General features: G+C 38.3%; 1 pseudogene across 1 annotated transcript; it reads right to left on the bottom strand.

Moving 5' to 3' along the window:
* Nucleotides 1-54,270: 54,270 nt before the first annotated feature.
* Nucleotides 54,271-55,575, bottom strand: LOC145535925 (high mobility group protein B1 pseudogene; annotated as a pseudogene). The gene has a single exon (XR_014075536.1). The product of XR_014075536.1 is annotated as a high mobility group protein B1 pseudogene (transcript).
* Nucleotides 55,576-72,089: the final 16,514 nt, after the last annotated feature.

Raw genomic sequence — 72,089 nt, 5'->3', positions numbered from 1 at the left:
GCTGACTGTATAGAGCTTCTCCATCTTTGGCTGCAAAGAATATAATCAATCTGATTTCGATGTTGACCATCTGGTGATGTCCATGTGTAGGGTCTTCTCTTGTGTTGTTGGAAGAGGGTGTTTGCTATGACCAGTGCGTTCTCTTGGCAAAACTCTATTAGCTTTTACTCTGCTTCATTCTATACTCCAAGGCCAAATTTGCCTGTTACTCCAGGTATCTTCTGACTTCCTACTTTTGCATTCCAGTCCCCTATAATGAAATAGAATAAGTTAAATTATATTAATACCTTAAAATGAAATATATTTTTTCCTTGTTCTTACATATAGATTTCCTTCCATTTCATATGACCTTATGTTATTTTCTTGCATTTTGTTCCTGCCAGTTTGATATCTAACTACCTGCAGAAGAGCTTAGTGTCAATTTCATTCTTTCCTTCCGATCACTTATAAAAACCATGGGATCAGGCTGACCCCTGGGAGATATCTCCATTTGCAGTTTCTCTCCAGAGCAATTTTCCCCTACTCTTAGTTTCTTGTCTGTAAAGCAATTCTCTATTCATGATGAAAATAATCTTCTCAACTTCATGATAATTCTGGTAGAAGATTATGTAAATGCACTTTGAAAATGAATATAACATATCTGCTTATTCTGTTTTGTTCATATTATTAGTTATCCACGAATAACTCAATCTGATTAGCTGAATATCATTGCTCTATTAGAACCCACATTTCCTTTTAATGAATATGTTATACCTTCTTGAGTAACTCATTCTTCTATATGTCTATATAACCATATAACCTTCCATTAGCTTGCCTGATATTCAGGTGAAATTTGTCTTTCTTTAACTGTGAAAATGTCCACTAGAACTTTTTTTTTAATAGAAGTCAATGTTATCCTTTCAGAATTTATGACTCTTTATATTTGTGGCTAACAGCTCCACAGTTTCACCCTTGGATTCTCTAAAACTTTTGATGCACTTAACAATTTATCAATTAAATCTATAGCACCATATAATTATTTGCTTAAATCCTTTTGTGTCACTATACTTTCTCAACTGTGAGATACCTTCTTTGACCTTGTGAGGATTATTCAAGCATTCATTTAATGAACATTTTTGGGGAGGCTATATTCCTAACACTGTGGACATACCAGTGAACAAAGTAGGGAAAAATTTCAATTCCTTCCTTTTAGGATTGAAAGACAATAAACAAATAAGTAAATAATATGTTAGGAAGTTATAAATGCTATGAAGAAAATAAAGAAGTTAAGGGGATAGAAGATGAGGTGTGCACTAAGTCACTTCAGTCATGTCTGACTCTTTGTGACCCTAAGGAACGTAGCCCACCAGGTTCCTCTGTCCATGGAATTCTCCAGGCAAGAATACTGGAGTGGGTTGTCATGCCCTCCTCCAGGAGATGTTCCCAACCCAGGGATTGAGCCCATGTCTCTTATGCCTCCTGCAGGTGGGTTCTTTACCACTAGTGCCACCTGGGAAGCCATATTTTGTCTTACCTCCATCCAAATTCTTACTGTTAAAACAATCAAAAAATATATTCAAGGTCTCACCTGGCCCTGCCAACCTGCTCTTTTAAACATGTTACTAGAACAGGCTTGTTTCTGACAGAAGCACCCCTTTGGAATTAATAATACTATTCACACAGTAACTATTTGGCCTTACACACTTTTATCTCATGTCCTCTCTCTCTCTCTCTCTCTCTTTTTCTGGTAGAACTCCTCCCACGTGCCTGGACATCATGAGCAACTATTGTGATGCTACCCCTCTGACCACACTTCATTGGTCAAGAATTGGCTTAAGAGAGGTTACCACAAAATTTTTCCAATTAAGAAACATGCTATTTGGTGGCTGTGACTGCACTAATTTAATATTTTAAAAGTCATTATGGAGTGCATCCTAGGTCTATGTTTATTTCACAAGAATATCAGGGGATTCCCTAGGAGAATGTCCAAGGACCAAACTTAGAACTTTGGTATAAATCAGGTTGCTCAAATTTCTTGTTGCTAAGAATACTCTGAGCAGGTTGTTAAATATATAGCTTTTCAACCTCTTACGTGCAGATTCTGATTCAGTTGATTGTGGACTCAACCATCTGTATTTTAATAAGTAACTCTAAGTGATTTTATTTTCAGAAGAATTTCGAAAACGCTGAAGTGGATAACTCATTTTGACCAGTTCCTTTGCCTGCGATTCAAGTAATTAGCACTTGATAGCATTGTGCCTTTTCTAAAGACTCTGTGCTGTTTTCTAATGGAAGCCTCAGCCAACCATCAGCTACTGCTTCAAAAGAGATAAGTCTTTGGTCATGGCTTTGTTTTTTACTTTTAAATGACTCTGTTTACTCATTCAGTAAATACAAGGTGCTTACAGGTTAATAAGGGGAGAGGACAGATATTAAGTGAATAATCATATGACCCTTGATTGACAATATGAAGCAATAGTTAAAGGTTGAATGACTGCAAGGGATCTGATAGGGTGGAACAATAATTCAGGAAAGATTTTCCTGGGAACATGATTTTTAAACTAATTAGATCATGCAACTTGTTTCTGGTCCTAGCACATTGAATTACTGGTATAGATCTGTTCCAGATATTCTGACCCTGAGTTCAGTTGAAAATGGATTGATAACTCCAGATTTATTGGACTTTTGTACTGCTCTATGAAGATGTCATGATTTTTCACCTATGGCTTCTCACAGACCTTAGCTTTCTTCACTCTGTGTTAGGTAGAATAGATTGGCATACAGACTCCCCAAATCTATTGCCCTGATCCCATCAGGGGTATCCTGGTTTCTCTTGCTGACTTTTTTCACTTCCTTATTTATCAACAAGGTTGTCCAACTGAGTATCTCAGTCTTGCTCCATATTTCAGTTCTTTCCCTTTCCCTCTCTTGGCCCCAAGGACAGAACATTCAGAGAGTGACTCTCCAACTACAAATGTAATAACCACTTCCCTGATGAATTTAGAGAGGCCCAAATATTAAGTTGTTGTTCAGTTACTAAATTGTGTCTGACTCTTTGTGACCCCATGAACTGCAGCACACCAGGCTTCTCTGTCCTTCACTATCTCCTGGAGTTTGCCCAAACTCATATCCACTGATTCAGTGATGCTATCTAACCATCTCATCCTCTGCCACCCACTTATCCTTTGCCTTCAATCTTTCCCAGCATCAGGATGTTTTCCAATGTGTAGCCTCTTTGCATCAAGTGGCCAAAGTATTGGAGCTTCAGCCTCAGTATCAATTCTTCCAATGAATATTGAGAGTTGATTTCCTTTAGGATTGACTATTTGATCTCCTTGTAGTCCAAGGGACTCTCAAGAGTCTTCTCCAGCACGTCAATTCGAAAGCATCAATTCTTCTGTGCTCAGCATTCGTTATGATCCAATACTCACATTTGTACATGACTATTGGAAAAACCATAGCTTTGGCTATATGGACCTTTGTCAACAAAGTGATGTCTCTGCTTTTTAATATGCTGTCTAGCTTTCTCATAGCTCTCCTTTCAAGGAGCAAGTGTCTTTTAATTTCATGGCTGCAGTCACTCTCAGCAGTGATTTTGGAGCCCAAGAAAATAAAGTCTGTCACTGCTTTGACTTTTTCCCCTTCTATTTGCCATGAAGTTATGGGACTAGATACCATGATCTTCATTTTTTGAATGTTGAGTTTTAAGCCAGCTTTTTCACTCTCCTCTTTCACCCTCATTGAGAGGCTCCTTAGTTATTTTTCACATTCTGCCATTAGAGTGGTATCATCTGCATATCTGAGGTTGTTGTTATTTCTCCTGGAAAGCTTGATTCCATCTTTTGATTCATCCAGCCCAGCATTTCACATGATGTACTCTGCATATAAGTTAAATTAGCTGGGTGACAGTATACAGCCTTGTAGTACTCCTTCCCCAGTTTTGAACCAATCAGTTATTCCATGCCCTGTTCTTACTGTTGCTTCTTGACCTGCATACTGGTTTCTCAAGAGACAGGTAAGGTGGTCTGGTACTTCCATCTCTTTAACAATTTTCCACGGTTTGTTGTGATCCACACAGTCAAAGGCAAGGGGTTAGCATAGTCAATGAAGCAGAAGTAGATTTTTTTTTTTTTTGCTAGATTTCTCTTGCTTTTTCTATGATCCAGGAGATGTTGGCAATTTGATCTCTGGTTCCTCTGTCTTTTCTAAACCCAACTTGTACCTCTAGAAGTTCTTGGTTCACATACTGCTAAAGCTTATCTTGAAGGATTTTAAACATAACCTTGCTAGCATGTGAAATGAGCCAATTGTCTGCTAGTTTGAACAATCTTTGGCACTGCCTTTCTTTGGGATTGGAATGAAAGCTGCCCTTTTCCAGTCCTGTGGCCACTGTTTTCCAAATTTGCTGAGTTTTCCAAACATTAAAAAAATAACCTAAATAATTGTTTTTAGCACTCCTGTAAATATTGCAACTTGAAGAAGGAGGAGAAGGAGGAGTAGGATAAAAAGAAGAAAGATTATTACCTACTCTGAGGAGAAATTAATAGATAAGAAACACAAGGATCAAGTGTTTTCATTAGTGTGTTAACCAACCACCTTACAATTTTTAAAGGGTTTTAACATACACTTTCATTTGTGCCTGACAATAATCCAATATAGGAGAGGTGTTATTATCATATTACTGTTAATGAAACCAAGGCCCAGAGATAGAAATGTGTAGCCTGAGGTCAATACTCTACCTAGTTCAATCTGTTTCTATCTCTGATTATAATGACAAGGTAGCTCATTCAATTATGTGACTTACCTTATTCTGCTTCTCTTTTCTTGTCCCTGGGAGTCTGCTTATTTGCAGTTCAACAAGGCTCCCGCAAGTTCCATTTGCTTTTTGATTTGCTTTTTCCAGCTGTTCCAGCTGTTTCATGGCTGGGGCATCAAAGCTCAGTTGAATCCTGCCACGTTAGGCATGGAAACCTTTATCAGTCTAACTGCTCTACTTGAAGCCTTAACTACACTGAAGTCCTGCTTGTTCTCAGCAGAGAAGGTGCTGGAGCAAGAACCCCATGTTGTTTATGTGGTTTAGCTGAAGATAGTTCACATCCCCAAAGGATATGGTGTCTAAGTGGGAGAACCTTGTTTGGCCAACTAGCACATGCTGGATTACTGCTCCTTAAAAACCCCTGCCAGCCACTCTGCCATCTGTAGCTGTGGTTGCTTTAAGAATTCCTCATCACAATTTTCTATACAATTCATAAAACCAAAGGATTCTCCCAGCTTTGTGGTCTAAGTTGTCATTAGGGACTTTTATTTTCTTGGGCTTCAAAATCACTGCAGATGGTGACTGCAGCCATGAAAGTAAAAGACACTTGCTCTTTGGAAGACAATCTATGATCAACCTAGACAGTATATTAAAAAGCAGAGACGTTACTCTGCCAACAAAGGTCCATCTAGTCAATGCTATGGTTTTTCCGGTAGTCATGTATGGATGTGAGAGCTGGACCATAAAGAAAGCTGAGTGCCGAAGAATTGATGCTCTTGAATTGTGATGTTGAAGACTCTTGAGAATCCCTTGGACTGCAAGGAGATAAAACCAGTCAATTCTAAAGGAAATCAGTCGTGAATATTCACTGGAAGGACTGATGCTGAAGGTGAAGCTCCAATACTTTGGCCACCTGATGTGAAGAACTGACTTACTAGAAAAGACCCTGATGCTGGGAAAGATTGAAGACAGGAGGAGAAGAGGACGACAGAGGATGAGATAGTTGGATGGCATCACCAGCTTGATGGACATGAGTTTGAGCAAGCTCTGGGAGTTGGTAATGGACAGGGAGGCCTGGCATGCTGCAGTCCATGGAGTCGCAAAGAGTCAGACACGACTGAGCGACTGAACTGAACTGAACAGCTTTTCAAACATACAGAACAAGGATTTCCTTACAGTTCATAACCTGTACACTACCAAAGACAAGGAGCAGGAGGACTCCTCATGTCCACCTCAGTCAACACTGAGGCAGAAATGAGTAATCTGGCTACATTGCAAGCTGGTTTCATCCTCTTGTCTATAGTTTGCTTTGTATCGTTCAGTATTTTTCTCTGGTTCTCAAGTTGGCATCAGAAAGAAACTGCAATTGCTCAGAGGCCCTTCACAAGTATTCTCTCAAGTCCATTTTGGACCCATATTTAAGGTATTCATTTTCCTACTCAGATATGTCTCTGCTCTTTGCCTTGGGGTGCTCTGACTATATTTGAAAATGTCTTTCCTTAAGCTCTGGCTTTTTCCCTTTAGTCCCTATTTTGCCACTTGATTCCATCTATCACTTTCTGATCTCCCCCATCACACACCCATTAATCATTATAACAGAAGTATTGAAACCTCTGATTCCATCAGTGTTAAAAGCCTAGTAACTTTAGAGTAAAAATATTGGGGTTGTGATTCTGACTACACTCCTATGAGCTGATTCGATCATTGAAAAATTATAAATCCTTCTGTATCTTTATCTCTTCATCTGTAGATTGGAATAATTTAAAGCACCTACCCTTGGTTACCAAGAGAATAAAAAATAAAAAGGCATGCAAAATGTTTAGAATAGTGTCTAGTGGGTAATAAGAATGCATAATGTGAACTGTATTATTATGACTCCAGTGTATGTTTCTGACAAATAAAGTTAAGCATATTGACCTTACAGGTTTACCATGAAAATTAGGTTATGTATGCAAAATATTTAGCAAGGTTCTGGCAGAATATAGGCATTCAAAAAATCATAGTCCTGTTCCCTGGTCTCCTTTCCCCATTCCATACTTTCTTGGCTCACTTGGAAGACTACTTTTCCTCATGTATTTTTGCTTTTGTGAATTAATGACTACAAATTTAATGCTATCTTAAAGTGGCAATTTTGTATAAAGTCCCCCCAAATCAAAGGAAAGTAAAGAGGAAAATTGTTAAATAGCAGCTATGTTTTCAGGCTAAAAAAACATTATAGCAGTGGCTCATTTTTTTAAAGTTTCTTTAAATTCCACAGTGAAATGGACATTGTAACGGTCCTTACCTTCTGGCCATTAGACACCTGAGAGTTTCCAGAGACACTGAAAGACTATCTGCTCAGCTCAAAGTCATTGTTCTTAATTTCATGAGGTCAAATGTAAAGTGTAATCACCTCACTTCTGTTCAATTGGTGCCACTATTCATTTTGCTCTTTTTCATAGTCTCATAGATTTCCAGGCTTTTTAGGGGCCAGTATCTGCCATCATCTTTAATTCCAGTTCTAGTGTTTGAACCTCGTCTTTTTTACCCCTGCCAACTGGTCTTGCAGCTTCTGTTGATACCTTCCTGGAAAGTGGTGCCAAAAATATCCAGAAAGTTGCCTAGACAAGCTTGAGACAGACATATCTCTGAGAAAATTCTCCTATGATTAGCCAAAATCTGCTTTCATATATTCTCTCCCAATGTCCAAGCTTTGCCTCTTGAGACCTTATAGAACTAGTGTCTTCGTTCTTGTGCAGTAGCAGTCAATCTATCATTGGAAGGAAGCTCTCACACTTCTTTTGGATTTTTCCCCTCAGCCAGATAAAATCTAAGTCAGTATAAGAAAACAAAAATTAAAAACAAAAAAAAACGCAAATGAAATGGAAGTGCATATACAGATACTGTAGAACCAGTGATATATTAGATTTCACTAAAGTGTGCCCTTAAAGAAATTTTATATTTGGACACCCATTGCACACCTCCAGATTCCACTCCATATTCTATTGTTTGAGATGCTAACAGTTGATGTTTAGAGAAACATGGCCTCTTAATGAAGACATTTATCCGTTTATTCATGTACTCCAAGTTGTAAATATTTGACATAATTTTGTGTCATAAAAAATGTATCTTTCAGGGCAGTATTATATTATATTCTCCTCACATTGGTCCTCTGTCACCTGTAAACTTCATTTATCCGATTGTAAGATCTATTTTTATTGTTAAGTTATAATAATCATAGCAGCTTACATTTATATGGGGCATTATGCCTTGCTTCTATATTCAGTTTCCCATTTGAGCTTCATAACATCTCTTGAAGGTACAGAATGTATTGAGTTACTATCCTCATTTTACTGTGAAGAAAGTAGGGTTCAGAGAAATGAAGCAACTTGCAAAATTAATAAGAGCTGGATGAAGGAATGGAATGTATTGAATATGAAAATAGATTTCAAATAAGGGGCAATCAGACATTATTTCAATCTTCCATCTATTACTACCTATGTGACCTTAGACAAGTCAATCTCTCTGAGTTTCCAGTTTTCTTAGGGCTAATTATAATGCTTACCTCAGTGAATCAAGTGATGATGAAATATTTATATACATATACATAATATGATGAAATATATTTATGATGGAGTATATATATATATACATATATATAATGAAATATATCTACAAAGTACCTACTATATATAGGTTTTTTATATAATAAAGTAGATATTCTGATTTCTAATTTGTTTCCCATTTCCAGTGTGTGTGGGAGGTTCCCCACACCAACAAATAAATCTTCAGAACACCAGCTGGATGTCCTAAAATTTAACTCAATTCTGATACTATCAATCCAGAAATAGCATCAGATTCCATAGGTTAAGGATTCAGTCATATATGACTGCCACCACCCCAACTCAGATGCCAGTCGCAAATCCAGGTTGTTACCTCTGTTTCTGACCAACCAGTTACAGACTGGAGGTTCCCACAACCTTCTTCTTGGGTTTGATTAATTTGCTAGAGCGACTCACAAAACTCAGAGAAACATTTTATTTACCAGATTGTCAGATTATTATTATACAAAAGGATGTAACTCAGAAATAGCCAGATGGAAGCGATGCATAGGGCTAAGCATGGGAGAAAGGTATGGGACTTCCATGTCCATGCCATTTCCAGGCACATTAGTCTCACAGAATCTCCTTACACCAACCCAGAGGTTCTCTGAACCCCATCCTTGTGGATGTTTATGGAAGACGCATTACATAGGCACGGTTGAGTAAATCATTGGCCATTGGTGATGGATTTAACCTTTAGCCCATTTCTCTTCTGCACAAATCAGGGGGTGGAATTGAAAGTTCCAACTCTTTTCTCCATGGTTGCTTACCAGGCAATCAGCCCTCATCCTCAGCTCGTTTCCAAAAGGCATGTCATTAACATAAACACAGTTGTAGAGTAAAGGGGCTTGTTGAGAATAACAAGACACCCATTTCATCTTTATGGCTCTGAAGCTAGCTCTGAAGTTTTCGGGAACTGAGGACAAGAGAACAAATATGATAAACGATGTTCCCATGACTTCCTTGGTGGTCCAACGGTTAAGAATCCACCTGCTAATGAAGGAGACACAGGTTGGATCCCCGGTCCGGGAAGAATCATATGCTGTGAGGCAACTAAGCCCATGCACCACAACTACTGAGCCTGCACTCTAGAGCCCACAAGTCGTGAATACTGAGCCTGACTGCCACAACTACTGAAGCCTGCATGCCCTAGAGCCCATATTCTGCAACAAGAGAAGCCACAGTGATGAGGAACCCATGTGCTGCAACTAGAGAAAAGCTGCATGCAACAACAAAGACGCAGCACAACCAAAAATAAATTTATTATAATAAACATATTTTATTTTAATTTTAAAAATGTTCCCATTGCTCTTAACTGCTCAAGAAATTCCAAGAGTTTTGCAAGCTATGAGCCAAGAACTGTGGATGAAGACCAGAAATACATGAGAAATATATTATGGTTATCTGTGTGTGTTAGTCACTCAGTCGTGTCTGACTCTTTGTGACCCCATGGTCTGTAGACCTCCTGGATCCTTTGTCCATGGAATTCTCCAGGCAAGAATACTGGAGTGGGTTTCCATTTCCAGCGGATCTTCCCAAGCCAGGGATCGAACACGGCTCTCCCGCATTGCAAGCAGACTCTATCCACTGAGCTACCAGAGAAGCCCTAATGAACAAATATATATTTCACACACACACACACACATATATATATATATATAAAATACCTAGAAAACTCTATAGCTCAATAAGTTAGTAGCCACTATTTTTATGAGTAGCAACAACACATAAAATCATTCATTCATCTTTAAAACAGGAAGACTAGAACTTGACTCATGTGATTGTCATTAGTATTAAATGAGATGTTAAAAGCAAAGTATTAATATCTATAGTTATTGTTATACATGCAGGTATTCAATCAGTGATAGCCATTATTGATTATTTTTATTTTATGTTAAGACTCACTTTCCTGAAAGTGACTTAAATCTATCAAATTTAAGCAAAGATGAGGACTTACTGACTCCAGTAACTAAATAATGAAGGGATATATCTTGCTTCTGCTGTGCCTAGATATAGAAAATTAAATGATGTCTTCAGGATATTTTTCCACCACCTGACCCATTTTTCTGTGTTAACTCCATTATCAGATGATTTCAAGCTATCTTCCAGCAATTCCCAGGTCTACACACCCCAGTGTTTCTACCTAATGGCAAAGAGCAAAAGTCTTTATCCAAGCATTTCCAGTAAATGTCCCAAGGTTCATTTGATTGTATCAGCCTAGTTTATATGCTCACTCCTGTATCAATCATTCTGTTCAGAGGAATACGATGTGTAGGTTTACTTATTCCTGAGTGACATGCAAATGTCTAACACATCCTTACTGTTCTGTATACACTTGCTCTCAAAGGAGATAGTTCCACATTACTGATCTATGTAATTAGGTTGTTTCATTGTAATCCCCATAGCCACAATTCACTACCATCTATACAGTCTCTCATTTTCCTGCTTGGTAACACAGAAGAGTGAAATTTAGCACAAATGAGTTTAACAAAACTGTTAATTAACATACTAACCAGATCACACTATTCATTGTAATTAAATATTTATGTGATGACTCCTTATATTGTGTAATAGTACCCTGCCCTGGGCACTGTAATAGAGATTAAAAGAAAGCCCTATCTTCAGGAGGGTCCCAGACTCATGGGGTCACAGAAACAGCTTGAAACCAAATTCCCCTAACGCTAACATTTCCTGCCAAGTTTATGGTTAACCTCTCTGTCCAAAACACTATTCCCTTTCTTGCCCCACCCCATTTCCCCTCAGGATTGAGGGATATCAAAGAAAAGGGGGAATTGAAACTGACCGTGATTCTATGGGGCCTTCCCAGACATAAAACCCCCTCCATGTCCCCCATTTCTTGTTTGCAGAAAAAAGGCTTTAGTCTCCAAGGCCTTTCCTGAGTGCCAAAGAGCAGACTCAAGCAATTACTAACTAAGGAAGTCAAGGAATGAAGAAACAAAGGAAAAGGAATTAAATAAGAAAAGTAATGATAACATAAACATATTAATAGTTCACTGATAAAAACAGAGTCCTAATTCCTCCTCAAGGGCTATGCATAACAATCTGACACATATCTTTGAGTGGTTCTGCAGAAACCAAGACCCCCCTCAACCCAGGAGGAGGATGGTGACTACTTGCTGATCGCACATAGAGCCCAGTCTGGTTGGAACAAGAAGGTTGATGATTAACTTTATGGAAACGTCACCCCACTACCTTATCACCAACTAATCAGAGCAGACTCCACAACTGCAACAATGTTGCCTTAAAAAACCCTTCCCTGAAAGCCACTGAGGAGTTCAGGTCTTTTGAGCACTGGCTGCTCTTTCCCCATGCTTTATGCAAATAAATATATGGTGTATGGGCTTCCCTGGTGGCTCAGATGGTAAAGAGTCTGCCTGCAGTGCTGGAGACCTGGATCGGGAAGATCCCCTGGAGAAGGAAATGGCGACCCACCCCAGTATACTTGTCTGGAAAATCCCATGGATGGAGGAACCTGGTCAACTACAGTCCATGGGGTCGCAAAGAGTCCGACAGGACTGAGCGACTTCCCTTTTTCTTTCTTTTGTTTCAGTATGTTGGCTTTGCTGCACAGAGGGTGAACAGACCCACATCCAGTTCAATAAGTTTTTTTTTTTTTTCTAATATATGGGCGAATATAAGCAGTAAGATAGCAGGTCTATCCCAAAGTGCTCTAGAAATGCAAAGGATGATATTCATCCACTGAAACAGAGACAAAAACTGAAGAGAAATGGTGATAGAAATTTGGTGGCAAGTTGAAAAAACTTTTGTTTTATAGTTCTCTAAAGTTCATAGACCTGGGTGTATGTTGAGGAAGTTATCATGAAGTCAGGGAGCATATCATTTGCAGATTTATAAATGTATTCCTTCCTTTTTTTCCCCAAGGCATTCTTATTTTTCCTGTCTCTTGTTTCCACCAGATCAAAGAAAATCAATTACATCTATCAATTTCCACAGGCAATTCCTCAGTTGCCTCCACCAACCCACCCTGGGACTTACTCTTCTGATTACAATGGATTAAGTAACAGTGTTCATACATTCATTCAATCTAATCAGTCAGTGAGCTCCTGCAAGGTGTCACTTGTGTACCAGTCACATTAGGGGATAGAAAGATGCTAAGATATGTTTGTTTCTTGCCTGAAATTTAATGTGTATACATTTTGTTTGGGGCACCAACTTAAAAAGTATAATGTGAGAAATGTACTAGAGATCTATGTAACATTTCTAGAAACATTAGAAGGAAGAACTAATGCTGCCTGAGGTGGATTCATGTCAATGTATGGCAAAACTAATACAATATTGTAAAGTAAAAAATAGATAAATAAATAAATTAAAAAAAAGATACAGATGGATATTTGGTAGGAAAGTTTTCACTGAGGGGATGACATTTGAGCTGGGTCTCTAGGCAGGGGAAGAAATTTGGTCAAAGGAAGAGAGGCATAAATAAACCTCCTTGAGAGTTCCCAAGAACTGGGCAGTAACTTGATATGACTGGAGTTGCTGCAGTTCTAAGAGAAGAAGTGGCAAGAGATAAGGCCAGAAATGTGTGCATTCAGCAGATCAGGAAAGATCTTAGAGATCTGACTTCATCTTTTGACACCGTTTTTATGATTGTGGTGCAGGGGGTCATGGCTGGGATAGAGACACTGGCATGGGAAAAATTCAATCAGGGAAGTGATAAAATTGCTAGACATAATTACAAGTATAATTACTAAGTTACAGAACAGAAGGCTATTTGCAACATTTTATAGAAGTCCTGTTTTAGGAAAATCTAGTGAACCCAAATGCAAACTAAAATTAAATACATGAATAAACAGATAAATAATTCTCCACTTTAAGGAAAGATAGTTCCTTGAAACTGAGGCCTTCCCTGGTGTAATATCACATATGATTCTATTTATAATAAATCATCATAATATTTTCCAGAATTACTTTCATTATCTAAACCAAGGACTGCTTGCTTTTTTGAGCCAAATGTGTAAATCTGACACAAATTGACTATGTAGCTGAAATGCATTGCTGGGCATATCTAATATTTAAAGAGAAAACTGAAGATGACACAGCTATGTTCTCATAATATACCAGAGTCTCACTTTAACAGTGACCTTGGGATCCTTGCTTTAAGATCTTCAGACAGGTGAAAGAAAACAGCAACAGAAAGACCTCATCATGCTTGAATAAATAAATCCTCTTATATTAAGTCCAAAAGCTCATCTTATTCTGATTTCTATGCCATGAGGATACCAGGTTTATATTCAAATTATGATGACTTTGTGCTTTTTATTTAGGAAGTTTATAGAGATTAGTATTCAAAAGTAGTTTGAGGCTTGTATTTCCAAAGTTATTGCAAAGACTTACAGAATGCCATATACATCTTTTAGTTTTTCTTATTGACTCTGCAGTTGTAGCTTAAGTGTTTACTCTTGGCACCATCATACTCTTATTTCTTTCAAGCTTTTAGCTGAGGCTAAATTTCTATTAAATGCCAGTGAAACTCTGAAAAGCCATTCAAAAGGAAACATGTATGGTAACTTTCAAAACCATCATTTGAAACAAAACATGGATAAATTTGCATGTGTTTGAATATGATATCAAGGAAAGCCACTAAATATAAATAGTTTACCACTTTTTTCTTGCCTAAAGCTCATGAAATATGTTTCAATCATCATTCTTAACTTTAGATCATCTTAGTGGGGGGAAAAAAAGTTGTAAAATGGGAGCCAGTGGACTCACTTTTTTCCTTCTCAGGTTCTCAGAATATGCTTACTGAACTCAATTATTTCTCTTTAATGTGGAAGGCAGTCCAGAAACCTACTTTACTTCCACTTTATACAGCACAGAAATGATTTCTCCTCCTACAGTGATGACATAAAATATATTTTTGGTCTCCGTTAGTTGACATGCAAATGTACCCAGTGTATCACAAGCAAAAACTCATTAAAAGCTGCTGGAATGCAATTGTGTTATCTCCCAGGAACACAGAAAATAACATTAGTCATCACTCCAGTGCATTTCCATTTGCTAACATAGTGAAATCACACACCCCATCCTCATTCCCTGAGGTTTCCATAGAAATTTTTCATATTTTATTCTAGTTCCATCAGACAAAAGCTCTAGGTGTCTATTTATCACTAAGACACTTTAAAAAAAATTAAATTGCGGAATGTTGCCTGATTTCATGTACAACCATGGAGACTTTTGTTTTCTAATAGGTCATGCAGGTCTGACTCTGTAGATAATGCTAAAAATTCCCCATCAAGTGTTTGGAATTGTTACTTAGATAACTAGTATTTGGCTAAATCAGACAGAAGAGAGAGGCTAATGTATAAAAAAATTACACATATCATCTGAAAATATATCTTTTCTCTAACATTTTACTCATTTTATGAAAGCATTTCCTTTGCAGAGAGATTGCCAGTGCTTTTCATTTTGCAAGTACTCTCTTAATGGGCATGTAACAGACATTTGGGCAAATCTTACCCTAGCTTACCTTCTCCAGTTTTCCTGCTCCTACGTCCTATAACCACCAACTCATAAAACTGAAAAAAATCTTACTTAGTCTTGGGAAACTTCACGGCAAAAAACTAAATGAGTGAGATAAACTAATATAGAAATATTTGTTATAAAGGAAATTAAGTAGGATGCTGTGGGGAGAAATACTTACATCGGGAATTTGATTGAAGGAATGATTCACTGAAAGGGTAATATTTGATTTTTTTCCAGCTTTATTGAGGTGCAGTTATAAAAATCTGTATATTTAGGTTGCACAATGTAATTTTTTTAAAGGTTTAAAACATGATACTTTAATGTACGTATATTAGTACATTGTGAAATGATTACTAACTATTGTGAAGTTAATTATCATGTCCATCACCTCACATAATTACCATTTTTCTTTTGTGGTAAGAATACAAGATTTACTGTTTTAGGAAATTTCAAGTAGATGATAGTCGTACAGGAGACAGGGATCAAGACAATCTCCAAGAAAAAGAAATGCAAAAAAGCACAATGGCTGTCTGAGGAGGCCTTACAAATGGCTGTGAAAAGAAGAGACGTGAAAAGCAAAGGAGTAAAGGAAGGATATACCCATTTGAATGCAGAGTTCCAAAGAATAGTAAGGAGAGATAAGAAAGCCTTCCTCAGCAATCAGTGCAAAGAAATAGAGGGAAACAATAGAATGTAAAGACTAGAGATCTCTTCAAGAAAATTAGAGATAGCAAGGGAATATTTCATGCAAAGATGGGCTCCATAAAGGACAGAAATGGTATGGACCTAACAGAAGCAGAAGATATTGAGAAGAGGTGGCAAGAATACACAGAAGACCTGTACAAAAAAGATCTTCATGACCCAGATAATCACACAATGGTGGGATCACTGACCTAGAGCCAGACATCCTGGAATGCAAAGTTAAGTGGGCCTTAGGAAGCATCACTATGAACAAAGCTAGTGGAGGTGATGGAATTCCAGTTGAGCTATTTCAAATCCTAAAAGATGATGCTGTGAAAGTGCTGTGCTCAATATGCCAGCAAATTTGGGAAACTCAGCAGTGGCCACAGGACTGGAAAAGGTCAGTTTTCATTCCAATCCCAAAGACAGGCAATGCCAAAGAATGCTCAAACTACCGCACAATTGCAGTCATCTCACATGCTAGTAAAGTAATGCTCAAAATTCTCCAAGCCAGGCTTCAGCAATAAATGAACCGTGAAGTTCCAGACGTTCAAGCTGGTTTTAGAAAAGGCAGATGAACCAGAGATCAAATTGCCAACATCTGCTGGATCATCAAAAAAGCAAGAGAGTTCCAGAAAAACATCTGTTTCTTCTTTATTGACTATGCCAAAGCCTTTGACTGTGTGGATCACAATAAACTGGAAAATTCTTAAAGAGATGGGCATACCAGACCACCTGACCTGCCTCTTGAGAAATCTGTATGCAGGTTAGGAAGCAACAGTTAGAACTGGACATGGAACAACAGACTGGTTCCAAATAGGAAAAGGAGTACGTCAAGGCTGTATATTGTCACCCTGCTTCTTTAACTTACATGCAGAGTGCATCATGAGAAACACTGGGCTGGAAGAAACACAAGCTGGAATCAAGATTGCTGGGAGAAATATTAATAACCTCAGATATGCAGATGACACCACCCTTATGGCAGCAAGTGAAGAAAAATTAAAGAGCCTCTTGATGAAAGTGAAAGAGGAGAATGAAAAAGTTGGCTTAAAGCTCAACATTCAGAAAACTAAGATCATTGCATCTGGTCCCATCACTTCATGGGAAATAGATGGGGAAACAGTGGAAACAGTGTCAGACTTTGTTTTTTGGGGCTCCAAAATCACTGCAGATGGTGATTGCCACCATGAAATTAAAAGACGCTTACTCCTTGGAAGGAAAGTTATGACCAACCTAGATAGCATATTGAAAAGCAGAGACATTACTTTGTCAACAAAGGTCTGCCTAGTCAAGCCTATGGCTTTTCCAGTAGTCATGTATGGATGTGAGAGTTGGAGTATAAAGAAAGCTGAGCACCAAAGAATTGATGCTTTTGAACTGTAGTGTTGGGGAAGACTCTTGAGAGTCCCTTGGGCTGCAAGGAGGTCCATCCTAAAGGAAATCAGTCCTGGGTGTTCATTGGAAGGACTGATGTTGAAGCTGAAACTCCAATACTTTGGCCACCTCATGTGAGGAGCTGACTCATTTGAAAAGACCCTGATGCTGGGAAAGATTGAGGGCAGGAGGAGAATGGGACGACAGAGGATGAGATGGTTTGATGGCATCACCGACTCGATGGACATGAGTTTGGGTAAACTCTGGGAGTTGGTGATGGACAGGGAGGCCTGGCATGCTGCTGTCCATGGGGTCACGAAGAGTCGGACATGACTGAGTGACTGAACTTCACTGAACTGAATACTTTTATTAGCTACAATCATCATGGGGTACATTAGAATGCTATAACTTATTCCTGTTATAACTGGAAGTTTGTATTGTTGGAAGAAATGTTCACATATTGAGGTATGAGATTGTCATTCTGGCTTATACATGATTTAGCATGAAATTTAGGCTAACTAAAAACAGCCTGTTTTTGGCCTCTTAAACATGCGTCGTGCATGTGTTTCAACCCCTTAAGGAAAGGAGACATTTAAAAATCAAAATGAAGTAACTGTAGTTCAGGCATTCAAAATGGAACTAGGTGGCCATTGTGGATGTGTTTTCAGACACATTCCTGTGTTACTGAGAACTGGAACATTCTGAAGTATATTTTGAGTCTGTATCAGACTCAAGGACGTCACCAGCTGTTCTCAAAGAAATATCTGGTAGCAACTGCCAGCTGCAACCTTATAGTTCAAAGGTCTCCCCTTGTAACTACACAACCATTTCAGACCCCAACCAATCCTTGCTTAACAAACACCTTTACTTCTTGCCAGCTCCAGTCTAATTCTTGACAAATAACTTGTGTAATTTTGTGGGTTTTGCCTTTATAAGCCTTTCATTTTGTAGTCCAGCAGAACACAATTCAGATACCTCTTGAATCTGTGTCTTCCAGGCTACTGTCTTCAGTCTGGCTCAAATGAAACTTTTCGTATTATAGGTTGTTTACTGATTATTTCTGTCAGTAGCATCTTTTGATCGACATCTTTTCATTCCACCCCCCCAACTCCATTTTACTTTCTGTTACGATAAGTTTGGCTTTTTGGATGCCACATATAAGTGAGATCATACATTATCTGTCTTTCTCTGTATGACTTATTTCACTCAGCATAATGTCCTTCAGGTTCATTCATGCTCTTGCAAAGAGCAGGAATTTCCTTTTTATGACCGAAAAATTTTTCGTTGTGTACACATACCACATTTTCTTTAGTCATTTACCTGTCAGTGAACTCTTAGGTTGTTACCATATCTTGACTATTGTGAATAACGCTACAGTGATCATGAAAGTGCAGATAGCACTTCAAGATACCAACTTCATTTCCTTTACATACATTCCCAGAAGTGAGACTAGTGGATCATATTTGATCTTGAGAAAAGCCAGTCATGTAAAGATCTGGGTAAAAAGAATCTGATATAGAGGAAACAGCAAATGTGTACAATAAGGTGCTCAAAGATTATTTGGGAAATAAAGAATTATCTTTAATCACCTTAAAATTTAGAACTATTTTTGTATTTATTGTCCATTTGTATTTTCCTCTTGTTAATTTTTTTACAATTTTTCTATTAAATAATCATACGTTAGTAGAAAAAGTGTTTTTGTACGTTGGGGAAATTAACCCTTTACTGACAGTTTGGCAAATGTTCTACCCTTTTCTTTTTTATATATTGATTCATTTTACTATTTTTATTCTTACAGAATTTATATTTAACTCTATTAATCATTTTAATGCTTTTAATTTTAATTATATGTGTAGAAATATCTTCACTACTTAAAAATAATTAGTGCTTAAATCAGCAATATTTGTACTTCCTCTTTCATTTAAGATTTTAAAGTAAAACATTTGATATGTCCTACATTTACTTGAGTTAGGAAAACATTAAAAAAATTCTTCAAAATGACTAAACAGTAATTACAATGCACTTAGTTGAATAACTGACATATTTACTGTCTGATTTTAAATTCTACCTTATTCTATACTAAATTGCATATTTTTGGTCAAAATTCAGACTCTGTAATGTGTTCCTTTCAGCTATTCAGTACATAACTGCTTTTTTTTTTTTTTCATCTTTATAATGCCATTGATATATGTCGGGACAAATCCTCTTCATGATTCTTTATCAAAATAATCTTAGTTATTATCAAGTATTGTTCCTGGTATATCTCTTTGAACAATTTGTCAATTTTGTTTTAAATGCTATTTTGATAGGAACAAATTGAAAATTATACATTATACTTATAGAAAATATTTTAACTTAGTATATTCTTCAATGCAGTTTGTTGTTTACTATGGCAAATACACTCTCTTTTTACCGTATTGAACCTCTAATTAGTCCTAAAAAGATATATGATAAATTTGTTTAGGTTTTCTAGGTAAACAAAAATGCATTCTGCAAGCAATTATATCTGTTTATATCTATCATCATTATCTTTCTAACACATATAAATATGTATTTATTTGTTGATTGAAGCCAGAATACATGTATAATGATGTGAATTCACCACTTATGTCCTGTGCTTCATTTGTTATTAATAGTTACTTTACATTTATTTACTTCAGCTTTCTGGAAAACTGACCAACCCTAAGGCAATGGCAACCCACTCCAGTACTCTTGCCTGGAAAATCCCATGGACGGAGGAGCCTGGTAGGCTGCAGTCCATGGGGTCTCGAAGAGTCGGACATGACTGAGCGACTTCACTTTCACTTTTCACTTTCCTACATTGGAGAAGGAAATGGCAACCCACTCCAGTGTTCTTGCCTGGAGAATCCCAAGGACTGGGGAGCCTGGTGGGCTGCCATCAATGGGGTCGCACAGAGTCAGACACGACTGAAGCGACTTAGCAGCAGCAGCAACAGCAGCAGCAACCTACCTGATAAGCTGGTGTGGAAAATCAAATGTATTAGTTTATGCAAAATCCTTAGATCAGTGCCTGGCATATAGTAAGCATTATAAAAGTTTTGTTGCTGCTGCTAACTATTCTTAGTATTATTTTTTTAGCTACAACTTTCAAAGAAAAGCTAAATAATGGTGGTGCAATTTTGTTGCTGTTTTTCAGTCACTAAGTCATGCCCGACTCTTTGTGGCCCTGTGAACTGCAGCATGCCAGGCTTCCCTGTCCTTCACTATCTACCAGAGTTTGCTCAGGTTCATGTCCATTGAGTCAGTGATGCTATCTAACCATCTCATCCTCTGTTGTCATCTTCTCCTCCTGCCTTCAATCTTTCCCAGCATCAGGGTCTTTTTCAATGAGTCGGCTCTTCATATCATGTGGCCAAAATATTGAAGCTTCAGCTTCAGCATCAGACCTCCCAATGAATATTCAGGTTTGATTTCCTTTAGGATTGACTCATTTGAGCTCCTTTCAGTCCAAGGAACCCTCAGGAGTCTTCTCTAGCACTACAATTTGAAGATGTCAGTTTTCCGGAGCTCAGCCTTCTTTATGGTCCAACCCTTACATCTGTACATGACTACTGGAAAAACCATAGAAAATTAACATCTTTGTTTTGCCTCTTACTTTAAGGATAGTACCCTAGGAGATTTTTTCCCCTCTATTTGATTCCTCTATATTTTTATATTATCAAATATTTTAAAGATTATTATAGACCTTTTGGCATTTTCACCTTATTCTGTTATTATCTATGTATAAAAATTAAGATTTTTCTACATACCAAAATACTACTATTTAAGATAGCTAACACCTGAAAGCTTTTTGTTTTTCTGTTGATTTGCTGAAATTGACATCTCATCCAGAATTATACAGTGTATTTATGTTTTATGTTTCTCAAGACTCAGTCTGGAAGAGTCTCTATCTTTGGTTTAATGACGTTGGAAAAATGTCCCACTTTCTGCATTTGTCTGATGGTTTACTTATGGTGTCACTTAGCTTGTTTCTATACCTCCTGTGTTTTCTGTAAACTGGCAGTTCATCTTACAGCCTTGATGGTATCCCAGTTATAAACATTTTGAGGAAGAGTAATGTCTATTGCATCATAGGTCGTTACTGGTCCCCTTGGAAGCAGATGTCAAAAAAAAAAAAAAATAGAAGTGCAAAAGATTTATCGGAGAAAGACCATGAAGGATAGAGGTGAGAGGGAACAAGAGGAGGCTGAGAACCTCAGACCCTGGTGCAGATCTGACTTCCCTGAAAGGAGAGAAGGCAGAAAGGAGGGTAGGAAGCCCCTCAGACTGCAGCACAACTCTGAGAACATGTGCCAGGACATTAGGGAACCATAGGACAAGATGGCCCAATGTGGGAGTCTCACGGTGTGCTGATGTGGCTTGGCTCTAGTATTCCTACTGTGCTCAGTTATTGATTGGATGCAGCCCAGGATGAGCATGGCCTCGATGGGAATATTGTATTGAATCTTGAAAGTATGGCAGCTGGAGTCTGTCTAGCTCACTACATTCCTACAGAAGGTTCTCTCCTAAGAGAAGGTCTGAGCAGTGCACTCACCTGGCTGCCACATATCATACCAGAAGGCAGGTGCTACCTTTTTTTCCCACTGTTAGACTTGGTAAGGTTAGAGTCATCGTAGCCTGATCCCTCCACTGTAAAACTATATTTTTCCTTTTATGATCAGAAGATAATCAGAGGGGTGATATGTGGGTACCATAAACAAGTCCAGATCCCTATCAACTTTTTGCCTAATCATTTTAGCATCTACTAATTACCCCTGCCTGAACCAGTATCTCCTGTGGGAGTAAGGGTGATTTTCTAATTCTACCATTTTCCCTTTAGTGTGTTCCACTTGCCAATGATATTGACTATTGATTTGTGATAGAAATTAAACCTTATGTAAATAGGTTTTGCAGTACTAAAACCACTTTCAGGATTATCTCCACCAAGCAGTCTCACAGGCATTTCAACTTCACTATATCCAAAATAAGTGTGTCTTTCTCCATATCTAAATTTGCTCTGCATTTCAGCCTCAGGGAATAGCAATACCATCCATGTAATTATCCAAACCAGGACCTTTGGCATCACCTATTATTCCTTCTTTCTCCACATTCTCCTGCCCAATCAGTCACCAAATCATATGGATGCAACCTTCTTTGTATTTCTCAAATTCGATCCCTGCTCTACATCCCATCTGCTACCAACACAATTCTGACTTCATATTTTCTTTTCTAGGACTATAGCAAGTCTTTTAAGTGGTACCATGTGCCTGGCCTTGCTTTCCTCCAAAATAAACATGATGTTAAATCCAGCAAGACCTTTCAAAGTTGGAAATCTGATGGTGTTGCTTTTCTATGTAAATTTTTTCCTTAACTTTTCATGATGGTCACAAAAATTCCAAAACCTTAAAATATGTATAATTTTCTTCATGATTTATGCTTTGCTTCCCTTTATGCCTTTGTCCATTGCTTCCCTACCCAGAAAACCTTGTTATTTAACAAAGCTGAACCCTCAAAGTTTTGGGGTAGGCCATGCTCTTTATTTGAAGGCAGGACAAGAAGGGGAAAACAGAGGATGAGAAGGTTGGGTGGCATCACCGACTCGATAGACATGAGTTTGAGCAAGCTCCAGGAGTTGGTGATGGACAAGGAAGCCTGGCATGCTGCAGTCCATGGGGTTGCAAAGAGTTGGACATGTCTGAGCGACTGAACTGAACTGAGCTGATGCTCTTTTTCGTGTTCATTACTTGCACGTGCTATTAATCTTTTGTGTGGAACTCTCCCTCTTGGTCAATATGAGCTCCTAATTCTCCTCTAAAGGCAGCTTAAATGCCATCTCCTTTAGAACACTCATCTTAACTTGCTTGGGAACTGCTTGAATACTCCCTTCTTAATATTTCTGTAGATTCATGTACATATGTCTAAAACAGGTGGCTTATCACAAATTATGTGTTTGTTTCCTGTGCTAAACTGTGGGTCAGAAGGGCTGTAAATGTGCTCTATTCGTCTGTATTTTCAGATACATACAGAGCCTGGTCAGTATTAGATGTTCAAAAGAGTAAATTATTTCTCAAGTAAGTATAATTTCAAAGCCAGACTAATTTATGTTATTCTATCTTCAATTATATATCTTCCAAACTGGTACTGAAGCTACATTTCAGGGTCAGTATAATATACAGTAGTTAAACACAAGGGTTCTGAATTCAAACTTCTGAAATTAAAATTCTGTCTCTGCTACTTACTTTAACCTTCTGGTTCTCACTTTTTTTTCATCTGTGAATTAGTAACAGGATTTAATACCTCATTTTTGTGCTTCAAAGATTAAATAAGATGATAGATTTCTAAACATCAAATTTTGTCATATATTTCCTCTAATTATTTACTCCACTCACTCGTATATCCTATGCTCCAGGTACATTAATACAACAGTTGCTAATAATTCTATTGGCTCACACTTCTTTACTATGTTTGAGGCACAGTTTAAGTGATTTTTGCGCATCATTTATTTGTTCATTTGTTCATTCAACAGATTATTATTGAGCACCTATTTTGGATCAGGCACCGTTCTAGACATTAGGGATAGAGCAGTACACAAACAGACTAAATTCTTTGTCTCTCTGCCACATGTAGCTTACACTCTAGTGAAGGGAAAGGTGAAATTTGAAAAAAAAAAATGAAAATGTGAGGGAACAGGTCTTATGGATATTTGAGGAAAAAGCAGTCCATAAATGAACCATGGGCTTCCCTGGTGGCTCAGATGGTAAAGAGTCTTCCTGCAATGCAGGAGACCCAGGTTCAATTTTTGGGTCAAGAAGATCCCCTGGATAAGGAAATGGCAACCCACTCCAGTATTCTTGCCTGGAGAATCCCATGGACAGAGCAGCCTGGTGGGCTACAGTCCATGGGGTCACAAAGAGTCAGACACGACAGGGCGACTAACACACAAATGAACCATAAGTGCAGATAGTGAGGCACAAATGTGTTTTACACAAAGAACCACTAAGATGTCATATTGACTGGAGAAGAGTAAGAAAGAGATACAGCAGTGGAGGCTCTGGTCACAGAGGTAGCAGGGTGCAGATGACACAGACTGTGCTTTGAGAGAGCTGGAAAGCCATTGGTAGTTTTGAGTAAACGCTGTGAGGAACTTTAAAATGTTCATTCTGGAAGATGTGTGCATAGTAAACTATAGATAGTTAGGGATGGTGGCAGATCCATTAAACAGGAGTCTCTTTCAACAATCCAGGTGAGAGAGAATGATTATTTGGGCCAGAGTTACCATGGTAGAGAGTTGGACTATAAAGAAAGCTGAGCGCCGAAGAATTGATGCTTTTGAACTGTGGTATTGGAGAAGACTCTTGAGAGTCCCTTGGACTGCAAGGAGATCCAACCAGTCCATCCTAAAGGAAATCAGTCCTGGGTGTTCATTGGAAGGACTGATTTTGAAGCTGAAACTCCGAAACTTTGGCCACCTCATGCAAAGAGCTGACTCATTGGAAAAGACCCTAATTCTAGGAAAGATTGAGGGCAGGAGGAGAAGGAGACAACAGAGGATGAGATGGTTGGATGGCATCATCGACTCAATGGACATGAGTTTGAGCAAGCTCCTGGCGTGATACGGTTCTTGGGGTCACAAAGAGTCGGATACTACTGAGCGACTGAACTGACTACCATGGTAGAGGTGGTGAGAAATAGCCCAGTTCTGGAAGTATTTTGAAGAGCCTACAGAATGTTCTGATTAATTGGATTTGGAGTATGATAAAAAAGAAAAAGAGGCTTCTCTGGTGTCTCAGATGGTAAGACCTGACTGAAATGCAGGACACCTGGGTTTGATCCCTGGATGGAGAAAATCCCCTGGAGAAGGGAATGAGTACCCACTCCAGTATTCTTGCCTAGAGGATTCCATGGACAGAGGAGCCTGGTGGGCTACAGTGCATGTGGTCACCATATTAATAATGATATATACACTGTCATGTGTAAAACAGATAGCTAGTGAGAAGATGTTATATAACACAGGGAGCCCAGCCTGGAGCTCTGTGATGACCTGCAGAGTGGGATGGGGGGAGGGGAAGGAAGCTCAAGAGGGAGGGGATAGATGTTTCATTATGGCTCATTCATACTCTTGTATGGCAGATACCAACACAACATTGTAAAGCAATCTTCCTCCAATTAAAAAATAAATTAAAAAGAGTTATAACATAATAGATAATGCATATTGAACTTGTATATGCAGAAAAGTTTGTTATAAATATTAACTCCTTTATTTCTCAGAAAAGGTGAAGAAACAATTATCAGTACATATAGGTACCTCAGTATAGTACCTATAGCATAGGCTACACATAGGTAGGTAGTAGACCCAGAAATCAAACACAGTAGGTAATGGACCCAGAAATCAAACACAGGCAATCTGGCTCCAGGGCCCATGATTTTAGCTACTACATGATAGTTAGATATTTCCAAGGCTTTGGGTTGTACTAACTGGAAAGATGGATGACTGGATATACAGATGTGGGTGTCAGTATGGCCTGAGGCAGAATGAAGGTGGGAGGAGAAGGGGATGACAGAGGATGAGATGGTTGGATGGCATCACCAACACAATGGGCATGAGTTTGAGTAGGCTCTGGGAGTTGGTGATGGACAGGGAAGCCTGGCATCCTGCAGTCCATGGGGTCACAAAGAGTCAGGCATGACTGAGCGACTGAACTGAATTGAGGGCGTGATTATACATAGGGTAGGCAAGAGGTCTAAGACAACTGCAGGAAACTCAAACATGTGTAGTTCTGGAAGATAAGGTGGTATCAGCAAAGGAAACTACAAAGAAATAACCAAAGAGGTGGGGGAACATCTGCGAGGGTGTAGTGTCTTGAGAGCCAAGTGAAGAATATATTTCAAGAATAAGTGGGTGATCAACTGGGTCAAATGATATCCATACATCAAGTAAGATGAGGTTTGTGAATTGAACAGTAGATTTAGCCTTGAAGTAGATTTAGCCTAGATTTAACCTTGAAGAGAGCAGTTTATATGGGACAGGAAAGTGAAAATGAAAGTGTTAGTCACCCAGTCATGTCTGATTCTTTGTGACCCCATGGACTGTAATCCCCAGGCTCCTCTGTCCATGGAATTCTCCAGGCAAGAGTACTGAAGTAGGTAGCCATTCCCTTCTCAAGGGATCTTCCTGACCCAGGGATCAAACCCAGCTCTCCCACATTGTAGGCAGATTCTTTACTGTCTGAGCCATGAGGGAAGTCCTTGGGAGAGGAAATAAGTTCCAGAAGAAAAAAAAAAAAGAGGAGACTTGGACACAATGAGTATAGAAAGCTCTTTCCAGAAATTCTTCTGTTATAGATGCCAAAGGAAAGGTGCAACGGACTTAGAGGTTTGTTGTTTTTGTTTTCCTTTAAGATCAAAGAAATGTTTTCTTGCTGATGGAAATGATATATTAAAGTGGAATAATCTGATGATGTAGAGAATGAGCATCATTTCTAGTATCAAATCCTTGAATATATCTGAGGCACATAAGCACAGAGAACTGAGGTAGAACTGTGGTTCTTTTCTGTAGACATATTTTTGGAAATGTTGTGATGTCGTGTTTCATTTTCTATTGTGATCATGCTTGCAAACTTACATATTTAAAAGCATTTTAAAGGCAAATAACTTTTTTAAAGGTCTTCCTTTATCTTATATTTAATATATTGTGTTGATCTTTTGAAACTATATGTAAGTAGTTTATGGATTTTATTTCACAATAGTAACAAGAGACATTCTAGTCCAATTAAATCAGGCTTTCTGGCCTAGAGGAAATGGCATAGGTATTTATAAAAATGATTCCTGGTGGATTTTAATACGCAGCCAAGATCCTCAAAACAACTCACAACAAACCTCAGATGCGGATACTATTATTATTATTATCATTGTTATTATTCAGTTCAGTTCAGTCACTCAGTCGTGTCCGACTCTTTGCGACCCCATGAATCGCAGCATGCCAGGCCTCCCTGTCCATCACCAACTGCCGGAGTTTCCCCAAATTCATGTCCATTGAGTCGGTGATGCCATCCAGCCATCTCATCCTCTGTCGTCCCCTTATCCTCCTGCCTCCAATCCTTCCCAGCATCAGGGTCTTTTCCAAGGAGTCAACTCTTCGCATGAGGTGTCAAAGCATTGGAGTTTCAGCTTCAACATCAGTCCTTCCAATGAACACCCAGGGCTGATCTCCTTTAGGATGGACTGGTTGGATCTCCTTGCAGTCCAAGGGACTCTCAAGACTCTTCTCCAACACCACAGTTCAAAATCATCAATTCTTCGGTGCCCAGCTTTCTTCACAGTCCAACTCTCACATCCATACATGACTACTGGAAAAACCATAGCCTTGACTAGATGGACATTTTTTGGCAAAGTAATGTCTCTGCTTTTTAATATGCTATCTGGGTTGATCATAACTTTCCTTCCAAGGAGTAAGCGTCTTTTAATTTCATGGCTGCAATCACCACCTGCAGTGATTTTGGAGCCCAGAAAAATAAAGTCAGCCACTGTTTCCACTGTTTCCCCATCTATTTCCCATGAAGTGATGGGACCGGATGCCATGATCTTAGTTTTCTGAATGTTGAGCTTTAAGCCAACTCTTTCACTCTCCTCTTTCACTTTCATCAAGAGGCTCTTTAGTTCTTCTTCACTTTCTGCCATAAGGGTGGTGTCATCTGCATATCTGAGTTTATTGATATTTCTTCCGGCAATCTTGATTCCAGCTTGTGCTTCTTCCAGCCCAGCGTTTCTCATGATGTACTCTGCATATAAGTTAAACTAGCAGGGTGACAATATACAGAAAACCAAGGCTCAAAGTGGTGAAACTATTGGTACCAAGTATTACCAAGATACTATTGGTAAATGATGGATTTGAGAATGACTCCAAAACTCGCTATTCTATTCCACCTTCCCAATCATCTTTACAATTATAAGAGTACATTTCTGTCCCTGTGCCCTTTCACGTGTTCTTTCCTTTGCTTGGATCACTTTGACTTCCTTTTTTTTTTTTTTTTTTTCTTTTCCAGGTTCTTGTAGACTTCACAGTTTGATAATGTAAGAATTATATGTATACCTTCATATCAGTATATCTTTATATCTGGCTATCTATCAACTGTCTAGCTCTCTGGCTCTAGAGTTAGGGACATCTGGGTTTGACTCCTGACTGTCAGTTCCTAGCTATGTGACCTTAGGAGGTTACTTAGCCTTTCTAAACTTTAATTAGCTCATCTTTGAATCAAGGGCAAAAATAAAATTCAGTTTACTCTAGAATGGAGAAGCTTGAAACCAGAGAAATGATAGGGTATCAGTAAGATCACAGTTTGAATGTGTGTGCAACAACAGCCTTCTTTTATGCTTCAGAAATAGATTTTAGCCAAACAAGACTCAAAATTACTTGGGAAACTGGAAGGAGAGCCAATATTAAATGAATATTTAGGCTTCCTAAACCATGGTGAGTGACTCCACCATCACCCAAATCCCAATTAATCCCAAAGAAGAAAATTAGCAAGAATGCTTAAAAGGCTCTCGGGTCAGTCTCCATCCAGTGGGCTAGAAGTTATGCCATCTAAAATTCCAAGGCAATATGACAGGAGCCCATTCAAGCCAAAGGAATTAAATTGAGTGCTTAGTCTTCTCTATACTTCAAGAGGGTGATTATATTTAGAAGCCATATATTTCCCTTCTCTTTTCAAGTGGATGAGCAAATGACTTAAAAAAAATCACACCAGACTTGACCTTGGGAGATAGCACATTGGACTTGTTCCCATACTTCATCTGCCAATAATTGTGGGTGATCTTAAAGATATTATTTGCCTTTTACGAGTTTTGTGTCTTTTGTAAAATAAAAGGATCGGATTGGATGACCTCTCAATTACCACATTTTATAATTTTACAATGACCTGAAAAGCTAAGCTTTCGTGTGATTGAGATGATCATAGTTTTTTGGAGTAAAATCAGAATGCTTCCTAAATTTATAGAAGTCCATAGAAAGGGAAAGCCCTCTCTCAGATTTGCATTTTATTTTCTTACCCCCCACACATCAGTCACAATGCTTCAGAGTACTGATATTTAATGAAAATTGCTTAGCACTTTGCCACATAGAAGAATTTCATTTGCTGTTTATGGAAATCCTGCGGCATGGATACTGCATATATGGTCATACACATTTGTAGATGAGCACAATAATGCTCAAAGAGGAATAAGAGACTTGTTCAAGGTAACACAGTTAAAAAAAAAAAAAGAGCTGAGACAGAAATCAAGGTTTTGTAATGATATGATTTCTCTGAAGAAATTCCCCTATGTCACTCCTTGATTTTGTTTCTCTAGAAATAATTATTAATACAATACTGGATGCTTTGAAAGAATACTAGAACAACTTTCTGGGATCTACAAGAAAAAGGGATGGTGATATTTGTGTAAGGATAATGGTCTGAGCTGCCTGTGAAAGGTTGTTGCTGGACCACGAAAAGACGCCAGGATTCTTGGCCTCTGGAGGAGAAGAATTCAATCTGGGGCCAGAGACAAGGCTTGATCGCTCAGAGCTTTTGTGTAATAAAGTTTTATTAAAGTATAAAGGAGATAGAGAAAACTTCTGACATAGGCATCAGAACGGGGCAGAAAGAGTACCCCCCTGCTAGTCTTCAGCTAGATGTTATATAGTCACCAGCAGTCTGTTAATGAAAGAAAGGAATGTCTTAAAACTCAGAATGGCACCAGGTGCCTCATCCATAAGATGCATTTTGGGATAATTTTGGCACCAGATGAGTTATCCTAGGCCATAAAACGATTGACTTGAATCTTGTAGAAAGGCAGATTACCATACAAATAGTTTCGTTTACATAGTTTAGGGGAACAATGTCTGAGTATAACATACTGGTTTGTCAAGTAGGTTCTGAGCCATTAGGCAGAACCGACTTGGAGACAGAGTTTAGGGTTAATGTATAGTACATTAACATATCTTAAGACAAACATTTCCATAAAAAATGCATTGGTTAACTCAAGGTTTGAGAATAGTTAACTTCAGGTGAAACCAGGTGTCATTATGGCAATACAGTATTTTAAGAGAAACCTCCTTTTAAATTTGTATAGAGAAGGAAAAAAAAATATATCACTAGTTTGTTTCCTCCTGCCGCTTAAGAGAGAGATAAAAATGTCTGACACTTGCAGCCTATTTCCTCCGTTTGGAGACCCCTGGCCTTCCTGCCTGTTACCCTCTCACCTGTGGCCACTGAGAGAGCAAACGTTCTGCTAAGAGGCCTGCTGCCCCAAGCCATTTGTTCTTTCCCGTCTACCGGATGTTAGGAGAGACCAAGGTTCCAGTAATTGTTCTACGAAGATAACAGACGGTATCTGGCTTAGTCATATTAAAAATAGGACTTCTTGCTCGTCTATGGGGAGCATGACTATTTTGCCTAAAAAAGTATATAACACAATTTGTCAACTGAAATGAACTTAATGTAAAAGTTTCATTGTTTGCCAGATTATCTCACTGGGAACATATTTAATAGTTTTGACAAGAGGGCAGAAATTATTTGGGAAACATGGAGGGATCAGAGGAGCCTCTCAATATGTCTCTAGGTTTATCAGCAGCTTCCCCTTTATGCCATGTCTGTATTTTGTGGGGGCCAAGCACTCCAGAAAGCCCAAGGCACAGCTCAGACTCTTCCCCCCCTTGAGTGGGGAGGACAAAAGCCCCTTTACCCCACACCTTGCTCTCTCACCACATCTTTGTGACTTCTCATCAATGGAGGCAAGTGATTCTCAGCCTGGAAGTGATTCTGTCCTCCAGGGGACATCCGTCACTACCTAGAGCCATTTGCTAATGGTATGAACGGGTAAAGGCCTATGATGTGACTAAACACATTATGTTGCTCAAGATAGCCACCGACAATAAAGAATTATCTGGCCCTAAATGTCAGTAGTGCTGAGAATGGGAACTCTGGTGCCAGCTGAAACTTGACTGGACTTAGGCTGGAGTGGAGTGGTAGGATAAATTGCCTCGGGGCTTGTAGGACACAGAAATCTAAGCGGGAAACACTGGGGATACTGGTCTGAGGTTAAAGGCCAGGAGAATCAGAAGGTGACAGGTTTAAGAAAAATGAAGCAGAATCCCTCTCCCTCCTACATTGCTGTCAGGGAAAGAGAAGAAAGCAAAACCTGTGGGAATGGTCACCCACTGCAATAGGGGCTAATGGGAAGTCACCGCTAAAGAGCAAATGTGACATATAGTAACAAGCATCATTATCATAAAGGAAGCCCCAGAGCTATAACCGCTATCAAGCTCTCTTCTCTTCTGGCATCTTCAAGCTCTCTAAGCCCTTCCTCCTTGAAAGGAGACACCTAATGGCAACTGACTTTGAGTTTCTTTCCCTTGTCATTATTTTTTCCCCTCTCTGGCTCTTTCCTCTTTGTTTCTCCTTCCCCTTGTAAGAAAAGTGACAGGTGCTAGCTATGTTAGGCCTCTAAAGTGAAGTGAGTGCAGAAGTCTCTCATCCTTACATAGTTCCATGGCTTGTGGAGGCTGAGGAATCGGTCATGTTCTCGTGGTGCTGAGAGAGCGCCATGGTAGGACACACCAAAATACAGTCTTCTGATGACCCAGGAAGCCAGTCTGTAGACAGTCTACTGGGACATCTGCTCACTAGAACCTGGCCTGACCTGAGGGGTTCTGTCAAACAAACTCTAGAGTCAAACTCTCTTGGCTTCATGGGAAAACTAATGTTGAAATTTTATCTATTAGTGAAGAGGCCCGAGGCCCCCAGGATATACAAAATGTGTTCTGAATGGATGATTCCCTAACAGAAACAGGGTTAATCATCTGTTAAATGAGTCTCCAAAAATAACACTGAAACTTGAACATAAATAGATATTTTTGGTAAATCCTCACAAAGACTAATACATTAAACCCTGCCAGTCATTTATGTACCAAACATGATGAGCTTTATCAGCTCAGCTCTGGAAAGTATGCTGGATTTCTTTTTTGTCACTAAAGACGTGTTGTGATAGAGTTGACTGAAGAGCTACTAGTGACAAGGAAAGATAACTAGTGGTCACATGAGTTAGTGGTCTAGGACTGTTAAAATGGGAGCAAAGTGGAATTCTTGGACAAGCTAGGCTTCTGGTAAATCAGTCAGTCAAAATGCAGGCAGCCTGCTGGGAGGTGTGCCTGCAGGTTTTGCTAGCTTGACCCGCGTGGAACAATCAGGCTGGTCGTACGATAATTGGCTATTCTTGGAAAGCAAAATAACTTGATCCAAATAAATAATAAATAAATAATATTGTAGAACTGGGGGCATTTCCATTTCTTCATCATAGAAATGGGCTACCAAACCCACTTAAAAGACAATGTGACAATTTACCTATTATAATAAAGAGTCTGACCCCACCTTCATTCCATAAACAAACAGACAAACAAATAAATCAAAGGGGCTAACAAACTAAGCAACATATTACAAACAACAAAGAACATTTTCAGGCCAATATATTAAGTTCAATGTATCATTCAACTGGTTTCATGTTTCCCTCATTATATTGTTTTTGCTTTTTGTCAGTAAGGGCAAGTTATTTTAAGAACACAGGGGAAATAGACGCATGGGGTGAGCTAGGCCAAACCACAGAGGCTGTGGATTCAAAAACTGGTAATATTGAGGAAGGTGTTACCTTTATGGGGATGGGTTTGCCATAGAAACTGTAAACAAGTAATATGGGAGATATATTTACAAAAGGCCAAGCATGCTAGTCAGTGGCCCAACAACTCTGATGAATTTGTGTCTCAAAAAAGCATACTCTAGCATGGTAGTCATGGCAGCCATTGAATGAAGAATCAGAATTTGATTCCTCATTTCCTATAGGCTGCCAAGGCTGCCATGTTATCTAGACTTGTGGGCTCACTGCTTTTTATACTAACTGATTAAGCTTTTGACTTGCAGATGAAAAGAGAAGAACACTTCAGCCTTCAGAGGGTCTATGCTCTTAAATATGTATAAAAATCGTTTTGGGGCCCATTACAGACTCACTTGTCCCATTGTTTTCTGTGCCAGGACGCCTACTCAAGTGTTCAGAGCAACTGTCCTGGGTGTGACATATCAGAGTGAAAGAGAGAAGAGAGCTCACTGACCTCACTTTGTGAAAATTCAACAATAGCCAAAGTTTATTGAGCACTTCTTATGAGCCAACCACTATGCTCAACACTTGATATGTATTAACACATATAATCCTCACCTTCCCCAACATCCAACTGTCTTAGTGTGTGAGTGGGTCTGACTGTAGTATGGACAGGTGCCAGCAAAATAAATGGTCACTGTTAATTCTATCTACATGGCATGAACTTGTCTTCAAATTAGGGCTATTCATTGAAGTGAAAGAGTGTTACATGAAGTTAAGATGAAACTCCTTAGATAGAGATAGTACCAATGGGTTAGCAGCATCACACTCACTTTTCTACCCTCCCGTCAGGTGGTCGGAGAAGGCAATGGCACCCCACTCCAGTACTCTTGCCTGGAAAATCCCATGGACGGAGGAGCCTGGTAGGCTGCAGTCCATGGGGTCACTAAGAGTCAGACACGACTGCGCAACTTCACTTTCACTTTTCACTTTCATGCATTGGAGAAGGAAATGGCAACTCACTCCAGTGTTCTTGCCTGGAGAATCCCAGGGACCGGGGAGCCTGGTAGGCTGCCGTCTATGGGGTCGCACAGAGTTGGACATGACTGAAGCGACTTAGTAGCAGCAGCAGCAGCGTCAGATGGTTCACCTTCAAAGGCTAAACCCTGGAAATTATAAAATAATTTAGGAAAGAAAGTAGCTTTCTTTTAAGAGGAGAACAATAAATGATTTCTGGATATTGGAATAGATAGTACATTTGTCACTGTCTTGGTTTATCTGGAGCATTTCCTCTCTCCAACCATACTTCATTGAGAGTTGCCCGGGTTTACTCAATCGGCAAATGAAGCTCATCATTTCACTAATCACTTAGTTCCTGTGACTGTTTTCATTGCCTAACTCTAGAAATCCTTGCTGTAAAGACGTGGTTATCAGCTGTGGTTGATTTTGCTATGCCTCCAAGGATGTTTTGATTGCCACACAAGGGGAAAAGGACTTTGCTACTGGCACCTAATGAGTAGAGGGCAGGAATGATGCTGAACTTTTTATATTGCATGGGGTAGCTCCTATAATAGATAATTACCCAGTCTAGAATATTAATAGTGCCAAGGTGGAATAACTCTGCTCTAGAATTTAGAAATGGAGAAGGAAATGGCAACCGACTCCAGTATTCTTGCCTGGAGAATCCCAGGGACAGGGAAGCCTGGTGGGCTGCCGTCTATGGGGTCGCACAGAGTCGGACAGGACTGAAGCAACTTAGCAGCAGCAGTTTCAGACTTTAGAGAACTCCTTTATCATGGAAATTCCTCACCATAGAGGATTCTAATTTCATAGTTCAGAACTCTGTATGTTTACCCAGCAAGCCTAGTGATTCTGATGCAAAGGGTCTCTGGATCAGATTTTGAAAAATACTACTCTAGGTTTGTAGTTTTTATCTTATGTTCATCTAGGACACATAATATCTACATTCCTCTGCTTAGAGAGTTTTAATTTGATAACTACTTTTCTTGTTTTATTGCATATCATATAACTCACCAGGAAGAGATGAAATGTCTCATATTTTCAAACATATTGATATTACCTATTAGTGTAATAAATATAATATTGCAAACAAGCTTTGATGTTTTCTTGACTATGAGTGTGTTTTTTACTGGTGTTGATACACAGTGTTTGGATATATTGGGCCAATACTGCTTCCCAGTTTTAGACAGGCAAGCATCATTTCATACCTAGGACACCATGTGTCAAAGGCAGATTGTTAGGTATGATGACAAAGGTGAAAAGATGTGTTATTCATTGAGTGTTAAAAGTGATGACCACTACAGGGGATTTCTGATGAAATGAAGAGTCATTGCAATGACTTTGAGCATTGTTAACTCGTTTCCTCACTCTCTGTCCTCTCTCTGTCTCTGTGTCTCTCATCTCTCTCTCTCTCATATACATGTATGTATATGGCAAAACCTAGATGAAAAGCCTATACATTCATTTTCCATTGAATTCAGGCTGCTTAACAAGTTCACATTGCATTCTCAGTGGTAATGGATACATAATTAATGTGTTACTTAAAGCAGGCAAAAATGCACAGGCCTCAGGGCAATCTTCTCTGGGCAATCCCCACCCTGAATTAAAATCAGATGCTACTATGAGAATCAAAAGGCAGTGAAACAAAAATGTTTCCTGACAGATCTAACAGTACGCATCATAGTAGAAAGAGGCCTGGCTTTGAAATCAGACAAATGTAGATTACAATTCTGGACCCTCCATTTATTATCTGAGTAGTCTTTGACAGAAAATCTCCCAGAGGCCCATTTTTTTGTATCTGTGCTATAGTAATTATAGCATCATGGCTTCCCTGGTGGCTCAGACAATAAAGAATCTGCCTGCAATGCAGGAGACCTGGGTTCAATCCCTGGGTTGGTAATATCCGCTGGAGAAGGAAATGGCTACACATTCTAGTATTCTTGCCTAGAGAATTCCATGGACAAAGGAGCTTGGTGGGCTACAGTCCATAGTGTCACAAAGAGTCGGATACAACTGAGTGACTAACAATAATAGCATCTACTTCATAGATTTATTGTGAAGATTAAGCAATGAGACAGTATATGTACAATGCCAAGTATATAATGCATGTGTGCATGCTAGGTCACTTCAGTCTTGTCTGACTCTTTGTGACCCCATGAACTGTAGTCCACCAGGTTCCTCTGTCCATGCAATTTTCCAGTCAAGAATACTGAAGTGGGTTGCCATGCCCTGCTGCAGGGGATCTTCCTGAACCAGGGATTGAACCCAAGTCTCCTGCGGCTCCTGCACTGCAGGCAAATTCTTTCCACTGTGCCCCCAGGGAAGCTCCAAGTATATAATAGGTGTATGCAAATGGTAGTTACTAAATAAAATATATTAACTTGCTTTATTCTCAACCAATTTATATTCACTTAGATTGTAATCCATACATTTAAAATAAATTTTCAAAGATTGACATTTTTCTTTTTAAGGTTTTATAGTTTACTTATTATTACTATTTCTATTATTTTTCATTATGATTTTTATTACTTTAATTTATCAGCTTGACTAGAATCAAAACAAGTCTGACATTTCTGAAAGAAGAACTTCAGGGTGAGCTCATTTCAATTCAGTTCAGTTCAGTTCAGTCACTCAGTCGTGTCTGACTCTTTGCGACCCCATGAACCACAGCAAGCCAGGCCTCCCTGTCCATCACCAACCCCCAGAGTCCACCCAAACTCATGCCCATTGAGTCAGTGATGCCATCCAACCATCTCATCCTCTGTCATCCCCTTCAGCTCCTGCCCTCAAACTTTCCCAGCATCAGGGACTTTTCAAATGAGTCAGCTCTTTACATCAGGTGGCCAAAGTATTGGGGTTTCAGCTTCAACATCAGACCTTCCAATGAACACCCAAGACTGATTCTCCTTTAGGATGGACTGGTTGGATCTCCTTGCAGTCCAGGGGACTCCCAAGAGTCTTCTCCAGCACCACAGTTCAAAAGCATCAATTCTTCGGTGCTCAGCTTTCTTTATAGTCCAACTCTCACAACCATACATGACTATTGGAAAAACCATAGCCTTGACTAGATGGACCTTTGTTGGCAAAGTAATGTCTCTGCTTTTAAATATGCTATCTAGGTTGGTCATAACTTCCTTCCAAGGAGTAAGAGTCTTTTAATTTCATGGCTGCAATCACCATCTGCAGTGATTTTGGAGCCCCAAAATTTAGTCTGACACTCTTTCCACTGTTCTTCATCTATTTCCCATGAAGTGATGGGACCAGATGCCATGATCTTAGTTTTCTGAATGTTGAGCTTTAAGCCAACTTTTTCATTCTCCTCTTTCACTTTCATCAAGAGGCTCTTTAGTTCTTCTTCACTTTCTGCCATAAGGATGGTGTCATGTGCATACCTGAGGTTATTGATATTTCTCCCAGCAATCTTGATTCCAGCTTGTGCTTCCTCCAGCTCAGCATTTCTCATGATGCATATAAGTTAAATACGTAGGGTGACAATGTACAGCTCTGATGTACTCCTTTTCCTATTTGGAACAAGTCTGTCGTTTCATGTCCAGTTCTAACTGTTGCTTCCTGACCTGCATACAGATTTCTCAAAAGGCAGGTCAGGTGGTCTGGTATTCCCATCTCTTTCAGAATTTTCCACAATTTGTTGTGATCCACACAGTCAAAGTTTTTGGCATAGTCAATAAAGCAGAAATAGATGTTTTTCTGGAACTCTCGTTTTTTCGATGATTCAGCGGATGCTGGCAATTTGATCTCTGGTTCCTCTGCCTTTTCTAAAACCAGCTTGAACATCTGGAACTTCACGGTTCATTTATTCCTGAAGCCTGTCTTGGAGAATTTTGAGCATTACCTTACTAGCATGTCAGATGAGTGCAATTGTGCGGTAGTTTGAGCATTCTTTGGCATTCCCTTTCTTTGGGATTGGAATGAGAACTGACCTTTTCCAGTCCTGTGGCCACTGCTGAGTTTTCCAGATTTGCTGGCATATCAAGTGCAGCACTTTCACAGCATCATCTTTAAGGATTTGAAATAGGCTCAGCTGGAATTCCATCACCTGCACTAGCTTTGTTCATAGTGATACTTCCTAAGGCCCACTTGACTTTGCATTCCAGGATGTCTGGCTCTAGGTGAGTGATCTCACCATCGTGGTTAACTGGATTGTGAAGATCTTTTTTGTACAGTTCTTTTGTGTATTCTTGCCACCTGTTCTTAATATCTTCTGCTTCTGTTAGGTCCATATCCTTTCTGTCCTTTATTGAGCCCATCTTTACATGAAATTTTCCCTTGGTATCTAGTTTTCTTGAAGAGATCTCATCTTTCTCATTCTATTGTTTTCCTCTATTTCTTTGCATTGATCCCGGAGGAAGGCTTTCTTATCTCTCCTTGCTATTCTTTGGAACTCTGCATTCAAATGGGTGTATCTTTCCTTTTCTCCTTTGCTTTTCACTTCTCCTCTTTTCACAGCTATTTGTAAGGTCCTCAGACAGCCATTTTCCTTTTTTGCATTTCTTTTTCCTGGGGATGGTCCTGATCCCTGTCTCCTGTACAATGTCACAAACCTCTGTCCATAGTTCATCAGGCACTCTGTCTATCAGATCTAGTCCCTTAAATGTATTTGTCACTTCCACTGTATAAGCATAAGGGATTTTATTTAGGTCATACCTGAATGGTTTAGTGGTTTTCCCCACTTTCTTCAATATAAGTATGAATTTGGCAATAAGAAGTTCATGATCTGAGCCACAGTCAGCTCCCAGTCTCGTTTTTGCTGACTGTATAGAGCTTCTCCATCTTTGGTTGCAAAGAATATAATCAATCTGACTTCACTGTTGGCCATCTGGTGATGCCCATGTGTAGATTCTTCTCTTGTGTTGTTGGAAGAGGATGTTTGCTATGACCAGTGCATTCTCTTGGCAAAACTCTTATTAGCCTTTGCCCTACTTCATTCTGTACTTCAAGTCCAAATTTGCCTGTTACTCCAGGCGTTTCCTGACTTACTACTTTTGCATTCCAGTCCCATATAATGAAAAAAAAAAAAAAAAACAGCTCATTTACTCACTTCCAAAGAACATTGTATCATACAAGAAGGGTTAATTGTTGTACTCCACTTGAATTTTTCCTTTTTTGGTACTGAAACATAAATAAAACATGGAGTTTAAATTGTTGAGCAAAAGTAGTCAAACACAAAGATAGATTATGTGTGCCTCCATTCATGTGAACTGTAAAACCAGGCAAAAGTCATATTAGCTGTTACAAGTCAGGAAAATGGTAGCCCTGGGTGGAGAGTAGAGGAGTGACTAGTGAGTCAAAGAGACCTCAAGGCAGAGCAGGGTGATTAGGTGATGTCTGATTCTTGAGTATGGTACAAGTAACACAGGGTGCATTCAATTTATGAAACTTCATTAAGATGAACACTTATGTGCTCACTTTTTTGTGCATACATTATTTTAAATACTAAGTTTAAAAAAAACATGATCATTACAAAAAGGTAATATATATTCTTTTAGACACATTTAAAAAATACAGAAAAAGAACTAAAAATCACCTGGTAGTTCTGCCATCAAAATATAGCCAATACTAACATTTTATTTTGTTATTTTGTTATCATTATTGTTTTTAAACAAAATGAGAGTCATGGTGTATGTGGAATTTTATATCTAACTTTTGGTAATTTGCATTATATTTTTGTAATTTCCTCATGCCATGAAATATGCTTTGAAGATATGATTTATAATACCTACATTGAATTTGATTACATGGATATGTCTTATCTTATTTGAACCGCCTCATCTGCATGGCATTTAGATTGTTCCCATGTTTTTGTGCTTACAGATAGTGCTGTTTTTAGCAATACTGTGCATAAATCTTTGTGCATATCTCTGATTATTCCTTTATAATACATTACCATAAGTGAAATTACTGAGTCAAGCTCTTGAAAAATATTATCAATTGCTCTCTAAAAGATTCTGTAAACTTAACTCTTACCAGAGATATTCAAATCTACTAGTTTCCTTGCACTATTATCATCACAAGATAACATAGTTAATATTTATTAACACTTTACTGTGAGCCAGTCACTACACATGTTTTTCCTCATTTATTTTTTAAAATAACTCTGAGAGTTAGGTACTCTTATCCTTATTTACAGATGAGGAAACTAAGGCTAGTTTCCTTTCTAGCTAGTAATTACTTTCTCAGCTAGTAATGAGCAGACTTCTGGTGTTTTTCATTACAAGGCACAAGATTTTCAGTTTGTATTGATGTTTTAAAAATTGCCACTTTGATGGGCAAAATACAGTAACATGTTTTTATTTGTACCCTTGATTATTATAAGCTTAATTTTTTCTTTCAAATATCCAGTGATTCTTTACATTTCCCCTCTTGTCAATAGTCTGTTCATGAGCTTTAATCTTTAGTAACATGTTGATCTTTTTTTTTTTTTACTGATTTTTAAAAGCTTTTAAAACAACACATACACATGGTAAAAATGGTAAAGAATAGAAAATTAGCCTCCCTCCCACAACAGAACTCCATCTTCAGTGTGTAAATCTTATAATCATCAACAGTTTACTGTGTGCCCTTCCAGAAAGTTCCCATGCTCATTTTTCCCCACTCATAGAGGTATATATATGTATATATCCTGTATTAGTTTGCTAGGACTATCATAACAAAATCCCAAAGACTGGGTGGCTTAAAAATATAAGTCTATTTATTTTCTCACAAGTTTAGAGGATAGAAGTTCAGATCAAGGTGTGGATTGGGTTGGTTTCTTCTTAGGATTCTCTTCTTGACTTGCAAATAACCACCTTCTTGCTTTATCTTCACATGGCTTTCCCTCCACATGTGTCTATATCCTAATCTCCTCCTCTTATAAAGATAACAGTAAGGTCCAACCAGATGACTTCATTTTATCTTAATTACCTTATTAAAGACACTATCTCCAAATAAAGTTGGTCATATTCTGAGGTATTGGGTGTTATGACTTCAACATATGAATTTTGAAGAGATACAATTCAGACCATAACAAAAGAAAAATACTATACATACAGTATTGTACATTGATTCTTATACATAATGCAATTTGAGGTCAACCCATATCAGCAGATAAAAATCTACTATATTCATTTAAATAGTGGCATATTATTCCATTTTATGGTTATTGTATAAATTGCTTTACCAATTTCCCACAGGAGGACATTAGGGTTTTTTTCCCAGGTATTTCAGGTCATAAATGGGCTTCCCAAGTGGTTCAGTGGTAAGAATACACCTGCCAATGCAGGAGATGAAGGATAGGCGAGTTCAATCCCTGGGTTGGGAAGATCCCCTGGAGGAGGGCATGGACACTCACTCCAGTATTCTTGCCTGGAAAATTCCATGGACAGAAGAGTCTGGTGGGTTACAATCCATGGGGTCAAAAAGAGAGTCAAACATGACTGAGTATACATGCATGCATGCATGAGGTCATAAATCATGCCACTGTGAACATCACCATCCATACATTTCTGTACAATGTAAGTATATATGAGCATAATTTTAAAAGTAGAATCATTGGATAAAAGATCATATGCCCTTAAAATTTTGATAGAACTTGCCAAATTAACTGTCTATAGGGCAACAGAGGATGAGGTGGTTTGATGGCATCACCGATTCTATGGACATGAAATTAGGCAAACTCTGGGAGATGCTGAGGGACAGGGAGGCCTGGTGTGCTGCAGCCCATAGCATCACAAAGAGTCGGATATGACTTAGTGACTGAACAATAACAATACCAAAGTGAAAGGGAGAACTTAATTTCTTGCAACCTTGACAATACTGTATCAAACTTTATATTTAGCATTTTGATAGGTAAAATATGATGTTTTATTCCATTAAAATTAATTTCACATGTTTATAACTATTAGCATTTTATTTCTTAATTAAATATCTTTCACATCACTTTTAGATGTTTTTTATTATGTTGGTCTTTTAATTAACTTATTTTCTTTTTATTTTTTTTGAAGTAGAAAAGAGTAGCTTTTATTGCTTAACTTATTTTATTCTTAAAAGTTCTTTATATATTAAGAAAATTATCCCTTTGTAACATGTGCTATATTTTTAAGAAGATAAATTTAATCTCTCTTCAAATATATGAGAGAGAGTCAAATTTATATGTTTACTTTTATTAGTCTTTTTTTTCCTGTAGCTTCTGAACTACATGAAAATCATCCCACACTGTCAGCATTTTATAAGGTAGTACTATTTCTAATTTGAGGAACTGCTATACTCTTTTCCATACTGTCTATAACAATTTACATTCACACATTACTATTTTTTGATTGCCAGATTTTACATCTGGAAATTTTATAGTTTTTATTTGTTGATTTATTGACTCCTTTATAAACAACAGAATTATTCTAAATTTAATTTAAGAATGCAGAGACATAGTTTTATTTTTGTTTCTAAGGCGAGACTATGTAACAATCACTTTTTTGTCCTGAATGTTATTTTATTTTCAATTTTCTTAATCATATTTTATTCTCTAGGCATTTTCCTGCCTTCTTATAGTCTTTTTTTAAAAATTTTATTGGAATATAGTTTACTTACAATGTTGTGTTAGATTCAGGTGTGCAGCAAAGTGAATCAGTTATACATATACATATATCCCCTCTTTTTAAGATTCTTTTCCCATGTAGGTCATTACGGAGTATTGAGTAGAATTCTCTGTGCTATAGAGTAGGTCCTTATTAGTTATTTATTTTATATATAGTAGTGCATGTATTGGAGAAGGCAATGGCACCCCACTCCAGTACTCTTGCCTGGAAAACCCCATGGACGGAGGAGCCTGGTAGGCTGCAGTCCATGGGGTCGCTTAGAGTCGGACACGACTGAGAGACTTCACTTTCACTTTTCCCTTTCACGCATTGGAGAAGGAAATGGCAACCCACTCCAGTGTTCTTGCCTGGAGAATCCCAGGGATGGCAGAGGCCAGTGGGCTGCCGTCTATGGGGTCGCACAGAGTCAGACACAACTGAGGTGACTTAGCAGTAGCAGTAACAGTGCACGTATATCAATAGGAACCTTTTTTTAAAACCACCTTTTTTTCAATTGGAGTCTAATTACTTTACAATATTGTGGTGGTTTTTGCCATACATTCACATGAATCAGCCATGAGTGTACATGTGTTTCCCATCCTGACCCTCCCTCCCACCTCCCTCCCCATCCCATCCCTCTGGGTCATCCCAGTGCACCAACCCTGAGCACCCTGTCTCATGCATTGAACCTGGACTGGCGATCTGTTTCACATATGATAATATACATGTTTCAATGCTATTTTCTTAAATCATCCCACCGTCGCCTTCTCCCACAGAGTCCAAAAGTCTGTTCTTTACATCTGTGTCTCTTTTGTTGTCTTGCGTATAGGGTCACTATTACCATCTTTCTAAATTCCATATATATGTGTTAATATACAGTATTGGTGTTTTTCTTTCTGGCTTATGTCACTCTGTATAATAGGCTCCAGTTTCATCCACCTCATTAGAACTGATTCAAATGCATTATTTTTAAAAGCTGAGTAATATTCCATTGTGTATATGTACCACAGCTTTCTTTCCATTTGTCTGCTGATGGACGTCTAGGTTGTTCCGTGTCCTGGCTATTGTAAACAGTGCTGCCATGAACATTGGGGTACACGTGTCTCTTTCAATTCTGGTTTCCTCAGTGTGTATGCCCAGCAGTGGGATTTCTGGGTTGTATGGCAGTTCTACTTCCAGTTTTTTAAGGAATCTCCACACTGTTCTCCATAGTGGCTGTACTAGTTTGCATTCCCACCAACAGTGTAAGAGGGTTCCCTTTTCTCCACACCCTCTCCAGCATTTATTGTTCGTAGACTTTTGGATAGCAGCCATTTTGACCAGTGTGAGGTGGTACCTCTTTGTGATTTTGATTTGCATTTCTCTGATAATGAGTGATGTTGAGCACCTTTTCATGTGTTTGTTAGCCATTTGTATGTCTTCTTTGGAGAAATGCCTGTTTAGTTCTTTGGCCCATTTTTTGATTAGGTCATTTATTTTTCTGGAATTCAGCTGCAGGAGTTGCTTGTATATTTTTGAGATTAATACTTTGTCAGTTGTTTCATTTGCTATTATTTTCTCCCATTCTTAAGGCTGACTTTTCACCTTGCTTATAGTTTCCTTCATTGTGCAAAAGCTTTTAAGTTTAATTAGGTTCCATTTGTTTATTTTTGCTTTTATTCCATTACTCTGGGAGGTGAGTCATAGAGGATCATGCTGTGATTTATGTCAGAGATTGTTTTGCCGATGTTTTCCTCTAGGAGTTTTATAGTTTCTGGTCTTATATTTAGATCTTTAATCCATTTTGAGTTTATTATTTTGTATGATGTTACAAAGTGTTCTAGTTTCATTCTTTTACAAGTGGTTGACCAGTTTTCCCAGCACCACTTATCAAAGAGATTGTCTTTTCTTCATTGTATATTCTTGCCTCCTTTGTCGGAGATAAGGTGTCCATAGGTGCATGGATTTATCTCTGGGCTTTCTACTTTGTTCCATTGATCTATATTTCTGTCTTTGTGCAATTACCATACTGTCTTGATGATTGCTGCTATGCAGTATAGCCTGAAGTCAGGCAGGCTGATTCCTCCAGTTCCATTCTTCTTTCTCAAGATTACTTTGCCTATTCGAGGTTTTTTTGTCTTTCCATACAAATTGTGAAATGATTTGTTCCAGTTCTCTGAAAAATAACATTGGTAGCTTGATAGGGATTGCATTGAATCTATATATTGCTTTGGATACTATACTCATTTTCACTATATTGATTCTTCTGATCCATGAACATGGTATATTTCTCCATCTAATTGTGTCATCTTTGATTTTTGTCATCATTGTTTTATAGTTTTCTATATATAGGTCTTTTGTTTCTCTAAGTAGATTTATTCCTAAATATTTTATTCTTTTCGTTGCAATGATGAATGGAATTGTTTCCTTAATTTCTCTTTCTGTTTTCTCATTGTTAGTGTACAGGAATGCAAGAGATTTCTGTGTGTTAATTTTATATCCTGCCACTTCACTATATTCATTGATTAGCTCTAGTAATTTTCTGGTGGAGTCTGTAGGGTTTTCTATGTAGAGGATCATGTCATCTGCAAACAATAAGAGTTTTACTTCTTCTTTTCCAATCTGGATTCTTTTATTTCTTTTTCTTCTCTGATTGCTGTGGCTAAAACTTCCAAAACGATGTTGAATAGTAGTGGTGAGAGTGGGCATCCTTGTCTTGTTCCTGAATTTAGGGGGAATGCTTTCAATTTTTTACCATTGAGCATAATGTTTGCTGTGGGTTTATCATGTATGGCTTTTGTTATGTTGAATTATGTTCTTTCTATGCCCTATTTCTGGAGGGTTTTTATCATAAATGGATGTTGAATTTTGTCAAAGGCTTTCTCTGCATCTATTGAGATAATCGTATGGTTTTTAATCTTTCAATTTATTCATGTGATGTATCACACTGATTGATCTGCAAATATTGAAGAAACCTTGCATCCCTGGGATAAAGCCCACTTGGTCATGATATATGATCTTTTTAATATGTTGTTGGATTCTGTTTGCTAGAATTTTGTTAGGGATTTTTGTGTCTGTGTTCATCAGTGATATTGGCCTGTAGTTTTCTTTTTTGTGGCATCTTTGTCCGGTTTTGGTATTAGGGTGATGGTGTCCTCATAGAATGAATTTGGAAGTTTACCTTCCTCTGCAATTTTCTGGAAGAGTTTGAGTAGGATAGGTGTTAGCTCTTCTCTAAATTATTGGTAGAATGCAGCTGTGAAGCTGTCTGGTCCTGAGCTTTTTTCTGCTGGAATATTTCTGATTACAGTTTTGATTTCCATGTTTGTGATGGGTCTGTTAAGATTTTCTATTTCTTCCTGGTTCAGTTTTGGAAAGTTATACTTTTCTAAGAATTTGTCCATTTCTTCCAGTTTGTCCATTTTATTGGCATATAGTTGCTGATAGTGGCCTCTGATGGTCCTTTGTATTTCTGTGTTGTCTGTTGTGATTTCTCCATTTTCATTTCTAATTTTGTTGAATTGATTCTTCTCCCTTTGTTTCTTGATGAGTCTGGCTAATTGTTTGCCTATTTTATTTATCTTCTGAAAGAACCAGCTTTTAGCTTTGTTGATTTTGGCTATGGTCTCCTTTGTTTCTTTTCCATTTATTTCTGCCCTAATTTTTATAATTTCTTTCCTTCTACTAACCCTGGGGTGCTCATTTCTTCCCTTTCTAGTTGCTTTAGGTGTAGAGTTAGGTTATTTATTTGAATCCTCCCCTGTTTCTTGAAGTAGGCTTCTGTTGCTATGAACCTTCCCCTTAGCACTGCTTTTACTGAATCCCACAGGTTTTGGGTTGTTGTGTTTTCATTGTCATTCGTTTCTATGAATATTTTGATTTCTTTTTTGATTTTTTCTATGATTTGTTGGTTATTCAAAAGTGTGTTGTTTCGCCTCCATATGTTGGAATTTTTAATAGTTTTTTTCCTGTAATTGAGATCTAATCTTACTGCATTGTGGTCAGAAAAGATGCTTGGAATGATTTCAATGTTTTTGAATTTACCAAGGCTAGATTTATGGCCCAGGATGTGATCTATCCTGGAAAAGGTTCCGTGTACACTTGAGAAAATGGTGAAATTCATTGTTTGGGGGAGAAATGTCCTTTATATATCAGTTAAGTCTAGCTGGTCCATTGTGTCATTTAAAGTTTATGTTTTCTTATTGATTTTCTGTTTAGCTGATCTATCCATAGGTGTGAGTGGGGTATTAAAATCTCCCACTATTATTGTGTTATTGTTAATTTCCCCTTTCATACTTGTCAGCATTTGCCTTATATATTGCGGAGTTCCTATGTAGGGTGCATATATATTTATAATTGTTATATCTTCTTCTTGGATTGACCCTTTGATCATTATGTAGTGTCCTTCTTTGACTCTTTTCACAGCCTTTATTTCAAAGTCTATTTTATCTGATATGAGCATTGCTACTCCTGCTTTCTTTTGGTCTCCATTAGCGTAAAATATCATTTCCCAGCCCTTCACTTTCAGTCTGTATGTGTCCCTAGGTTTGAGCTGGGTCTCTTTTAGACAGCATATATAGGGGTCTTGTTTTTGTATCCATTCAGCCAGTCTTTGTCTTTTGGTTGGGGCATTCAACCCATTTACATTTAAGGTAACTATTGATAAGTATGATCCTGTTGCCATTTACTTTGTTGTTTTGGGTTTGAGTTTATACACCTTTTCTGTGTTCCCTGCCTGGAGAAGATCCTTTAATATTTGTTGGAGAGCTGGTTTGGTGGTGCTGAATTCTCTCAGCTTTTGCTTGTCTGTAAAGCTTTTGATTTCTCCTTCATATTTGAACGAGATCCTTGCTGGGTACAGTGATCTGGGATGTAGGGTTTTCTCTTTCATCACTTTAAGTATGTCCTGCCATTCCTTTCTGGCTTGAAGAGTTTCTATTGAAAGATCAGCTGTTATCCTTATGGGGATCTCCTTGGGGGTTATTTGCTGTTTTTTCCTGCTGCTTTTAATATTTGTTCTTTGTGTTCAATCTTTGTTAATTTGATTAGTATGTGTCTTGGGGGTGTTTTGCCTTGGGTTTATCCTGTTTGGGACTCTCTGGGTTTCTTGAACTTGGGTGACTATTTCCTTCCCCACTTTGGGAGAGTTTTCAACTATTATCTCCTCAAATATTTTCTCATGGCCTTTCTTTTTGTCTTCTTCTTCTGGGACTCTTATGATTTGAATGTTGATGTGTTTGACATTGTCCCAGAGGTCTCTGAGGTTGTCCTCATTTCTTTTAATTATTTTTTTCTTTTTTCCTCTCTGTGTCATTTATTTCCACTATTCTATCTTCCACCTCACTTATCCTACCTTCTGCCTCAATTATTCTACTGTTGGTTCCCTCCAGAGTGCTTTTGATGTCAGTTATTGCATTATTCCTTATTGATTGACTCATTTTTACTTCTTCTAGGTCCTTGTTAAACTTTTCTTGCAACTTCTCAATCCTTGCCTCCAGACTATTTATCTGTAACTCTCATTATGCTTTCAAAATTTTGGATCATTTTTACTATCATTATTCTGAATTCTTTTTCAGTTAGACTGCCTACCTGCTCCTCTTTTGTTTGGGTTGGTGGGCATTTATCATGTTCCTTTACCTGCTGAATATTTCTCTGCCTTTTCATCTTGTTTAGGTTTGTGTTTGGGGTGGCTTTTCTGTATGCTGGAAGTTTGTGGTTCCTCTTCATTGCAGAGGTTCCTCCCTGTGTGTAGGGTTGGACGAGTGGCTTGCCAAGGTTTCCTTGTTAGGGAAGCTTACATCTATGTTTTCATGGGTGAAGTTGGATTTCTTCCCTCTGGATTGCAATGAAGTGTACAGTAGTGAGTTTTGAGGTGTCTCTGGGTTTGGTGTGACTTTTAGCCACCTGTATTTTTGTGCTCAGGGTTATGTTCCTGCTTGTTGGAGAATTAGCTTGGAATGTCTTGCTCTGAAACTTGTTGGCTCTTGGGTGGACCTCGGTTTCAGTGTAGGTATGGAGGCTTTTTGATGAGTTCTTGTCAATTAATGTTCCATGAAGTAGGATTTTTCTGGTGTTCTCATGTTTTGGATTTAAGCCTCCTGCCTCTGGCTTTCAGTCTTTTTCTTACAGTAGCCTCAAGACTTCTCCATCCATATAGCACTGATGATAGAACATCTAGTTTAATGCAGAAAAGATTCTCCACAGTGGGGGACACCCAGATATGTTCACAGAGTTATGTGAAGAAGAAAACATGGAGGATGGAGATAGAGGTGACCAGGAGGAGAAGAAGGGGAATCAAAAGGGGAAGAGCAAGCTAGCCAGTAATCACTTCCCTATTTGCTCTCCACAGTTTGGAACACTCAGAGAGTTTCACAGAGTTTCATAGGAAAGAGAAGAGGGAGGAAGGAGATAGAGGTGACCAGGAGGAGAGGAGGGGAAGTCAAAATGAGAGAGACCAATCTAGCCTGTGATCAGTTTCCTAAGTGTTCTCCACAATCCAGAACACCCAAAGAGAGACACAGAGTTAAGTGAAGAAGAGATGGGGGAGGGAGGAGATAGAGGTGACCTGGGGGAGAAAAACGAGAGTCAAAAGGGGAGAGAGCACACTCCTAAGTAATCACACTCCTAAGTAAAAATGGGTACTGAAGATTGGATTCTTAAAGGTACAGAATTGATAACAAATGCCAAAAGGCAAAGATTAAAAATCTAAAGTAGAGGTTAGACTCTCAAAAATACAATATTAAAAAAAAAACAAAACACAGGATCCTCTATGACCCACCTCCCAGAATATTAGAAATAAAAGCAAAAATAAACAAATGGGACTTTATTAAACTTAAAAGCTTTTGCACAACAAAGGAAACTAGAAGCAAGGTGAAAAGACAGCCTTCAGAATGGGAGGAAATAATAGCAAACGAAGCAACTGACAAATAATTAATCTCAAAAATATACAAGCAACTCTGGCAGCTCAATCCCAGAACAATAAACAACCCAATCAAAAAAAATGGGCCAAAGAACTAAACAGGCATTTCTCCAAAGAAGACATATGGATGGCTAACAAACACATGAAAAGATGCTCAACATCACTCATTATCAGAGAAATGCAAATCAAAACCACAATGAGGTACCATCTCACGCCAGTCAGAATGGCTGCTATCCAAAAGTCTACGAACAATAAATGCTGGAGAGGGTATGGAGAGAAGGGAACCCTGTTACACTGTTGGTGGGAATGCAAACTAGTACAGCCGCTGTGGAGAACAGTGTGAAGATTCCTTAAAAAACTGGGAATAGAACTGCCATATTACCCAGCAATCCCACTGCTGGGCATACACACTGAGGAAACCAGAATTGAAAGAGACACGTGTACCCCAATGTTCATCACAGCACGGTTTATAATAGGCAGGACATGGAAGCAACCTAGATGTCCATCAGCAGACGAATGGATAAGAAAGCTGTGGTACGTACACACAATGGAATGTTAGTTATCCATTAAGAAGAATACATTTGAATCAGTTCTAATGAGGTGGATGAAACTGGAGCATATTATACAGAGTGAAGTAAGCCAGAAAGAAAAACAGCAGTACAGTATACTAACGCATATATATGGAATTTAGAAAGGTGGTAATGATAACCCCACATGCGAGACAGCAAAAGAGACACAGATGCATTGGACTCTGTGGGAGTGGGCAAAGGTTGGATGATTTGGAAGAATGGCATTGAAACATGTATATTATCATATGTGAAAAGGATCTCCAGTCCAGGTTCAATGCATGAGACAGGGTGCTCAGGGCTGGTGCACTGGGATGACCCAGAGGGATGGGATGGGGAGGGAGGTGGGAGGGGGATTCAGGATGGGGAACACATGTACACCCATGGCAGATCTATGTCAATTTATGGCAAAACCACTACAATATTGTAAAGTAATTAGCCTCCAATTAAAATAAATAAATTTATATTAAAACAAAACAAAACAGCAAAAATTATTTGAAAAATATGAAATTTGCTTTAAAAATAGTTATTTTTTTCTTCAAAATAATCAGTTCAGTTCAGTTCAGTCGCTCAGTCGTGTCCAACTCTTTGCGACCCCATGAATTGCAGCATGCCAGGCCCCCCTGTCCATCACCAACTCCCGGAGTCCAACCAAACCCATTTCCATCGAGTCGGTTATGCCATCCAACCATCTCATCCTCCATCGTCCTCTTCTCCTTCTGCCCCCAATCCTACCCAGCATTAGGGTCCCTTCCAATGATTCAACCCTTCGCATGAGGTGGCCCAAGAATTGGAGCTTCAGCTTCAACATCAGACCTTCCAATGAACACCCAGGATTGATCTCTTTTAGGATGGATTGATTGGATCTCCTTGCAGTCCAAGGGACTCTCAAGAGTCTTCTCCAACACCACAGTTCAAAAGCATCAGTTCTGCGGCGCTCAGCTTTCTTCACTGTCCAACTCTCACATCCATACATGACCACTGGAAAAACCATAGCCTTGACTAGACGGACTTTTGTTGGCAAAGTAATGTCTGTGCTTTTAAATATGCTATCTAGGTTGGCCATAACCTTCCTTCCAAGGAGTAAGCGTCTTTTAATTTCATGGCTGCAATCACCATCAGCAGTGATTTTGGAGCCCCCCAAAATAAAGTCTGACACTGTTTCCCCATCTATTTCCCATGAAGTGATGGGACCAGATGCTATGATCTTAGTTTTCTGAACGTTGAGCTTTAAGCCAACTTTTTCACTCTCCTCTTTCACCTTCATCAAGAGGCTCTTTAGTTCTTCTTCACTTTCTGCCATAAGGGTGGTGTCATCTGCATATCTGAGGTTATTGATATTTCTCCCGGCAATCTTGATTCCAGCTTGTGTTTCTTCCAGCCCAGTGTTTCTCATGATGTACTCTGCATATAAGTTAAATAAGCAGGGTGACAATATACAGCCTTGATGTACTCCTTTTCCTATTTGGAACCAGTCTGTTGTTCCATGTCCAGTTCTAACTGTTGCTTCCTGACCTGCATACAGGTTTCTCAAGAGGCAGGTGAGGTGGTCTGGTATTCCCATCTCTTTCAGAATTTTCCACAGTTTATTGTGACCCACACAGTCAAAGGCTTTGGCATAGTCAATAAGGCAGAAATAGATGTTTTTCTGGAACTCTCTTGCTTTTTTGATGATCCAGCGGTTATTGGCAAAATAATGCTGCTGCTGCTGCTGCTGCTAAGTCGCTTCAGTCGTGTCCGACTCTGTGCGACCCCATAGACGGCAGCCCACCAGGCTCCGCCATCCCTGAGATTCTCCAGGCAAGAATACTGGGGTGAGTTGCCATTTCCTTCTCCAGTGCATGAAAGGGAAAAGTGAAAGTGAAGTCGCTCAGTCGTGTCCGACTCTCAGCGACCCCATGGACTGTAGCCTACCAGGCTCCTCCGTCCATGGGATTTTCCAGGCAAGAGTACTGGAGTGGGGTGCCATTGCCTTCTCCGGGCAAAATAATAGTGGGTTTTAAAAATGAAAATTTAAGGAGTAAGAAAGAACTTAAAATAAAAAAAATATTAAGAAATGATAATAGTAAAATACATCTAGGAATTTCTCTGGAGCTGTTGAGGGCAGTGTGGGGTCAGTTCAGTTTCAGATAGTTCTTTATTCCAGCTTATACTTCTTCTCAAGTTCTATAGGTCTTCCAATGTAGGCAGTGCTAACTACAGCGTTTTAATCTGTTGCACCTGTCACTTCCAAAGCAGTTCCCTCTTCTTTGTTTATTTTGGCCTCCTCTGTTTGCAAGTCTCTTCAGTATCTAAATTCCCCCCTGACACCAGGGGGCGATGGTGGTCATTTATTTAGGCTCTCTTGTTCAGTTGTGCTGTGGGGAGGGAGGTATACTGCAAACAAATATCACTGGCATGTGTGGGGAGTGCTCGCAGTGTCTGGGCCACACTGTGTTTGGCCCCATTCACAGCGTGTGTGTTTTCTCAGTCTACAGTGCTCAGGTTACAGGTTTCTCTGCCCGGCAACTATCTAAGGTGGGCCCTAGGTTGCATGAACTTCCCAGGTCTACGCCGCTCAAGTTCAGGATCTTGGGTACTCCACAAAAGCACAGACTCAGTTGGGCCTGCGTTTTGTGCCCTTCCCAGGTCCGAGCAGCTCAGGTGACCAGGTGCTTGGCAAGCGCACTCTCCCCAGGTGCGGTGCGTCTTATCACCTCCCCGGTCCCAGCCACTCGGTTTCCTGGGTGTGCAGTGGGAGCGCCATCTCAGGTGTGCCATGTGTCTCCTCTGGGGAGCTGATCTCTGGCTGTGACCATTTTGGTGGATGTCAACCATCCAGGATCCCAGGAAGACTTGGTTAGCAATTGGGAGCTTGCTTGCAGTTTGGTAAGGGATGCCATCTCTGGGGCGGATTTTACCCCTCGCCTTCAGGCTCTGGCTGTTGCCTGCCTGCCTCTCTGCCTTCCACGGGGGATGGGCTGGTCCTCACCTGGCTAGCCCTCCTCTGGTATTCAGGCAGTCCTTTGTTCTATGAGCGGGCCTGACCGTGCCTTAGGTTGGAGCTTTTCACAGGAAAGTTCTCTCTCTCTCTCTTTCCTCTTTTTTTTTTTTTTTTTCTCTCTGGCTATCCCATGGTTTGTGTTGCTCTCTCACGTTAGCTTCCTCAGATTGCCCTCAGGGCATTCAGGCCCAGTCCTTACCCTAAGCAATGCATCCTGCGCCTCCTTGTTCAGCCCCTGCTTGCTGGTGGCGGACGCAAACATCTGGGTTACTTCTCTGCTGGGAGTTGCAGTTAGGTGAGTAATCTGTGGGGTTTATTTATTCATTTTTTCCTCCCAGTTATGTTGCCCTCTGAGATTCCAAAACTCCCCACAAACCCGCTGGTGAGAGGGTTTCCTGGTGTTTGGAATCTTCTCTTTCACAACTCCCTCCCCGGGACGGGTCTCCATCCCTAAGTCTTTTGTCTCTCTTTTTATCTTTTATATTTTGTCCTACCTCCTTTCAAAGACAATAGGCTGCCTTTCTGGGTGCCTGGTGTCCTCCGCCAGCGTTCAGAAGTTGTTTTGTGGTATTTGCTCAGCATTCAAATGATCTTTCATGAATTTGTGGTAGAGAAAGTGGTCTCCCCTTCTTATTCCTCGTCCTGAATGTTATTTTCACCTCTTGATCCATACTATTTTTCATGTTAAGGGTGTATGCATCAATTTTTATTTTAACCAGATTTAGATGTTTTTCTTGTATATGTGTGTGTGTGTGTATATGTGTGTGTATATATATATATATATATATAATGTTAAATAAAATGTGTTTTTAGCATCTCTGGAGATAATAACAGATTTCTCTTTTACATTTTTGTAAAATAAGATGACATTTTCTTTTTCATTTCAATTATGTAAGTGAGTTCTCCAGTCTTCACTGGAACCTTTTCTTAAAATTCCAAATCACAAATCTAATCTGTTGTCCCATGCAACAGTAAGAAATCCTATCTTCTACCAAGTTCTACTCCTGTATATCTAGAAATGCCAAAGGAATCTATCCATGTTACACAAACTCACTTCTCATTTTCTGTCTCATCCAGACACCTGATTCCATACTGCTGTCTACTTATAGCTATCTCTTAACTTGCTTCCATTTCTCAGCTGTCATTCTTCCCTTTACTATTTTCTCACAAGCATGGAAAGTGACCTTCCCTTTAGTTCCCTGCAGAGTTAGCTGAGGGTGGGTTGTAAAATTTAACAAGACTTTACAAAAGGCTTAGAGAAAACAGAAAGGCATTATATTCCAGACACATAAAACTGAGTTCTGTTTAATAGATACTCATACCTCTAAGACCCAAGTCTCTCCATCAAAGTCATGGGTACATCTTAGCTTGAAGCTGACACTTTCAATGGGAGATGTGACCTCTAACTATGATCCTGCCACCATTTTTATGGAGGCACTTACCACCTCTTGAGAAGAATAAAGCCCTTGAACATGTATCTTATAACCTGTGATCACGACTCCAGCTTTTATAAGTCTATTTTATCTGTCTGATGGAACTGCTAAACAATGAAGTGTGAGGAATGTATATTACAATCCCTTCATTCAGTGACATCAAGTTAGTAGCTTAAAATCACCACTGGTGGAGATAGTTACACCATGGATATTTGAAAATGCTGCAAATAAGGGCTTGACTTGTTGTTGTTGTCGATTTTCTAGACTTAATCATGTGATATAGAAAATGTCACCAATGAAGATTACGTTTTTTTTTTACTAATAAAAAAATTGTATTTACTTAGAAGCATTCAGAATGTCAACAAAACAGCTGCAACTTTTTTTCTTTTTCTTTTTGCAATTACAGAGTGGTATCAGTTAACAGAACAACAATTATTCGTATAAGCTGCATCAGAGACAACTGAAGATGAAAAAACTACCATCCCCATATATAACTAATTTGTGTTGTGCACCAACAAGAACCTGCTTTAAATTTCCATGCCAATTTACAACCCCCATACTGTACCAGGCAAGGTTAGTGGCTACTGAAAATACCACCAGGACAGGGCTATCTAAAGACACATTCGGTAGTGTGTTAACTATACAAAAAAAAGACACTGTACAGTTTAAAAACAAATCTTACACAGCCTTACATTTCAATTTTTTTTTTCTTTAAAAGGAGTGAGTTGTGTACAGGGGGGTTAAATGCTTTATAGACAAGAAAAAAAAAAACTGCAGTAGAACCAACTTATTCATCATCATCATCTACTTCTTCCTCCTCATCCTCTTCATCTTCTTCCTCCTCCTCATCCTCTTCATCTTCTTCCTCCTCCTCATCCTCTTCATCTTCCTCATCTTCCTCCTCTTCCTTCTTTTTCTTGCTTTTTTCAGCCTTGACAACTCCCTTTTTTGCTGCATCAGGCTTTCCTTTAGCTCGGTATGTGGCAATATCCTTTTCATACTTTTCCTTCAGCTTAGCAGCCGTCTTCTCATAAGGCTGCTTGTCATCCGCAGCAGTGTTATTCCACATCTCTCCCAGTTTCTTTGCAACATCACCAATGGACAAGCCAGGATGTCCGCCTTTGATTTTTGCACGATACTCAGAACAAAACAAGAAAAAGGCTGAAGGAGGCCTCTTGGGTGCATTGGGATCCTTGAACTTCTTTTTTGTTTCCCCTTTAGGAGGGATACAAGTTTTCATTTCTCTTTCATAACGGGCCTTGTCCGCCTTTGCCATGTCTTCAAATTTTCCTTTCTCTTTAGCAGACATGGTCTTCCACCTCTCTGAGCATTTCTTAGATAACTCTGAGAAGCTGACTGAAGCATCTGGGTGCTTCTTCTTGTGCTCCTCCCGGCAAGTTTGCACAAAGAATGCATATGATGGCATTTTGCCTCTCGGCTTCTTAGGATCTCCTTTGCTCATGTTTAATTATTTTTCCTCCGTGAGGCACAGAGTCACCCAGTGCCCGTCCGGCTCTCACTTGCCCTGGCACTGTCTCTATGGAGCTCAATGTACTGCAATGGCTGTGAGAGTGGGAGCCAGACGCAGCCTCCTCACTCTCTCCACTCTGTAACATTCTGAAGATTACATTTAAAAGGGTATTGTTTTGTAGGCATTACATTGTGAATAGTACAAAAATATTGAGCAGATATTCTTTTAGTATTAGAAAACTATAATCAGATTCAGTGAGGTTGTCATTCCTGTCATTGATAAACCTGTCATTGGTTGCCAGTTTCCAGTGTATATCTGTGTTATTTCACTTGAATGCTACTTTTTGATGTAAATGAAAATAACAACATTCATGTTGGAAACTAAACACATTCATAGTCTCCAACCATAGTTTGGTTATGGATACAAGAGTCTGGCAAAACTTAATGGAAACATTTCATAAGAATCAACTGGCTGTATGGAATTTACCAAAGAAAGAATACTGTATATTTTATAAATATTTATAAATTGTGTGATAGCCATCCTTTAAGTCAGCAAATTTTATTATATTTATAGTATGTGTATGTGTACACACACATACTATTTTTCTAAAGAACTAGTTGATGAACCCTGGCCAGCACACCACTGATATAGAAGATTTAGGACACTGCATTATGGATTTTATTTATAGTGAGATGGGAAGGATTTGAGGGGATTTTCAAGAGAGAAAATAACATGATTTAACTTAGGACTTAGCAGGATTTAATGGGATCAGAGTGGCTTTCATGCTGAGAACAGACTGTCAGGTGGAGGCAAGGAGACCAGTTAGGAAGCTACTGGCAATAATCCAGATGACAGTGGTTAGGACAAGGGTGATAGGAGTGGAGATAGTGAAAAGTTGTCAGATTCTGGATATGTTTTGAAGTTAGAATTCACAGGCTTGCTGATGGGTTAAATGTATATTTTGAAAGAAAGAGTAAAATTGAGGGTAACTCTAAGGTTTTTGCCTTGATCAACAGAACAAGTGGAGTTGCCACTCACTGAGATAGGGAAGACTACGGGAATAAAGTATCTGAGGAGATTGTCAGGAGCTGCTTTGGATGCTTTAAGATGCTTGTTTAACTCCCAAGTGGTGATGCAGATTAAGCTGTTGAAAATAAGAGTGTGGAGTCAGTTCAGACTCTAGGTAAATCTGTGAGTCATCAACATATAGATGCCTAAAGCATGTGACTGGATAAAATCACCTTGTGAGTGAAAATAGATAGTAAAGCAAAATGATGCAAGAACTGAACCCTGAAGTATTCCAATATTTGGAGGATAGAATATGAGGAAGAACAGACAAAAGAGATTTGCAAGAATTGGGCAAAAATGTAGAGAACACAAAATGGCTGTATTGTCCTAGAAGTCTTATTAAGAGTATTTCAGAATTAGAAGTGATTAGCTGTGTTAAATCCTGCTGATGGGTCAAATACGATGAAGTCACGAATGCTTGCTGGATCTAAGAACATGAAAGTCATATGATAATCTAATATTAGAGTAGCTTAAGTGGATTGGTGAGGTAAAATTTTATTTGAATAGTTCAAGGAAAAAAACAAGAGATAAATTTCAGATAAGGAATGTAGAGAGTTGTTTCAAGAAAAATGGAAGGATAAAATGGAACAGTAGTTGAAGGGGACATGGGGTCAAGAGAGCTTTTTTGTTTAGAATGAGAATTAGAAATAGTTGTATGCTGAGGGCAAGGGGGAGGGTTTCAAGATGCAGAGGACAGAGGGGAAATTGCCTGAGTAGGCAATAAAGGAAAGAATGCCCAAGTTGGGGAGAGTTTAGGCTTGGTCACAGGCTGGCAGGAACAGTCACCCATAGCAACAAGATAGAATACATGACCACAGGTACAGATGGGTGTGTAGATGAAGAAGTGGGAGCTTTGGGAAGTCCTGGCTTCTTCTATATTTGCAGAATGTGAACAAGGGCAAAGAGGTGTTAAAAGACTGGGGGGAGAAGAGACAGTGTGAAATGGTCCTCTGGGAGAGTAAAAATGAATAGACTAGGAGACAAAAATGATGGGAAACTAAATTACAAGTGAGTTCAGGGGCAATCGTGCTCGACTCTTTGCGACCCCAGGGACCCCAGAAAGCCAGTTTTCCCTGTCCATCACCAACGCCCAGAGCTTACCCAAACTCATGTCCATTGAGTCGGTGATGTCATCCAACCATCTCATCCTCTGCTGTTCCTTTCTCCTCCCACCTTCAACCTTTCCCAGCAACCGGGTCTTTTCTAATGAGTCAGCTCTTCACATAAGGTGACCAAAGTATTGGACCTTCAGCTTCAACATCAGTCCTTCCAATGAATATTTAGGACTGATTTCCTTTAGAATGGACTGGATGGATCTCTTTGCAATGCAAGAGTATTCTCCAACACCACAGTTCAAAAGCATCAATACTTCAGTGCTCAGCATTCTTTAAAGTCCAACTCTCATGTCCATACGTGACTACTGGAAAAACCATAGCTTTGACTAGACAGTCCTTTGTTGGCAAAATAATGTCTCTGCTTTTTAATATGCTGTCTAGGTTGGTCACAGCTTTTCTTCCTAGGAGCAAGTGTCTGTTAATTTCATGGCTGCAGTCACCATCTGCAGTGATTTTGGAGCCCAAGAAAGTAAAGTCTGTCACTGTTTCCATTTTTTCCCCATTTATTTGCCATGAAGTGATGGGACCAGATGCCATGATCTTAGTTTTCTGAATGTTGAGCTTTAAGCCAACTTTTTCACTCTTCTCTTTCACTTTCATCAAGAGGCTCTTTAGTTCTTCTTTGATTTCTGCCATAAGGCTGGTGTCATCTGCATATCTCAGGTTATTGATATTTCTCAGAACAATCTTGATTCCAGCTTGTGCTTCAACCAGCCTGGCATTTTACATGATGTACTCTGCATATAATTTAAATAACTAGGGTGACGATATACAGCCTTGACATACTACTTTCCCGATTTGGAACCAGTCTGTTGTTCCATGTCCAGTTCTAACTGTTGCTTCTTGACCTGCAGACAGATTTATCAAGTGGTATGGTATTCCCATCTCTTGAGGAATTTTCCAGTTTGTTGTGATCCACACAGGCAAAGGCTTTGGCATAGTCAATAAAGCATAAGTAGATGTTTTTCTGGAACTCGCTTGCTTTTTCGATGATCCAAAGGATGTTGGCAATTTGATCCCTGGTTCCTCTGCCTTTTCTAAAACCAGCTTGAACATCTGGAAGTTCACAATTCACCTACTGTTGAAGCCTGGCTTGGGGAATTTTGATCATTACTTTATTAGCGTGTGAGTTGAGTGCAATCATGCCGTAGTTTGAGCATTCTTTGGCATTGCCTTTCTTTGGGATTGGAATGAAAACTGACATTTTCCAGTCCCTTGGCCATTGCTGTGTTTTCCAAATTTGCTGGCATATTGAGTGCAACACTTTCACAGCATCATCGTTCAGGATTTGAAATAGTTTAACTGGAATTCCATCACCTCTACTAGCTTTGTTTGTAGTGATGCTTCCTAAGGCCCACTTGACTTGGCATTCTAAGATGCCTGGCTTTAGTTGAGTGATCTCACAATTGTGATTATCTGGGTCATGAATAGCTTTTTTGTATAGTTCTTCTGTGTATTCTTGCCTCCTCTTCTTCATATCTTCTGCTTCTGTTAGGTCCATACCATTTCTGTCCTTTATTGTGCCCATGTTTACTATGATGGCTACTCCATCTTCTTGGAGAAATGCTTGCTGAGTCACTCAGTCATGTCTGACTCTTTGAGACCCCGTGGATTGTAGACCATCAGGCTGCTCTGTCCGTGGGATTCTCCAGGCAATAATACTAGAGTGGGTTGCCATTTGCTCCTCCAGGGAATCCTCCCGACCTAGGAATTGAACCAATGGCAACCCACTCCAGTACTCTTGCCTGGAAAATTCTATGGATGGGGGAGCCTGGTAGGCTACAGTCTGTGGAATTGCAAAGAGTTGGACACGACTGAGCAACTTCACTGGTTCACTGGTTCACTCCTGCAGTGAAGGTGGATTCTTTACCATTAAGCCACTTAGGAAGCCTGTACTAACTACTAGCTAGCATTTACTGAGCCAGCCACTGTGCTAAGCACTTCATCATCATTATCTTATTCAATCTTCACCATAACCTTATTTATTGGATATAACTATTTCCACATCTTACAGATGAGGAAACTGAGCCTATGAGATATATTTTTATGTGTTTACAAAACTATTAAATGTCAAAACCATTATTCAAATCTAATTTAGTTTATCTCTAGGGCCGTATTTCTTAAGTACATTGAGAGCCTTATTAGGATATTGTAAGTACTCTGGATTTTACTTATCATGAAATGTATATTTTAAGCTATAGTAATATTTCAGATGGGCTTCCCTGGTGGCTCAGACAGTAAAGAATCTTTCACTTTCACAATATTTCAGATATTCAAGGAACAATTCAAAAAGTCACTGTGGTAGGCAGAATTATGGCATATGCAGATGTCTATGTCTTAATCCCTATAATTCATCAATATATTTCATTACATGGCAAAGAGAGATTAAAGGTACAGATAGAATTAAGATGGCTAATCAACAGACTTCCCTGGTGGCTTAGCTGATAAAGAATCCGCCTGCAATGTGGGAGACCTGGGTTCGATCCCTGGGTTGGGAAGATCCCCTGGAGAAGGGACAGGCTACCCACTCCAGTATTCTGGCCTGGAGAATTCCATGAACTGTATAGTCCATGGGGTCGCAAAGTGTCGGACACAATCGAGTGACTTTCACTTTCGCTTTCAATCAGCAGACAGTGCAATTATCTGGGACTGCCCAATGTAATTAGAAATTTGCTTAAAAGTGAAAAAATGCAACAGAGTAAGAAAAGTGGAGAGATATCAGCCTTGGTCCACTATTATTGGTCTTGAAGATGGAGAAATGGAACCATGAGATACGGAAAATGGACTAACTTTAGAAAGTGAAAGAGATAAGGAAACAAATTCTTCCCTTGAATCTCCAAAAGGAATATAGCCCTATACACCTTGATTTTATCTTGGTGATAATCATTTAAGAATTTTGTCCTTCATAATTTTCAGACGATAAATTTCTGTAACTCTAAGCCACTCAAATCAGGGCAATTATTTGTTATAGCAGCAATAGGAAATTGATACAGTCATAATTAACTTTTCTTTCTCCTGCTCCATCATCTCTACCTCAATCCATAACTAAAAGTTTTGTGGGTTTTATCTCCTTAATATTTGTTGATTCATCACTGCCCCTACCACCATGGTGTTCTAGGAATAATTTAAGATTCTTACTTGGTTAATATATTCAAACAAGGCCATTTATTTTCGTTTTTGTTTAATTCATCAGATCATTATCACTCAACTAGATATTTGCAGTATTATCTTTGCTAGCTATCTTGCCTTCCACATATAAGCCACAGTCCACATTTGTGCAAAGTTATTCATCATTCTAAAATGCATAAAATTACACTGGGGAATGTGTTAAAAGGGAAGAGCCTTGGATAAAGCCTGAAGATGGAGGAAGAAATACGTTTTTTCCTTGTTTCTGTGTAGGATTAGCTTTGTTTGTTCAAGCCATTTGTTTATCCTTATTGTTTCCACACAAAATATTTTGCTTAGAAATTGCAACCATGCAGAGTACAGGAAAGTAGATGGTCTGCACAGCTGACAGTCACGTGGGTATATTGCTATTTCTTATTCTTTCTTACCACAAGATTTTGCAATGCAAACTAATGATTAATTTTCACTTTCCCAGTTAAGAAACTGTTAATCAAGGAGCTGATGGTGCATATTTTCAAAGGAGAATTGAACTTGATAACTTTTTAGAAGTGTTTTACTCTAATCAGGGAAGGCCAATAAAGAAACAATGATTATTCTCTCATTATTTTACAATAGTGTAGTAACAGATGCAAAGAGAGATATTTATCCCAATTTATTCCTAAGTTCTGATGCTCTATATTTAAATTGTTCATTTGGTGTGATAGAATGACAGCTGGATTGGAGTCCTGAATTCCAAGGATGAATTCTGTCTTCAATTGCAAGTATGGGCTCACAACAAGCCCACGAGATTTCAGTTTGCTCATCTAGAAAAATGAGAGTAGAAAGGAAATTAACTCAAGTTGGATGCTGGGCTATACACATTACACCCATTGTCTCATTTAATCTCCAGGAAAAGCAAGGGAGCATTAGCTCAAGGATCTATCTTTTCATTCATCTCTCTAAAACCTCAAACCTGTGTAATATCTCATAGGCTGAAATATGAACTCTGGAAATCTGTAGACCTCAGTTATAATTCTTGGAGGAAGTATCCATTTCCCCTAGAGGACATCAGGAAGCCTGGTTTCTAGTAACTACTTTACTACTGATAAACTCTGTAACTTTGGGCAAACCACACGCTTTCTCGAAGCCTCTGTTATTTTCCCTTCTGCAAAATGAGAGCACTGACTTATTTCTACAGTCCCTTCTCTTTGGTAGTTTATGCCAGAAGTTGGTGATCATTTTCTACAAAGGGCCAGGTAGCAAGTATTTATATGTTGCAGGGTACAACGATGTCTCTGTCACAACTATTCAACTCTGCCTTTACAGCACAAAAACAGCTGTAGACAATATGTAAATGAACAGGCTTGGCTGAATTCCAATAATACTCAACTCACAAAGCTGATGATGGCTTGGTTTTAGCCCAGGGGACCTAGTTTGCTGACCCTTATCTATACAGAAATAACAGATTTTGTGTGTGTCAGCTCTTCCCTTTCTTTTTTGAACCAAGATATCAAGAACTGTGTCTTGTACATCTCTAACCTAAAGATATCTCTTTATTGAAGCAGAGTTTATCTATGTGCTTCAATTAAAAAAAAAAGGATAAAACTAAGAATTTGGAGAAATTAATGGTCTGGATTTTGGTAGCAGCTTGTTAAGAGCAGCACTTAGTTACATAAAGAGCAGAAACAGCAAACACCTTGATGAATAAAAGTCATATAACAGTTATATAGATTTTAAAAATTATTCTTATCTATCCCAATTTTAATGTACCTTACATGAATCATCAAGAGTTACCAAAAACGTTGCTTTTCTGAAATGCACAATGATCTTCAATGAGACCTATTGCCTACAAGAGAATGTTTTACAAAGGATGGGAAGGAGAGGAGAACAAAGAGTTCTCATGAATTCCTACTCACAGTAAATGGACAAATGATATGTTAAGATATATTTGATTATGTTCTGCAACTGTAAAGAGGAGTAAGTGGAAACTGGAAAGTGCTCTAGAAATCATTTTCAAGGCCAGCATTTGAACTATGAATAACTTTGGGTCTGTATACTGTAAGCTTTCATTATGGGTGGCCTGGCTAGCTGCACCTTTGGGAGCATCACTCTGCAATTTATTTTTTGTTTTGTTTTTCACTGTTGTTTAATTCTAGTAGCTCATAGTGCTGAAGATGGATCTGATGCCAATGTGTCACCAACGATTTTCATCACAGTAATAAGTTCTTCTGAAAACAAAGGGGGGCTCATTGGCACATTGACAAATTCCCCCAAAGCAAGTTTGCAGTGTGGGCTTCTAAACTAGCAAGAGTTTTGACGTTTGTGTGTTCTATTTATTTTATATTCTCATTGTTTTCTTTCTACTCTGCAAAGCTTTGAACTTCACTTGTTCAATGAGTTCAGTCATAGAAAATATTCAGAGGACATGGGCAGATGGTGAATTCACCAGGGAATTTATGCAATTCTCTGGCTCATTCCATCAATCGAGAATTATAGAGAAACAACCCCAGTATGAGCTGAAGCATATTCTGCCTTGAAGAAAGACAGAAATGACAAAATGATTAAAAAATAAATTTGAGTAGCCCTCTGTTTTCCCTGTAGAATACTTCTAATTAGATTTTTGATGAAATCTGCTGGTTCCTCATCCCTGATAGTTGCATTTTTTTAGTTCATTATAGCGTTTTTATCACTGCTATTTTTGTTGTTGTAATAACATTTTCTCATTATTTTTTGTCTAATCAGCCTTTAGTGAATTTTAGAAATAAATATGTATTTATTGTATGAGCTTTAGCATTTTGGGGTGCTTACTTTTGACATGATTAACTTGCCTTATTTTACAAATTTGAAACAGAATTTATCATGATGCAAAAATGATTTTATATATATAATACAGATGTACACACAGATATATGTGTGTATATAACTATAAACTTATGCCTCCCAAAAAGATCTGTGTCAACTCCTATGGTTATCAATGAGGTACATTTTCGACCCCTATGGCACAGTTGGCAATGTTTGGACATATATCTGATAGTCACAACATGGGGAGGGGGTAAATAGGAGGTCCTACTGACATTTAATAGCTAGAAACCAAAGATGCTACTAGTAATTCTATAACATACGGTCAATTTTCCCACCTCCAGTCAAGGAAAATGATTACTTCAACCCAAATTGTCAATAACTCTGAGGTTGAGGAATTCTGGTCCAAAAACATGTAGAAATGTCAATGTACAATTCAAGAAATTACATCCAAAGTTACAGATCTTTAACATGCTATGAGCCTTTACACATATGAAAGACTCACAGGAAGTGCTAAAAATTGTTTTGAATGGTATAGAATGAATTTTTTTTATCAAGAACGTTGTAAAGCAGGGAACCTTGCAATGCAAAAAGTCAACCTATTTTTAATTGGAAAAATAACCAAGAAGCCTTGATTAAGAATATATATTTATCTTTGCAGTTATCTTTATTGTTGTATCTACCCCAGGCCATTTTTTCTATTTTTCAATTTCCCTCATCCACCCTGCCCTATCCCTTAATCTCCTCCATGTGAGTAATAGAGAAGCTGACATTTTTAATTGGAATATAATTGCTTTACAATGTTGTGTTAGCTTCTGTTATACAACAAAAGGAGTCAGCTATAAGTATATAAATATTCCCTCCCTCTCGGACCCCTCTCCCACCCCCCTCATCTCACTCATCTAGGTCATCACAGGGCACTGAGCTAAGCTCCCTGTGCTATACAACAGGTTCCCACGAGCTATTTTACACACGGTAGTATATACATATGCCAATCCCAATCTCCCAATTTATCCTGCATTTTAATTCAGTGTGAGCATTGTCCCCCTGAAAATTTGAGGAAAGACACTGGAAATGAGAATCCTCTCTCTGTCTCTGGATGATAAACCAGAGAGATTTTTAAAGCTATACTTCCACTTGCATGAATTGAAGTAGTATTGAAGACCTGGAGGGAGACAGAGGAGAAAGTGCTTAAGAAGTTTTGTTGTGCCTTAGGAATGCATTCTCCACTAAGGCACTCTTCAACACTAGGAAGTAAAGGGTAAAGTTGTTTTTCAAGTATCTGAGATGATCAACTGTTGTTTCTTTGAATGAGACACCCTGTGGAAATAATGAAAGAACAAGGGGTCAAGATTTTTTGTCGTACATTCATAAATGTGCATACATAAACACACTCACCTACCTAAACTTTAGTACAAATATGGTTATATTGTGCATGCTATTTTGGGGCTTCCTGCTGGCTCAAATGGTAAAGAATCTGCCTGCAATGCAGGAGACTTGGGTTTGATCCCTGGGTTGGGAAGATCCCCTGGAGGAGGGCATGGCAACCCATTCTAGTATTCTTGCCTGGAGAAGCCCATGGACAGGGGAGCCTGGCAGGCTACAGTCCATAGTCACAAAGAATCAGACACAACTGAGCAACTGAGCACAGCATGCCATTTGGTGTGTTGCTTTTCTCACTCATCAAAGCATTATGGACTTCTTTTCATATCCATTCTCATCAATGCTTTCATGGGTGTCGAGCATTCTCTCACCTGGCTTTACAGCAACTTATTAAGCCACTATTCACTTGATCAACATTTAAGTTGTTTGTTACCAAATGCTCCCTATAAAAAACAATGCAGAGGTGATCATGTTTGTGTATACACCTTTATGCATCTTTGGGGTATCATCTTAGAAAATATTCCAGAAAATATGCTGAGTCAAATAATATTTAATTAAAGATTTTTGGTGCACAACACTAATTGCCCTTCCAAAAAGGCTGGAACAAACTGCATTCCCACAATCAATGCACTAAAATACTCTCATCCTATGCCTTTCCGGACAGTGGGTTTTCTTATGTTCTTTCATCTTTGTTAATATTTTTCCTCATTATTAATCTGAAGGATGAAAAAGTCTCTTTTCCATTAACATTTTTGGTAGCTAGTGAAGGTGAGCATCTTTTCCTTTTTAATAATCATTTTCAACTCATTTTTTCAATTGGCTTTTCATATTCTTTGCCCATTTTTAAATAATGTTGCTGATCTTTTTAGTTTTGATTTATATAAGCTCTTTCAATATTAAGAAAATTAGTCTGTCAAATATACTACAAATACTTCCTCCCAGATTGTCTCAACTTTTATTATGGTATTTTTAGCTTAAAAGAGGCTTTACACTTTTATGTCATCATATTTATCAAAATTTTATGGCTTCTAGGTTTACCAGTGAGGCTTAGAAAGACACCTCCCTCATCAAGATCACAAAGAACATTCATACATATCTTCTTCTACAAAGATTTAGTTTTTAACATTTAGTTATTTGATTATCTGTAATTTATTTGAGTGCTTTGGAGTGAGGTAATAATCAAGTTTGACAGCTAATGCTAAGCTCTGTGATAAGAAAGACTTGGATCTGGGCTTTACCACTTAATAGCCAAGTGACCTTGAGAAAATCACTTAACCTCTTGAAGTCCGTTTCTTCATCTGTAAAAAGAGGGTAATAATACTCCCTAACTCATAGGCTTGTGATGTAAATGAAAGAATCCATTCCAAGAACTTAGAACGAAAGAGGAACATGTAAGAATATAATCACTATTAGCTGGATCGTCTTATTACTATTGCTATTCTCAATAGATAATATTTTCCCTAGATGATTTATTGATTAGACCACTTTTTTACCCAAAGATTGAAAATGCTACTTGTATTATATTTCTAATTAAAGTATATGATTAGATATATGTTTAAACTCTCTATTATTGTGTTCTTCTATCTGTGCATGTCCAAAACGTAGGTCCTAGTACTTTCAAAATAACTTTATAATAGTAAACATTTTTCTCTTGTTCTTGGAATTAATTTTGATATTTTAATTTATTACAATTAAACATGTGGTTTTGAGTTTGAGTCATGTATTTAATTTGTTAAGAAAGCACAATGCTAATTGCTTTTTCCAAAAAGCTGGAATAACTTGCATTTTCAATGTTATTCAGAATATGCCCACATCCCACGCCTTTTCTACCAGCAGGTTTCCTCATGTACTTTCCTCTTTGCTAATATTTTTCTTTGTTATCAATATGAAGGATGAAAAATAACTTTTAATCTTTATTTTATAGACACAAGGAGAATTGATCTTTAAAATATTGTCATTTTTTTGTATTTCACTGCTTTTATTCGAGTCCTTTTCTTTCAATTTCTCTCAGTAAAGTTTTATATGGCAGTTTTCTTCATTTAGTACTTATGCATTGCTTGTTAAATTTATTTCTTAGTATTTTATTTTCACTTTATTTTTGACTGCTTATTTAAAAAAAAAATTTCCATTACATTTAAATTTGTTTTTGTTAGTATAAATGGAAGATATTAATCACTTTATATGAATTTTGCATTATCTTCATATCAAATATGTAAAAGTACATTATCTAGCACTTTTTAAATAATTTTAAATAATAGTGGTGAAAGCAGCATTGTTATTTTGTTCCTGAATTTACATTCAGTTTTTTCAATTTTTTTTGGCAATAAAATATAAGGTTTTTATTTGTGTTATATATCACACTTTTTAGGGAAACATTCATGTTTTAATGAAGGTTGAATTTTATAAAGCCTTTATTGGTATTTACCAGGATGATCATATTTTTATCTCTTTTGACTTATTAATATGGTAAATTAAATTTATGCAGTCCCTAAGGGATTCCTGTTATTGAACTCTTTGCATTCCTAGAGTGCCTCTTGCTTCATTAGTATTCATTTATTCTGTTGATATGCTGTTGGATTACATTTGCAAATGTTTCATCTCAGATTTTTGCATCAATACTTGCAATGTACATTTTTTAGTAGTTTTCTTCACATTTGTTGCCCTAACCAGGTTCAGGTTGGGTATTAGCATTATGCTGCCTTAAAAAATAATTAGAAAATTTCCCTTGTCATTCCATGCTCTAAAACAGTTTCAAATGCATAGATATTATAGGATTATAACCTCTAAAAGAGCGATCTGTATAAACAGAGAGAAGAATGAATTTAAAATCTGGCCCTACTACTTTTTCTTTGTTTCAACATTTATAAATGAGCATAATAATAAAAGTTATCAAATGAGTCTCTTCAGAAGACATCAAAAGGTAATGAATGTAACTGGAAGCTCATACCTCTTAATTTCCCTCTTTTTCACTCATCCACTATAAACGAATCACAGGGATGAAATGTACAGTATGGGACATTTAATCAATAACTATGTAATATCTTTGTGACAGATGGTAACTAGACTTATCATGGTGACCATTTTGAAGTGCATAGAAATATCAAATCACTATATTGTGTAAGAGGAATTAGCATAATGTTCTAGGTTAATTATACTTCAAGAACAAACATAGACACAGAAAAAGAGATCAGATTTTTGGTGACTAGGGGCAAGGATAGAAATGGGGGGGATGAGATGAACGTGGTCAAAAGGTACAAACTTCCAGTTGTAAAATAAACAATTACTATGAATGTAATATACAGCATGATTACTATAATTAACACTACTGTATAGATGTAAAATTTGCTAATAGAGTAAATCTTGAGTTCTCATCACAAGAAAAAATACATTTTTCTTTTATTCTGTATCTATATAAGATGATAGATGTTCACTAAACATATCGTGGTCATCATTTCATGACGTTTGTAACTCAAATCATTATACTGTACATCTTATATAGTGCTGTATGCCAATTGTATCTCAATAAAACTGGAAGAAAAATAAATAAAATAAAATCACACCACTTTTATTCTTAAAAAAAGATAATAAATTTAAAACACTTAGCATATATGCCTTGTGCGTGCTTTGTGCATGCTAGGTCGCCTCAGTCATGTCTGACTCTTTGAGACCTTATGGACTGTAGTCCCCCAAGCCCCTCTGTCCATGGGGTTCTCTGGGCAACAATCCTGGAGTGGGTTGCCATTTCCTTCTCCAAGGGATCTTCCTAGCTCAGGAGTGGAACCCTCATCTCTTCTGTCTCCTGCGTTGGCGGGCATGTTCTTTACCACTAGCACCACCTGAGAGGCCAGAATATGCCTTAGTTCAGTTCAGTTCAGTCACTCAGTCATGTCTGACTCTTTGCGATCCCATGGACTGCAGCACGTCAGGCTTGCTTGTCTATCACCAGCTCCCGGAGCTTGCTCAAACTCATGCCCATCGAGTCGGTGATGCCATCCAACCATCTCATCCTCTGTTAACCCCTTCTCCTCCTGCCTTCAGTCTTTCCCAGCATCAAGGTCTTAGCATATGCCTTGCAAGGCATTAAATAAATGAACGTTATATTATCCATTTCTCAAAATATGGAAAATATCACCTGTGAAACCATTTTTTCCCTGACAATTTGGTTAAGAAGAAAATACAGTTCTTCAATATCTTTATAAATTTCTATCATGATTATTAGTCCATTTCTGATTTTTGTCTTTTTGAGTCATTTTGGAGATGTATATTTTTCTAGAAAGTACCCATTCCAGTCATGTTAAAATATTAAAAAAACATTGTGACTGTACAATACATTCTTAAATGATCTCTGTACTTGAGGTTAGTTTGTCTTTCTTAATATTTTCTCTCTTTTCTTCTTACTATAAGTAGCTCTTAATTTTTGTTTTATTTTTCTCATATTTTCAATCTTATTATGTAGTTCTATCAAACGGAAAACTATATATAATGATAAAATTAACGTTTATGTACCTAACATTCAGCTGTGCCAAATCTCAGTATTCTCCCATATGTCATGCATGCTTCCTTTTACTGTTTCAAAGAATAAAATATTGAAGATAGAATAGATCTCCTTGTGTATCCCTCCTTTGTTCACTTCTTGTTCCATGTTGCCTAGTCATATCTTGAATTTTGTGTCTACACATATCAAATTTGGTGGTTAATTCTATTCACCAACTATTTTCAATTCTTAGAATTTCTGAGCATATAGCAGGATGGCACTTCTCAGTCCCCTTGAGGTGGGATGGGACCTTATGGCTACTTCTAGCCAATAAATTATGAATAGAGATAACGTGTGCCATGTTGAGGCCAGATCATTTAACTGTTCATCTGAGGTTCTCAAATGCTCTATGTCCATCCTGCATGGAAACCTCCAATTTTCCAGATAATGGGTGTTGAATTGCCTGAGCCCCAGAATAAAGATGATGTGGGGTTGGATGCCTTAAAAACCCTCAACTGACTTGTAGCATGAGTGAGAAATAAACCTATGGTGCTTGAAATTTCTGAGATTATTTTATTGCCTTTGTTGTTTTTACCACAACTCAATCCAAACTATCTTGACCAATGCATCCATAAACAACAGATACTATGTTTTCATCTCTATGCAAATGTTATCAAGCCTCGTATACTCTCCCACAACTCGCCTTTCTCATCTGATATTATGTTTTTAAGATTAATCCATGTGTTATCTGCATAGTTCTTTCATTTTAAAGACTGCTTATTTTTCTGCTGTCTGAGTGAATCACAATGAATTTACCCTTTCTTCTATTAATGGAAATGCATGTTGTTTCCAATTTTACACTGTTAATGATGATGTTACATTATTGGACACCTCACACTATGAACATTTTACACGAGTGCAATTATTAGCTTATGGAGCACATGCATCTTTAAATTATTGGATCTTGTCAAAATCCACTCCCCTATGATTATAGAAATTTGCACTTCAGCCAGCACTACATAAGAATTCCTATTTCTACATCTTACCAACACTAATACTGTCCGAAATTCTCATCTTATCAGTATTATTTATAGTATTAATTTTCACCTTCCTGATTATTAGTGTGGGCTTCCTAGGTGGTTTGGTGGTAAAGTATCTGCATGCAAGAGATGAAAAAGAAGTGGGTTCGATCCCTGGGTCAGAAAGACCCCCTGGAGAAGGAAATGGCAATCCACTCCAGTATTCTTGCCTGGAGAACTCCACGGACAGAGGAGCCTGGTAAGCTACAGTCCACAGAGTCTCAAAGAATTGGACAAAACTGAGAGACTGAGCACACACAATTTACTAGTGTAACTGAGCATCATTCTGTATGTCTATTTTCCATGCATAAATGACATTTACCAGTACATGTTGTCATTTAGTCGCTAAGTTGTGTCCGACTCTTGCAACCCCATGAACTATAGCCCACCAGGCTCCTCTGTCCATGGGACTTCCCAGGCAAGAATACTGAAGTGGGTTACCAGCACATTTACTTTGTTTTTTTTTTTACCCCTTGGATTTTGTTAATTGAAATTTAGTGGTGCTCTTATAAGTTACATCCACTGGAAATATCTTCTCTGAGTCTGTTTGTTTTTCGTTTTGTTCTATATAAGTTTTTAAATTTCAATGTTGTCAAACACGGTATCTCAATTTATTCATTTATCACTTGACCTTGTTCTTCATAGCTTTAAGATATAATTTGCACATCATACAATTAACCTATTTAATGTGTAATATTCAGTACTTTTCAGTTTATTCACAGTTGTATATAACTGCCACTGCAGTTTAGAACACTTTTATCACCTTAAAAAGCAACCCTATATCTTTTAGTAAATTCCCCCAATCCCCATTCCTCCAGCCATAGGCAATTTCTGATGTACTTTCTGTCTCTCTATATTTCCCTGTTTCAGATGTTTCATCTTATGTGACTAGTTCTTTCAATTTGCATAATGTTTTCAAGGTCCATCCATGTTGTAGCATGATTTCAACTTTTGTATACCTTTAAAAGGAGATCTTTCCCTAACCTGAACCCCTAATACTAGTGTCTTTTGTTTACTTCATTAAATTATATACTTTGATTTTTACATGTAGGTCTTTAATCTGTTAGGAATTGATATCTGTGTTTGATTGGAGGTAGGGAGCTATTTTCCCATATGGACAGCCAATTATGTTAGCACCATTTATTAAAATACTCTGCCATTTCCCCTGATTTAAATCACTACTGATATTACATAACAAGTTTCCATATTTTGTGAGTTTGTTTCTGGTCTCCATACTATGATCATGTGCTCTATTTGTCTGTTCTTTCAAGTATCTTACTGTTTTGGATGCTATACCTCTAACTTTTAATAAATCTTGCTCCCTAAAAATGGAAACCCCTTACAGTACTTTTGAAAATTCTCTTATTTATTCTGGGCTCTTTGCAGTTCCATTTCATTTTTATGATCAACTTCACAAAATCCATGAAAAATTTCTTATAATTTTGATTAGAACTTTATTGAATTTACATATTAATTGTTAATTTACATATTAATTTACATATTAATTGGAAGACTGATATATTTATTATACGAATGTGTGTGTGTATGTGTGTGTGTTAGTCACTCAGTCATGTCGGCTCTTTGAGACCCCATGGAAGAGCCCATCAGGCTCTTCTGTCCATGGGATTCTCC

The sequence above is a fragment of the Giraffa tippelskirchi genome, chromosome X (assembly GCF_054371585.1).
Source record: "Giraffa tippelskirchi isolate mGirTip1 chromosome X, T2T-mGirTip1v1.2.pri, whole genome shotgun sequence".
NCBI lineage: Eukaryota > Metazoa > Chordata > Mammalia > Artiodactyla > Giraffidae > Giraffa > Giraffa tippelskirchi.
This window is presented reverse-complemented; position numbering and strand designations above follow the sequence as displayed.